The following is a 72089-nucleotide window of genomic DNA, read 5'->3' as shown; positions in this document are numbered from 1 at the left end:
ACAACTCTGTTAAGCCTTCCTGCTGTTAGCACCACGTTTTGCTGCACCTGGTTGGAGGATGTTTTCCGTGGATAGAGGTGAGAAAATCGTGGAGATTTCTGCAGGTTTGTGCCTGAAGAGTGCTCAGGAAGGATGAGCTTGAGGTTCCTTAGTCCAATGGGGACCTTGATGTTCAGGGCAGAGGGAGCTCCTGCAGTCTTCAGTTGTAGGATGGGGATGACAGAGATACAGATGTACCTGTATACTCTTACCTTAGAAAGAATGACTCCAATTTCAGGAACAGTGAACCAACTAGATCATCCACCTACCTTGAAATTCTTTCTAGAATCTTCTTGCCTTCTTGTATTGAATTTGAAAGAGGATTGTCCATGGAGTTGGGCACTCAGGATTCTCGCCTCATTCAATTTAAAAACACCTAACTGCCTGATCTATAACTGTTTCTGAAATTCCATTGCTGGTGCCTTAATCTCTTTTTGTTGAGGCATTGCTAGCTTTAGGTTCCTTTTTAAAGACCAAATATTCTGTACCTCAAAAGGAATATAGACATTTATAAGTCTATAACACTTCCACATAAATTAGATCATCAAGTACTTTTTTCCGGTTTGCTGAGAATGTGCCCCAAGAGAATAGTAATTGTAAAGAGTCAAATGTCAGAGGGCACCAATTTCTTTGCAGCATGAAATGCTGCTCTGTACCAGGCCTGGTGGTATTCATGGAGAATCTGGGCAACTAGTGGCAACATTAATTGTGTGGGCATGGGGGAGAGATGTGCAGTGAATGGGCCATGAAGGTAAGGTGAGTAATTGCTGACATTTATTGAATATGTAATGTGTCTAGGAACTAAACCACACACACATATATACATGCGCTTATTTAATTCCCAGAGCACTTCTGTGAAAGAAGTGGTACTACTATTGTCTCCGTTTTATTAATGAATGTCGTGAGGCATGGAGAAATTAAATAACTTGCTTAAGGTCATACAACTAAAAAGTGCCAGGGTCAGGATTCAAACACAGGCACTGTCACCCCAGAGCCTGCACTTTTTCTGCAAAGTTCACAAATGCAAGACTGTGTGAATAAATGAATGTATGGAAAATACCTATGACTATAATACTCTATTTGAGGCTTTCCTTCATACAGTAATGATTATACTTTGCATTGCACATCTCTTTAAAGTATTTCCACATACACTGACTTTGTGGGATGGGCTGGGAGTGGGTAGAGTCTACAGAACTTGCTGGACCCTTTGAATCCTTCAGGTCTTTGAATTCTGTACTATCAGAAGGAACATCTTCACTAAAAGAGAGCTGACCCTCCAGAGGGAGTGTTACCCCTGTCCCATAGCATTTTAGGCGGCCTCCACACCCTTTCCCCAAACCTCATCATCCATTTCTCTCCCTCTGGGGTTCAGCTATGCATGTGGGCCAGAGCCCAGAGAGTTTCTTTCCAGAATAAAGGGACCCCAGCTGATTAGCAGCCAAGCCAGAGCTGAGGGAGGTTTGGGATTTTAGGTTAAGTGTTCATTTTTAAAAAGTCATAGTCTGATCATTTTGGTACCAGCCTAAATTCCACTGGGTCAAGTTGGAGTGGCAACTTGATGGAGAGAGGTGGAATGGGAGCTGGCCTCTGTGTTCTTACCACCCTAGCTTCAGTCATTCCTTGCTGAAATCATTCATCACATCAATCACTCATGTATTCAAAAATGTTTTGAGTGGTCCTTACAAGCCTCATCCTGTGTGGATAGGTACAGGAATCAGGACGGGAAGAAGATGCCATTTCTGGCCTCAAAGAGCTTACAGGCCTGTTGGGGAGAGAGGACTCACAGCAGAAGCAATGGATTGATGTCCAGAGCTGTGTCAGGGCAGAGAGTGAGAGACAGCAGGCTCTTGGGGTGAGAGAAAGCTGCTGGAGAGTGGCAGGTGCCTTTCTGCCCATTCTACCAGTCTGCTAGGATCTGACCCATAGGCCTCCTGATTTCCAAAGCCTTCTGTGCTTTTGCACGTATGTGGATCCTCTACTTTCTGGCGGCAGATGTTTCTGTCTCTTACATGCCTTAGCATTGTTCTTTGCTTGATTTCCCCCTATGTATTCCTCATTTGGATTGTGGCAGAGCTTACTGCTATTCCCATCTTCTGTCTACTTTCTAGCAGCGCTTTTCAAAGTCATTGTAAAAACGAATCACCTGGGGAACTTGTTAAAATGCAGACTTGGATTCAATAAGTCTTGTGTGGAGTCTGAGGTTCTGAATTTCTAACAATATTCCATCAGATGCTGACCCTGTTGGTCTGTGGACCTCACTTTGAGTGGCAAGGTTCTGTAGTATTAAACACAAATCAAATCTTCTAAGCTAACTTGTGGATTTATTGAACTTGTTAATGGGCATATCATGTCCTTTCTCTGGGTCTTTTTTTCTCATAGTCCAGATGAGGAAATTTTTTTTTAGGATTGACAAATAATTGAGCATGGTATTTTTTCCCACTGAGCTTGGACATGACCTGTTGAGAAGGATTTCTCAATACAGTACCCTGAGGACCCACTTCTGGCCCAACAGAATTGGCTTGGAGGATGAATCCTATTTGTTACTCTGGACAAAATATACCTTAAGCTCTTTTCTAATGGAATAATTGGGGGGTTGGTGGGGAGCCATCCTTGGCACTGTATAGAGATGCCCCAAAACCTGGCACCTTCCCCGAGAGATGAAGGGTGCCTTCAGAACCTCTCATGCTAGAAAAGCCCCTTGGTCTAGGTATGGGAAATGAGAGGAGAGGCAGGAAGATTGAGAACAGGCGCTGGAAGGGAGTGATTAGCTCAGTGGTTCTCAACCATGTCTGCGCTTTAGAATTACTAGAAAGTTTTAATGAATAGTAATGCTTGAAGCCACCCCTAGATATTACATTCAATTGGGCTGGGGAATGACCAGGCATTAACATTTAAATCTCCCAGGTGAATCTAATGTGCAATTGGGGATGAGAACCAGTCATTAGGCCCAACCAGACACACTTAGCAAGTGGTGAGGCACTGAGGTGCTTGCTTCATTTTTCAATTCACAGGGCTCAGAGAGAAGCAGAGCCCTGACTCCCTTCCCCTAACTGGCCACTTCCATGGCCGAGATAAGATAAGCACTTGGAATTAGCTCCTGCTGAAAGTTTTCTGGCTAGAACTAATTCTATCTCTAGGGCCCAAGTTAAAGGTAGAAGGTTTGAGGAAGGACAGCAACCCCCAGCCATTTTTTGCTTGAAATGGCTTCACCTTCAAAAAAAAAAAAAAAAAAAAAAAAAAAAAAAATCAGTAAGGCAACCTCTTTTCGAGCATGATAATTTCTTGGAGGGATGTAATTGGCTCTGTCAATCTAGATTGGTTTTTTCACTTGTCTAGATTTTGTGCTGGGGGGCGGGGATCTCCTCTCCTTCCTGGTTGAGGGCTTGGAGCAGGGCAGCAGCCCTGTTCACGTTTATGTTCCCTTGATTCTCAATCTTCAATATGGCCCTTCTCCTCTCATTGGCTTTTTTGAAATGCATACCCCCTGCCCTCCAGCTTCCAGTTCTGCAGAGCTCAGCTAGTTCAGACAAAAAGGTTGGATCAAACTGATTCCCATTAAGGTGTGGACAACTGACACCTGCCCCTACCCTAGTCCTCTTGGATTTAAAAAGAGGCTGCTTGTTGTCCAAGTATATCTTTAGTGTATAGAATTCCAGGTAATAGATGAAGAGAATTGAACCATTCTCTTGATCACAGCTGGGGGAGTTTGGTGGGGCTTTTTAAAGGGAGAAGTGGGGAAGGGATGGCTATTCCTATGCTCACTTGTAATGTCTCCTCAAACGGTGAGAATAGGGCATTGTTCAAGAACAAGCCAGATACCTGATGAAGAGCAGTCTATGTCTATTCCCTCCTAAAAAAAAAAGACAAAGGGTAGGGAGAGGGGTCTGCTTTAGGCAGCTTCAGTATATTTCTAATTATAGTGCCCATTTGTAACCAAGACTTTGGCCTTCCAAGAAGGCTTGATTATGACATTCATAATTCATTGGCAGTCAGTCTATTACAGATTCAATAATTTCTCCAGCCAGAGAGAGAATCTTGATCCTTTAAAAACTGATTTTTCACATTAGAATAGCAAAAGCAATTAGCTTTATTTTTAGCTCAGTTAAGCAAGAGCTCTAATGAAGCCGAAAGGAAGGTTTTTCCCTTCTTTCTTTCTCCCACTCTTTTCCTTGAGAGAATTCGCCCTGAGTGTTTGTCCCCTGCTGCCACTGGGTCTTTGTAGGATGCCTCTGGCTGCTTTAGGAAACCTGCATGATGAGGACTTTGTGAAGGCTGAGGGTGGCTTTCAGAACTTTGTACTTAGCCTTGTATTTCCTGAGGCCTAGATCTTCACTCCAACTGCTGTTATGAAGGTGAGGGTGGAAGTGTGTGCAGGGATGAGCTTGGCAACCTTAGTCCCTAAACCCCACATTAAATCTGGAGTTTCTGGCACGAAAGCAGGGAACAATATTACCTGGCATTGAGGGCCCTTCTTCCTACAGTTTGAGCTCAACTTACCATTCTCAGCCTTGTCCCCACCAGTTCACCTGCACAAACTCCCACTCCAGCCAGAAAGGTTTACTCATGGGCCCACGGTAGGACTACACACATTTCTCACTCACTTCTTGAACAGCTTCCTTCCCAATGCCCTGGAGCTCTCTTTCCTCTGGATTCTTGGGTTCCATCTTGTGCCTATAGCTGTAAATCTCATGGCAGTGTTGGGCACACACTGCCTTGGACCACTAGTTAACCTGGTCAGGTTTATTAACCAGCCATATGCCTACAGGCTTCAGAGAGGTGGCCTAAATGAGGAAAGCTGGTTATGGTGGGAACTGTGGTGACCAGAGAGCACAGGCCCAGTCTAAAGGATGCAGCCAATCTTCAATGGCAAAGACTGTTTCCATGTTCAGCTTCGGATCCAGCATTGTCAGATTTTCTGATAGTTTTCAAAGGGAGCTGGACATCTAGATTTTAAAATGTATGTAGTATCCTAATTTTTTAAAGTTGGAATGAATTCAATTTTCTTTAGAACCCTATGTGGGCCAAAACCCATGTCTGGGGGCCACCATTTTGTTTCCTCGGTTGTAGGCTTTGAGAACTGAACCCACAGACCCCAGCTCAGAACCCTGATTTTAAAGCCTCATGGAGCTCTTGCTGCCTCGCAGGTCCTGATCTGTCAGGTAGAGGAGCCAGCTTTACATGGCACCAGGATCAGAGAGGCCCAGGGGCCTCACAATCACACAGCGACCTAGGAGAGAGCCAGCATGAACTTGTAGCCTCTGGCCCAGAATCCTTCTTGCTAGTTCCACACAATGAATGGTGATACTGACTAAGGGCATGATGCCAATTTCTATTGATCTTTACTGTTGTCCAAGCTTAATGAAAAATGAGGAAAACACCTTTCCCTTCAGAATGGATTAGATAAGGGAAAATAAAAAAACTTCACTCCTGTTGGTTTCGACATTATTTTTGTATGAAAGATACTTCTGAAATTTAGCACTGAAAAGACAGTTCTTGAGAAGCTGTATACCAGCCACTGTGGAACCCATGATCTAGTTCCTATCCTTGGTAGGCTTATAGTCACAGGCTCAAGACTATGAGCTCCTAGAGAAGGAACTCAGCCATACTCTGCATTGAGTGTCTCCCAGCCCTCAGCAATCTGCCTAGCATGTAACCAGGACTTAACAAATTGAATATAAACATGGCAACACAGGTGACACAAAATGAAGGAGAGCAATACAGACCTTCCTACTAAACCATTCAAATAGTTTCATCTCGATGTGAGAATTTTATTCCTCATATGAATCTCATCTTGCATGTCATGGCATCATTTTCTCTTGGTGAGCATTTTCTCTTGTGACAGAGTTGTACCCTGAACTGATACTAAATAATATACCATTAATCAAGGTGATATTGCCTGGAAACCTGGCATGGGGCTGGGGGGAGTGATGGCATGAGCAAGAATGGTAGAAAATAGGTCAAAGACTGTAGTTAATGCATTCCTTCTAAATCCTCCTCTCCGTTTCCCTCTTCTTAGTTTATCCTGCCTCCAACCTCTAAGAAATTCCCAGGAAAAATGGAGCATTACAGTGTGTCTTCCCATTTCCAGGACCTGAAAGATTGCTTGCCATTCTCAGAGAGAGGGTATAAAAATGAGACCCTGGTGGAGGCCAGCTTCGGGTGTTGGATGAGCCTCTGACAGAGGATATGAATCTTGGCTGCAGGTGCTGGTGAAGGATGGTGGGGTTGACAAACCTACATCAAACACGCCTCCGTTCTAGGGGAGCCATCACTCACCTCTCTGCACTCTGGTGGCCCATGCTAATGAGATCCCAGCTCATATACAACCCCTGCCCAAAAGCTGGGGCCCAGCCTCTCAGCAGACAGAGACAGAGTAGTCCTTGGAGGAACTATGAAGGAGACCGTGCTCAGCTCTATCTCCTCCCTACTCTCCAGTCCTCATTTGGAGTGGCATTTCTGCTATCTTCCTCTGCCTCTGCGTCATCTTCTTAATTCCTTGCCTAGGGTATGGCCTCTCTCAAATAGCTAAATGAATGTGGTTTAGTATTGCATCATGTATTCTTCATTCCTCCTGGTGGCTGTTATATTTACAAGGAAACCCCAGTCATAAGACAAACGCTTAACCTAAGGAATAAATGTTTGTCACATTTCAAGCACCTACTAGGAAGTGGTTTGGAAGGGGTCTTGACAGCCCTTTTGAAAATGGAAGTTCCATCATCCATTTATTGATAGGTGGTCCTGACCATCAGCTGAAAGGAAACTGTGTATAGATGATGATGATGATGATGATGATGAAGAAACAGTGACAGCAATGACGATGACGAGATGGTGATACAAGCTAACATCTTACAAGTGCTTGCCAAACACCAGGCACGACATTAAGAGTTTACATGGGCGCAGTGGCTAACGCCTGTAATCCCAGCACTTTGGGAGGCCAAGGCGGGTGGATCATGAGGTCAGGAGATTGAGACCATCCTGGCTAACACGGTGAAATCCCGTCTCAACTAAAAATACAAAAAATTAGCCCGGCGTGGTGGCGGGCGTCTGTAGTCCCAGCTACTTGGGAGGCTGAGGCAGGAGAATGGCGTGAATTCATGAGGTGGAGCTTGCTGTGAGCTGAGCTCGCGCCACTGCACTCCAGCCTGGGCGACAGAGTGAGACTCCATCTCAGAAACAAACAAACAAAAAGAGTTTACATCTACAAGCTCATCTACTCCCATCAGCTCTGTTGGTGGGCACTCTTGTTATTCAGAAATGAAGACAACCGGCCTCACAGAGGTTCAATAACTTACCTATATTGCTAAGAAATAAGCATTGATGGGAGCTGCCCTAGAAATCCTGCCTTTTCAGACTAATAAGAAAAAAACAAGGAGGCTTAGGCTGCCATTTCCTTTGTGACATATTTTCAAATCCCACCTAATCCTTCAATGACACAGAGTTAAGAGCAACAACTTAAGTCCCAGGTTTGAATCCTGTCTCTGCCACTTAGAAGCTGTGAGATTGAAGGCAGATTCTCTGAGACTGCTTCCCACTTTATAAAGTGGGATCAGCCCCACGGGCGGCTGTAATGATTCCATGGGGAGCGCAGGCAGAGCCCTTGCACATCCTCTGGCACATGCTGAACACATGGTATCATTACTCACTTCTGTTACACAGTGCATCACAGGCAGCTCCCACTTTCCTCTCCCCAATATTTTATGCATGTTTTCATCTTCCCCATAAGTCTGTATCTGGGGGAAATTTTCATGTTTTATTCCTCTTTGAAAATACTTCCCTAGGAAATTTAAATATAGTCAATTAGTTGGCTAGAATTGGAATAATAATAACAACAAACATGTATTGAATGCATACAACATGCTATGCACAGTTCTAAGTCCTTCCAACAACTGTGTTGTGTAGGTACTATTATGCTTGCTTTGCAATTGAGAGTATCATGGCATAGACAGATTAAGTAACTCTCCTGCGTTCCTGCTACTGGCAAGCAGTGGATTCAGGAGTGGCTCCAGGAGGTCTGGATCCTGAGCCTGTGCCCATGATCTCTATTCCATAAATATCCTCTTTGCCAGTTCTCATTGCCATTTTAATGTTTCAAAGCAGTAGGAGCTTGAGGCTCCCAAAGGGTGGGCCACTTGCTCTATGTCACACAGTTAATTTAGTAGTGGAACTGGGGCTGAAACTGAGCTCCCTGGACTGCCAGCCCGGTGCTCCTGATACGAGGTGTGCCCTGTCATATGGTATGGTGATTCACTGGGAGAGAAGCTGTAGGAGGCTGACATTTTCCCAGCCTCATCTGTGTTTGCTGCCCACACATCAAGCCCTGAATGTCAAAGTCCCCCACGCTGCTATGCTGGAGGGGAGGAGGGAAGCCCACTCACTATTATTAAGCAATTAAAAATATGAGCAGAGCAAATGTGGGACAGTCCCACTTCTCTGACGTGTTGGGCAACAAGGTAGCTGGCTGTGTCTCACTCACACAGAGAGACATTTAAGGGACTAAATGAAAAATAGCTCGTCTTGGCTCCCAGGGAAAGTGGTTTTGAGTGCTGTGGATCATCACTGTCCCACCTCTGCAACCCAAATGGCCAAACGGTCTGGGGGACAGTGGAGGAGTGGGGATGAAGGAGTGGTCCATGGCCTCTGAAGCACCATGGTTATATCACAAAAGTGGGGTGAGATCTGACAGCTTTCTGTGGGTCCATGGGTCTGTTTCTAAGCTGATGTGTTCCTCATTCTTCTCCCTTACAGAAATAAAAAAAAAGTTACATGTCAGGTTGGACCCAAATCATTGCTATTTTTAATCTCTACCTATGGACAGGTACAAGATTTAATCTATTACAGGAAGAAACAGGAACTGAGTTTGGTGGTGAAAAGGCCTCCTTGGTGTCAAATCTGGAGTTCCTGCTGGAATCTGAACTCAGGACCAGAGGATGGACTCCATGATTCTTCCCTATTCTCCTTCCAGACACCTTATCTGGAATATCCCATTAATAACCACATGTTTTTGTTCATTCCTTTAAAATCTCTCTGACATCGATCCTAACCTTTGCTCTCCATGTATCTGTGGGTGCACAGTAATCCTGTGGGTTGAGAGTAAAACTAGATGCCTTAATGGGTCATGGAATGGCATCAAAGAGGGTTCACTTACTCTGTGCCATAGAAGGCAGGATTGGAAATAAATCATTTGCATTGCTCCACATTGCCTGACACACAGAAGTTTTCAATACATATTTATTGAATGAATGAGATGTGGGAGATAGGAGTTTGTTGGAAGTCCCTTGCTTTTTGCTACCCACAATTAACTTGATTTTAACTTAACAAATATCACCAAAACATTAGCTTGAATATGGCTTGTTGATATAAAAATTAAACAGTCTAAGTAGAAAATTACTTGTATTGGTGCATGCATGCACACACGTGTGCACACACACACATGTGGTACACAGAGTACACCACTGCCATCTGGGATGATGGCAGAAAATGTCAAGCTTAAGTTCAGCAGTGTTAGGGTTGGGACAGGAAGGAGGAATAAGTCTTCTGAAACACTAAGAATTGTGTGCCTAGTAGGGCCCCTGCATACAGACAGGATGAGTGATTGGCTATGCAGACAGACAGGAGAGCAAGGGCTCCCCATGTGCATGGAGAGTTTGACCAATGAGACCAACCGTCCATGTTCCTATATCAGGATACAACTAAATCCATGGGAACATGAGTTTCAGCCAACTATTCAAGATGGAGCATCTTGGAATTCCAAGAAGAGCTCAGTCTCTGCTAGTCATCTGGCTCTGAGCCCCTAAAGCTACTTGGAGCTGTCCGGATCCACCTTGCTTTAGGGTTGGTTGCTTCTATCTTTGTAACTCTAAAGGAGCTAGAAAGATTCTGTGTCTTTTCCTCTCTCCCTTTCCAGGTAAATAGAGGTGGTTCGCTTAGCATGATGACCTCTAGCTGCATCCATGTTCGTGCAAAAGACATAATTTCATGCTTTCTTATAGTTGTGTAGTATTCCATGGTATATATATCCCACATTTTGTTTACCCAACCCACTGTTGGATAAAGGCACCTGGGTCAATTCCATGTCTTAGCTATTGTGAATAGTGCTGTGATGAAGATATGGGTGCAAGTGACTTTTTAGTAGGACTATTTATTTCCCTTTGGGTACATACCCAGTATTGACATTGCTGGGTCAAATGGCAGTCTTGCTCTTAGTTCTTTGAGAAATATGCAAACTTCTCTTCATAGTGGCTGAACTAATTTACATTCCCACTAACAGTATTAATATTCTTTCTCGGTTCCAGCACCCTATCCAGGATCTCATATCATATTTAGTCGTTATTTCTCCATCTTCTGCAGTCTCTAACAATTCCTTAGTCTTTTCTTGTCTTTTATGACCATGATACTTTTAAAGATTATTGCACTGAGAATACAACTTCACAGCTGTGGTATTTTTCCCCAAAAATGCATAACTTCAGTTCAGTCAAGAGAAAACATCAGACAAACCCAAATAGAGGGACATTCAACAAAACGGCTGATCAACCAACATTTTTTGAAGAAAACTCGAGCCTCTGCTTTTGTATTCTATTGTTCCTAAAATAGCTTGGGGAAAACTGCCTGCTGAGGTAGAAAATTAGGGTTTTAAAATGCAACCTCATGAGGGAAAAATGGTGCTTCTCTCTGGCCATGGAGACAGTCTTGAGCAAGCAGTTGAAGATGTGAATTCTGATCTCAGCTCCCTCATGTCACACAGAGGGCTCCCCAATGCCTTCCTGTAAAATGGAATGACCCTTTCTTATCTCTCCCAAAGGGTGGCCTAAGGACCCAGTGATGCTGTGTGGAGGGGCTTAGTGATTCTCAAGGGGTGATGCTCATGGAGGGTCTTATCTCTCAACTCTACCAGCCATTCAACAAGATGAGAAGCTGGGAGACCCAGGCAAGCCAGAGCCTTGTTGGTCAATCAACTCCCCATCCCTCTTAATTAGCTGTCATCTTCATGAGAAACCAGGAAGGAGAGGAGAGAGAAAAAATGTTCCAGATTTCTACCCCAGCCTTTTTCTAAAAGCCTAAAAGAAAAGATCTTGTAGAATTTCATGCAACAAGTATTTTTGACCACCCACTGTGTACCAGGCACATTCGAGGGTTGGGCACCTGTGAGTGAAGGAATAGACTAAAATCGATGGCCCTTAGAGGTAATATGTTAGTGAAGAAGGCAGACAGTAAACAAAATAAGTACATAAATTAAGTAAATATTTGAAGGTGATGAAATTCCATCTTTGAACTGGTAAAAGTTGAAATGCTTTCTGATAAAATCCCTGCTGGGAGGCAGATGGTCTCTGCTGATGAATGGGGATGGTTACAAAATAACACATAGCATACATTAGGGGTGGGAGTATGGGTGTTGCCAAATGTCTCACCCACTTAAGCTTTCTCATTTTAAGTTTCAAATCAAACTCCTACTCTTTGTAATTAGACAATGCATATAGCAGTTTAAATGTCATTCCTTTGACCTGGGAAAATGCCTCTTAATCATTCCCCCGGCCCCCCAGCATATCAGGGGAGAATATGAAAGAGTAAAAACACATGGGAGTAATTCACCTTAGGAATACTAATTGTGGGATAGTAACCACGAGGTGGATTGCACACATCATTTGGAGGATATTTGAATAAGTATGAAGAAAAGAGGGAAAAGATACACACTAGACTGTTAATCTGTTAATATTGGAATCTCAGTCGTGAGAGTGCAGCGGTGTGGCGTTGGGAGTGGAATGGGCAGTTGGTGGGAATTCTTTGTCTACTTGTCTGCTACTGGCTTGTAGGAAGTAGTGAGTATTGCTTTTCTAGTTGGAAAAAGAAAATCTAAGGAAGCATTTAAAGAAACAATAGGGGTGAATGAAAGATGAGGAAGATCTTCTAGGATTTCTAAATCCCTGAAATTTATATGTAGCTTTTCTTTGGATGTATGAGTTTATTTCTGGATTCTCAATTCTATTCCACTGGCAAGTATGTCTTTCCTTATACAAGTTCCATACTATTTTGATGACTGTACTTTTGTAGCAAGTTTTGAAATTGGAAAATGTGAGTACACCAACTTTGCTCTTGTTTTTCAATATCGTTTTGGCTATTCAAGGACCCTGGAAAATTTCATATGAGTTTGAGGATTGGCTTTTTCTTCTCTTTGAGACAGTCTCACTCTGTTGCCCAGGCTGCTGGAGTGTGGTGTCATGATCTCAGCTCACTGCAACCTCTGCCTCCCAGTTTCAAGCAATTCTCATGCCTCAGCCTCCTGAGTAGCTGGGACTATGGGCATGCCACCATGCCCAGCTATTTTTTTTTTTTTTTTGTATTTTTAGTAGAGACAGGGTTTCACCATGTTGCCCAGGCTGTTCTCAAATTCCTGAACTCAGGCAATCTGCTTGCCTTGGCCTCCCAAAGTGTTAGGATTACAGGCATGAGCCACCACACCCAGCTGACATTTTCATTTCTGTAAAAAAGGCTGTTAGAATTTTGATAAGGATTGCATTTGTAGATCACTTTGGGTAGGTTATTCATCCATCCAGGCAAACACTATTCATTTTCTGTCTTTATGTGTCATCCTGTGCTAAAGGTCATGGGAGCGAGGGTGTATAAGGATGATTGAGATTTGATTTCTATTTCTAGGTAACTTCGTTTTTTAACAAACTTCTTTTCTTTTTTTAAGTGGCTTTTCTGGCTTATTCTTTCTTTTTAATTGAGATGAAATTCACACGACATAAAATTTACCATTTTAAAGTGAACAATTCACTGGCATGTAGTACATTCACAATGTTGTGTAAACACTGCCTACCTCTATCTAGTTCTAAAACATTTGCCTCATCCCCTATGAAAGTAAAGAAAGTAGTTACTCCCTATTCCTCCCTCCCCCAGCTCTTGGCAACCACCAGTGTGCTTTCTGTTTCTATGGATTTACCTATTCTAGATATTTCATATAAATGGAATCATACAATAAGCTACTGTGCCTGGCAAGCATTTTCATTTCCGTGAAAACGCTGTTAGAATTTCGATAAGGATTGCATTTGTAGATCACTTCGAGTAGTATTGCCATCTTAACAATATTAAGTCTTCCAGCTCATGAACATGAGGTATCTTAACAGTGATTTAGGTCTTTCAACAATGTTTTGTGGTTTTCAGCATACAAGTTATTTGTCTTCCTGGTTAAACTTATTTGTAGGTATTTTATTCTTTTCATGCTATTGTAAATGAAATTGTTTGTTAATTCACTTTTCAGATTGTTTATTGCTGGTGTATCAAAGCATAACTGATTTTTGTGTCTTATACTTTGAAATTGTTGAATTGGTTTATTAGCTCTACTAGTTTATTTTGTGGATTCTCTGAGATTTCTTACATGTAAGATGATGTCACCTGTGAATAGAACTAGGTTTACTTCTTCTTTTCCAATTTGGATACTTTTTTTTAAAGATTCAAATTTATCTATTTATATTTGACAAATAAAAATTATATGTATTGTGTACAACATGACATGTAAAAATATGTATACATGGTGGAATGGCTCAGTTGAGCTAATTAGTGTATGTAGTACTACACAAACTTATTTTTTGTGGTAAGAACACTTAAAATTTACTCTCTTGGGAAGTTTCAAGGGTACATTGTTATTCATTATGGTCACCATGTTGTACAATAAATCTCTTGAACTTATTTCTCCCATCTAACTGACATTTTGTATGTTTTGAGCAACATCTCCTCAATCCCGACCCCACAGCACCTGGTAGCTACCATTCTATGAGTTTAACTTTTTTAGATTCTACATGTAAGTGAGATTATGCCGTATTTGTCTTTCTGTGCCTGGCTTATTTCACTTAACATGATATCCTCCAGATTCATTCATGTCATCACAAATGACAGGATTTTTTTCCTTTTAAAGGCTGAATATTATTCCACCATGTATATATATATATACCACATTTTATTTACCCCTTGATGAACATGTAAGTTAATTCTGTATCTTGGCTTTTATGAATAATGCTGCAATGAATATATAGGAGTACAGATATCTCTTCAACATACTGATTTTATTTCCTTTGGATATAAACCTGGCAGTGGAGTGGTTGGATTATAGAGTAATTCTATTTTTAATTTTTTGAGGAACCTCCATGCTATTTTCCATAATGTCTGTACTAATGTACATTCTTACCAGTAGTATACGAGGTTTTCTTTTCTCTGAATCCTTGCCAGCACTTGTTATCTTTTATCTTTTTGACATAATCATTCTAACAGGTGTGAGGTGATACCTCATTGTGGTTTTAATTTGTATTTTGCTGATGCTATGGTCTGAATGTTCATGTGTGCCCCAACCTTTATATGTTAGAATCTAAAACCCACTGTGATAGTATTAAGCAGTGGGGTTTTGGGAAATGAGTAAGTCATGAGGGCTTCACCCTCATGAATGGGATTGGTGACCTCATAAAAGAGAATCAAAGGACCTCCCTTACCCCTTTCTTCATGTGAGCACATAGCAAGAAAAGGTGCCATTTTTGAAGCAGAGAACAAGTCTTCATCAGACACTGAATTTGCTGGCATCAGGATTTTGGACTTTCCAGTCTTATGAACTGTGAGCCATACATTTCTGTTGTTTATAAATTATTCAGTCTAAGGCATTCTGTTACAGCAGTAGGAACAGACTAAGACATCTAATGATTACTGATGTTGAACATTTTTTCATATACCTGTTGACCATCCATATGTCTTATTTCGAAAAATGTCTATTTAGGTCCTTTGACTCACTTTAAAATCAGTCATTGGTTCTCTTACTATAGAGTTGTTTGAGTTTTTTATATATTTGGGATATCAATTCCTTATCAGGTTATGGTTTGCAAATACATTCTTCCATTTCATGGGTTGTCTCATCACTCTGTTGATTGTTTCCTTAGCTGTGCAGAAACTTTTTAGTTTGATGTAATCCTGTCTATTTTTGCTTTTGTTGCCTGTGCTTTTAGGGTCATATGTAAAATATAATTGCCCATGCTGATGTCATGAAATCCTACCCCTATGTTTTCATCTAGTAGTCTTACAGTTTCAAGTCTTATGATTAAATCTTAATCCATTTTGAGTTAGTTTTATACATGGTATAAGATAGGATCTAATTTCATTCTTCTGCATGTGGCTATCCTCTTGTGACAACACCACTTATTGAAAGGCCATCGTTTCCCCACTGTGTGTTCTTGGCACCTTTGTCAAAAATTAATTGACCATACATATGTGGATTTATTTATGGATTATCTAATTCTGCTTCAGTTATCTATTTGTCGGTTTTTACACTAGTACTATGCTGTTTTGACTACTATAGCTTTGTAGTATATTTTGAAGTCAGGTAGTGTGATGCCTCCAGCTTTGTTTATTGTGCTTAATATTACTTTGCTTATTCAGGCTCTTTTGTGGTTCCATATACATTTTAGGATTTTTTTTTCTATTCCCATGAAGAATGTCATTGGTATTTTGATAGGAACTGCACTGAATCTGTAGATTGCTTTGTGTATTACAGTATGAACATTTTAACAATATTAATTCTTCCAATCCATGGACATAGGATATCTTTCCATTTATTTGTGCCTTCTTCAATTTCTTTCATCAGTGTTTTATAGTTTTCAGTGAGTAATTCACTTCTTTGGTTGAATTTTTTCTTAGGTATTATATTTTATTTTGTAACTATTATAAAGGGGATTGCCCTCTTGATTTATTTCTTGGAAAGTTCATTGTTAGTGTCTAGAAATGCTATTGATGGTTATGCTTTATTTCTTTTATAATTACTTTGTATAGAACTTCCAGTACAATATTGAATGACAGTAGTAAAATAGTAAAATTAGGAGTCTTTTTATTAAAGATTTCAGTTTTTCATCTCTGAGTATGATGTTAGCTGTGGTTTTCTCATAAATGCCCTTTATTTTGTTGAGGAAGTTCTTTCTATTCCTACTTTTCTGTATTTTCTTAAAAAATCATAAAATGTTAGATTTTGTCAAATACTTGTTCTGCATCAGTTAAGATGACTAAGTGGTTCAGTTTTTTTGTTGTTGTTCTATTAATGTGCATTACATTGATTGATTTTCTTATGTTGAATCACCTTTGCATTCCTGGGATAAATCCCATTTGGTCATGGAATTTTTATAATTATTTAAATATGCTATTTGATTCAGTTTGATAGTATCTTAAAGATTTTTGCATCTATGTTCATAAGAGTTATTAGTCTATAATTTTCTTGTGGTGTCTTTCTGACTTTGGTATAAGGGTAATGCTAGCCTCGTAGAATGAGTTAGAAAGTGGTCTCTCCTCTTGTATTTTCTATAGATGTTTGAGAAAGATTGCTGTTAATTCTTTTTTAAATGTTTGATTGAATTGATAAGCAAAGCCCGTCTGGTCCTGAATTTTTCTTCTTGGCAGTTTTGTTTTATTTATTCCTTTAAAATTACTGATTCAATTTTTACTTTTTGTAGGTCTGATTAGATTCTATTTCTTCTGGAGTCAGGTTTGGGAATTTGTGTGTTTCTAAGAATTTGTCCTTTATGTCAAGTTTATCTAATTTGTTGGTATCAAATTGTTCATAGTATTTTTTTTATTTCCATAATGTCTGTGGTAATGTCTTTACTTTCCATTTTCAGTTATTTGGGTCTTCTCTTCTTTCTTTTTAGTTGGTCTAGCTGAAAGATTGTCAATTTTGTTGATCTTTTCAAAAACCAATTTTTGGTTTTGCTGATTCTCTCTTATTTTACTATTTTCTATGTTATTTATCTTAACTTTAATCTTTATTTACTTCTTTCTGGTTTGCAGTTTAGTGTGCTGTTCTTTTTCTAGTTACTTAAGATGTAAATTTAGGTTATTGATTTGAGATGTCTCTTTTTTTTTTTTTTTTTGAGACGGAGTCTCGCTCTGTCACCCAGGCTGGAGTGCAGTGGCGCAATCTCGGCTCACTGCAAGCTCCGCCTCCCGGGTTCACGCCATTCTCCTGCCTCAGCCTCTCCGAGTAGCTGGGACTACAGGCGCCCGCCACCGTGCCCGGCTAATTTTTTGTATTTTTTTAGTAGAGACGGGGTTTCACCGTGGTCTCGATCTCCTGACCTCGTGATCCGCCCGTCTCGGCCTCCCAAAGTGCTGGGATTACAAGCGTGAGCCACCGCGCCCGGCCGGAGATGTCTCTTTTTTTAATGTAAACACTTACAGCTACAAATTTCCTGTTGAGCACTGCTTAACTATATCCTATAAGTTTGGGTAAGTTGTCTTTCCATTTTAATTTAACTGTAAGTGTTTCCTAATTTCTCTTGTTATTTCTTCTTTGACCTATTAGCTGTTAAAGAGTATGTTGTTTTCCATGTATTTGTGAATTTTCCAGCTTTCTGTTATTAATTTCTAGCATCATTTCATTGTGGTTAGAAACAATATTTTATATGATTTCAATCCTTATAAATTTATTGAGACTTGTTTTGTGGCCTAACATGTGGTCTATACTTGAGAATTTTCTATGTGCACTTGAGAAGATGATACATTTTGCTGTTCTTGAGGGAAGTGTTCTATCTGCATCTATTCAGTCGAGCTCTTTGTAGTTTTAGTTAAGCCCCCTATTTTCTTATTGATTTTATGTCTAGCTGCTCCATTCACTACTGAAATGGTATATTGATGTCTCCTACTATTATTGTAGGATTGTCTATTTCTTCTTCTCATTCTGTCGGTGCCTGGTCATGTATTTTGGAGCTCTGTTATTTGGTGTGTATATGTTTATAATTGCTACGTATTCTTGATGCATTGACTCTTTTATGAATATATAACGTCCTTCTTTGTCTCTTGTAATAGTTTTTGACTTAAAGCCTATTTTGTCAGATGTTAGTATAACCTCCTTAACTTTCTTTTGGTTACTATTTGCTTAAAATATTATTTTTCCATCCTTTCACTTTCAAGCTATTTGTGTCTTTGAATCTAAAGTGAGTCACTTGTAGACAGCATATAGTTGGATTTTTAAAAAAAATCTATTTGGTCAATCTCTGCCTTTTGATTATAGAATTTAAACCATTTATATTTAAACTAATTAATTACAAGGGAGGACCTACTTCTGCCAATTTGCTATTTTTCTGTATGTCTTATGTCTTTGTAGTTCCTCATTTTCTTTATTACTGTATTCTTTTGTGTTTAATTGATTCTTTACACTGTAACATTTTGATCCCCTTCACATTTCTTTTTGTGCATTTTTAAAAAGATATTTTCTTAGTGATTACCAGACAATTATGATTAACATTATATATTTATAAAAATGTAGTAACAGTATAGTTAAAATTGATATCAACTTAGCTTCAATAGAATACAAAATCTCTGCTTCTAAACATCTCTGTCCCCACCTTATGTTGTTGTTGTCACTAAATACATTTTTTATTCATTACATTCATTTGGTGTGTTCAATAATGTAGATTTATAATTATTATTTTATGCATTTGCCTTTTAAATTATGTAGGAAATAAAAAGAGGAGTTATAAACCAAAATCCAGTATATTGGCTTTTTAATTTATTTTCTAGTTAACTTTTCTGGAGTTCCTTAGCTTTTCATATGGCTTTGAGTTACTGTCTAGTGCCCTTTCATTTAAGCCTCAAGATCTAGCTTCATCATTTCTTAAAGGGCAACTCTGCTAGCAACAAACCCTCTCAGATTTTGGTTATTAGAGAATGCCTTAAATTTTCTTTGCTGGATATAGAATTCTTGGTTGATAGGGGATTTTCCTTTCAGCATTAAAAAAAATGTTATTTCATTCCCTTCTGATTTCTCTAGCTTCTAATAAGAAATTACCTGTTAATTTTTGTACATGATGAGTCACTTTTCTCTTTCTGCTTTTTTTTTAAAATTAGAAAAAGTATTTATTTCTGCTCCATTCATACATCTTATTGTTCAGGAAACAGTTTTATGTACATATCTGAAATAATCTACCATCACACACTCTAGTTAAAGGCAAAGCACCACAGGTAAAGCTGATCAGCTGTCCAGAGTTCTCAGCTTATCGAATCTTGCTTCTGGATTTTATGTTAATTTCTGAAAATCAGAAATGTCATCTCCAAAAAATGTTAAGGGTGTTGTAAAAAATAATCACTATATTTGATATTATAGTTGTAGATATGGAGTATATTTTAAGAAATGAAAAACTAAAAAGAAAATGCCACTCAACGTCATTGGTATAGCAATAGGTCAGCAGGAAAAAAAAACACTGTGATAAACTTGTCTCTTTTATACCAAGAAGAAATTCTAGTCCAAGCTTCAATATGCTTCCTGTTTTTTCACTAGATCTTTCTTTTACTGCTGCTCTTCATTCTTCTCCACATTTCATATTAGAGGATTGGTACAGCCTTTAAAACTTCATTGACAGGAGCAAATCCAGTATCCACTGATTTCTTCTCAAAGGCACTCTAACCCATCCCATAGCCCGGCAGTTTCATTCTCATGAATACTCTAGCCATGAAAAAACTCAATAGGACACAGATGAATCCAATGAACAGAAGAAGAAATCTATTGAGTTTTGGGATATTTGGTGCATTCGATTGGTCCAGGATTATGAAACCTAAACCTCCCATTGTAAATAGGAAGCTGGATGCAAGTCCTTCCATAATATACTGTCCATTTATTCTGTAGGCCAAGAAAGCTACTGGCCTCTGATGCCCATGTTCATCAGTCATAGAGCCGACACTTGGAGGTTCAACAATAACATCATAAATTATTCCTCCGGTGATGAGGAAGTAAGACACCACCACCAGAGCATAAACAGTCATGGCCGACGGCATGTGTAACCAGGGCGGCTTCTTCAGCTTCAGGTTGGGACATTCGAGCACCAAGAACATGACATGGTACAAAGTCTCCATGTTGGTGGCAGCAAGGCTCTCTTTCTGCTTTTAAGATTCTCTCTTTGTCTTTGTCTTTGGCAATTTGATTATGGTGTATCTTAGTGGGAATCTCTTTGCATTTATCCTTCTTAGATTCACTGAGCTTCTTAAACATGTAGATTTTTGTCTTTTTACCAATTTTGGAATGTTTTGGGATGTTATTTCCTCTAGTATACTTTCAGCTGCCTTTTTTTCTCTTTTCTCCTGGAATTTCTATTTTGTGTATATTGTTGCACTTGAATGTTCCTCTTAGGCTCTGTTAATTTTTTTTCCAATTTTTTTCTTGCTTTTTAAACTAGATAATTTCAAATGATCTATCTTCAAGCTTGCTAATTCTTCCTTTTGCTTGCTGAAACCTGCTATTGAAACCCTCTAGTATGTTTTTTGTTTTAATTATTGTACTTTTCAGCTCCAGAATTTCTTTTTGGTTCCTTTTTATAATTTCTGTCTCTATTGATTTCTCTTTCATGCATTGTTCTCCTAGTTTCCTTTAGCCCTTTATCTATTAATTCCTTTAGCTCTTTGAGCATATTTAAAACAGTTGCTTTAAAGTCTTTGTCTAATAAGTTCAATGTCTTTGCCTCAGGGAAAGTTGCTGTTCATTTCTTTTGTAAGTGGGCCATACTTGTTTCCTTAAGTGTCTCATAATTTTTAGTTAAAACTGGACAATTTGAATACTGTAATCTGGTAATTCTGGAAATCACAATCTTACTTCTCCTCAGAATTTGTTTTTATTGCTTGCTGTAGGCTTCAGCTATTTGTTCAGTGATTTTTCTAAACTATTTTTGTAAAGTTTGTATTCTTTGTCATGCATGGTCTCTGAAGTCTTTGTTCCTTGCCTGGGTTGAGCTAGTGTTTTGATAAAGATTTCCTTGAATGCCAGGAGCCAAAAGGCGTGAAGAGAGGGGCAAGAGAGAAGGGGAGAAAGGGCATGGGGGAGAGACAGGGAGCGGGAGAGAAGAGTAAAGCAAAGAAACAAAAAATAAAAAATATCTCTCCTATTCTTTGCAGATTGTTTCTGTACTAGGACATTCCTTCAATGCTTAGTCAGGCCATTTAAAATTTTACATTAGCCTTAAATACTTGCCTGTACTGATCTTAAGAGATTGGCCAGAAGTAAAAACTTAGAGTGTTCTCAGCTCTTTTCTGAGCATGAGTTTTACTCTGGGCATGTGTGTGGTTTTCTTAAATACCCAATATGCATGGAGCTTTTGAATGTCCTAATTTCCCACAGAAATGCTCTCCGCAGCTTTTCTTTCCAGGATTTAGGAACTCTGTTGTATGCATCAACTGAAATCTTTTGCCCCAGGTGGCTGCAGTTTCTTCATTTGTCTTACAATATTTCCAATAAATGACCACGGTCTTTTCCACCCTGAGTGAGTTCCAAGTTAGGCTAAACAAAGACAACCACCTTGCTTCAGTCCTTCATGTAGCTCCGAGACAGGATAGAAGAGACAAACATGGTTCTTTGTGAGTAAGGTCTGCTCTCCTCCCTCAGAACCAGGGACTAGGGCCCCATACCGGGAACACAGAACTAATGTCTTCAAGATCGCTGCCAAGCTGGGGAGAGGGTGGAGCAAGCACAAGTAAAAAATCACAAAGCCAGCTGGATGCGGTGATTCATGCCTGTAATCCTAGCACTTTGGGAGGCTGAGGTAGGCACATCACCTGAGGTCAGGAGCTTGAGACCAGTATGACCAACATGGCAAAACCCCGTCTCTACTAAAAATACAAAAATTAGCCAGGTGTGGTGGCACCTGCCTGTATTTCCACTACTCGGGAGGCTGAGGCAGGAGAATCACTTGAACCCTCCAGCCTGGGCAACAGAGTGAGGCTCCGTCTCAAAAAAAAAAAAAAAAATCACAAAGCCTTTCTGCCACTTTAAAATTGCCTTTCTCTTTATTCCACATTTACCTGGTTGCTATAAAGTTTGGATTGTTTTTCAACTTTCTAACAAATTAACTCTGGTGGTTTTTCCTTGATTTTTTTTGATATTTCTGTAGAGGGATGAGCTCTTAGAGATACCTACTCCATCAGTTTTGCTTTTTAATAAATGTTTAAATTGAAGTATAACATGCATTCATAAAGGTATATAATTCTTAAGTGTGTAGCTGTATGAATTTCTGCATTTCATAAGGCATACACACCTTTGTGACCACTCTCTAAATATTTTTATTTTTTAAAACATTTGTATCTCATCTCATTTCAAAAATTACTTGTTGTGACTTACAAAAATGCATATCATGCCAATAAGAGAAAAAATATTTTAAGTGAGGAAAGTAGGGGTAGGAGGAGGGAAGTAATAAAAGTAGAAAGAAAAACCAGTTTTCTATTTTTGTTACATGGCAATTACATGGCAGAATGTCTTGCACACTTTGCTAGAAGTGGGATAGAAATTTATCCCTAAGTTTCCTAGCTGCTAATGCAAAAAGGAAAATCTCATCAGTTTTAGGTTTTTATAATTCTGAAGATAAAAAAGAAACTAATTGCTCAATAGACATGCAGCTATATTAGGTACTGAGGCTGGAAAGAATTTCTCCTGTTCTTACTATAAAGAAGGCCTTATTGAAGTTAGTGGGAGATGTGACTTTTAACTTCTCCTGTAGCAGATAAATCCCACAGCAGAGTCCAGGTCTTCCTGTCTGCGTATATCATGGGATGCCACTGCCACAGTGATCCAAATGAAGAGTAGTGACAGCAAGTCTATGAGTGGCTGAAGCACTGCTGTTTGAGTGGGTCAGGGATAGAGCTATGAAAATAAGGGTGGATGAATTAACTGCCCTAAACCTCAGTTTTTCTATCTGTAAAATAAGAATAAAAGCAATTACCTTACGATGCTACCAATAAAGGAGAGATTGTATATGTGTCTCGTGTGTAATAAGTGCTTGCTAAATCTAGTGATTATTATAATTCCAAGGTTTGTATAGAGACTATTGATGGCCTCTAGTTCCTTAGTTGAGTAACCCTGTTTCTTTTTGCCTGTTCTATTTCTAACCCTGGGTCATACCATCAAGGCTTTCAAATGGTTAAAATGTACTCACTGCATTTTGATCCTGTGGCCCAAGGTGGAGTGGGGGGTGTGTGAAACTTGGGATATTCCTAGTTCTGGAGAACCCAGGCCTGTGATGGGTCACTCCCAGGACTCACAGGGGGCAATATGCATGCTTGATAGGGAAGAGGAGAAGGTGACTATGTCTGTCCTACTCCACCCTGCTACCCTAACACCAGGCCTAGCTTCTTGAGGTCTGCATCCCACCTAGTATACAAATTAGGCTTAAAACGAAACAGAATGACAATATATGTAGTGAGTGCTGTTACACTAAGAAAGCAGGTCTTTATTCAGCAGCACAGCCCATGGTTGCTTTCAGGTTTTGATAAATGCACATGGCATTGTACTTTTCCTTGGATACTGACTACTGTCCAGATGGTCATGACTTCTGTGGTCCTGATGTGGTATGGCCTGAAGGACAGCAAGGTGCCTTCCGACCTCTGGTAGGATGAGAATCCATCTACAATTACAATGAAACCCTTGCTAGTGTCTCAGGAAGAAGCATCTCTTTATACCCAGTCATGAGTCCTTAATATATTACCCTTAAATCATTTAAAACTGGACTAGCCTGAGCAGCAGTGAATATGCCAATGCAGCTGGGAGCAATCTCAGGCAGGCCCAGTGAAATGGCCAAGATGATCTAATAGATCTTGCTTCATCTCTAGAAGTCTATCACCCTGCCTCTCTCCTCCTTATTAAACCAAAACTCCCCACTCCCAGGAAATAAAACTGCTACCTGATATTTATATATCTTCAGAGAGTAGTGTGATTCAGAAACCAGGAAGAATGGTTTAAAACTATTTATTGAAAAGGAGACTGTTTCTTGCATGAAATAATCTTATTGGAAAAGTTACCTTATTTCTTCTACTGCACTTGAAAAATTTAGATCGTTTGTAAAAAGCAAAGGGCAAAACAGAAATTGATTTTTGTCAGAATGAGGTTGTTTTTTGGTACTTTGATTAGTGGCTTGAAGCTGGTGGTGAGTCATGTGACAGTGCTGGCGTTTTGGGGCAGGGTATTCAGACTGAGATCATAATAGCTATTTCTGACCTTGACTTTGAGCAGAACATTGCGGGAAGTCTTATGTCACCCTGAAGTCTCCAGCTATTTGCAAGCTTCTGATACCTCTGATTGACTGCTTGTATTAAGCAGTCCCCTTCTCCTCCCTCACTGTGCCATCCCTAGACTGTAAAGTTCTGCATGCATTTATAATATCTACATGGTGAAGCCCATGCTCCCTGCTCTAGCATTGGAGGCCTTCTAAGTACTGACCCAGTCCAACTTTGCCTCCAGCCAATCTGTCTCCTGCTTCCACTGTGTGAACGCTCTGCTGCTATCAGTAGCTCTAGCTTCTGAGCACACACACACCTGGGCACATCCCAGGCACTCAATAATTTCTGCTCCTCTATGCACTGTCCACTCTGGTAGGAGGTCTACAGCTTTCTCGTATGTGCCCTCAGAAGTCACACCTGCTGTTGTGCCTACCAGTCGGCCTTCTTGGCTCTCTGTATACTCACTGTCCTCTGAATGTGAGCCATTTACCATACCTGCCATCTAGTTGGCATGGGCCTTGTGCCTTGAAATAGCCCATATTTTTGGTGTGTGCATTGATCTTTCAGCAATGCAATGCTACCTTCTGGAGAGAGAGAAGAGGAAGAGGGAAGGGGCAAGGAGGAGAGAGAGATTTTTGCCTATCTCCCCAAAATTTGTAAGTTGAAACCCTAACCTCAGTATCTTAGAATGTGACTCTATTTGGAGGCAGGGTCTTTAAAGAGGCAATTCGGTTAAAATGAGGTCCTTAGGGTGAGCTCTAATCCACGCTGACAGGTGCCCTTATAAGAAGAGGATATTTGGACACACAAAGAGATACCAGGGATGCATGTAGACAGATGAGATGCACATGATTCTCATGTGGACAGATGAGATGCACATGCACATGGTGACAGACAAAAGACCAGGTGAGCACACACTGAGAAGGCAGCCATCTGCAAGCCAAGGAGAGAGGCCTCAGGAGAAACAAACCCTGCTAACACCTTTGTCTTAGGCTTCCAGAATGGTGAGAGAAGAGATTTCTGTTGTGTAAGCCACCCAGTCCTGGCATTTTGTGATGACAGCCCAAGCCGATTAATGCACTCACAGAGAATGTACCCTGCAGTGAATGTGAAATCAAAGGTGTGAATCTGCTGTTCCTTGCTCAGGCTTGGTTCCCACAGCCTTCCAGGCGGGGGATCATCTCTCCAAGCTGGATGAGAACCAAGTGTTCAACCATTAGCTAGCTAGCTTATCTAATCTATGTCTTACAACCTCGACCCCAAACACAGCTACCTTAATCGGGGGCTGCATCAAAGAATTGGTGATCGATTCCAATGCTGGCTGGGCTGGGCCTACTGGAGATGTCACTTTACTGATTTTTAACGGCTAAGGAATTTTTGAGGATAATGTTAATTACGTGTGATTTTCATCTTCAGTGATTACCTAGAAGGCCAGCTCCCAACTCCACTTAATGGTTACATAAATGGAACCCCTGTCCCGGCTGGCCCACATCTTTGTGGCCTCTTCCCATCCACTCTCCAAGCAGCAGAGTCATCTTTTCTAAAAACAGTTCTGATTAGGTTACCTCCAATCCCCACTTCGACACCTTTCCCCCAATAAAAACCTAATGTTATTCCCTTAGGAGAGAATCCCCAACTACTTTTACAAGACTTGTGAGGGCCTTCAGGGTCCCAGTCTCACCAGCTTTCCTTGCCTCACTGGCGGCCCCTCTGCATAGTGCCCCAAGCTCCGGTGTAGATGGTTCCCACTGCCTAGAACACCATCTCAACCCCTCTCACCACATTATCTCCATTTCATCCTTTAGACCTTTGTTCAAGTGTCCTTTGCCTGGGTTCTGCTGAGTGCCTGACCAGGCTCCATGTCCGTGTCATGGGCACCTCTCACTGTGCCCCATCTCCGTGTCATGGACACTTCTTAGCTGGCTCCATCTCCCTGTCATGGGCACTTCTTTTTTTTTTTTTTTTTTTGAGACGGAGTCTCGCTCTGTCGCCCAGGCTAGAGTGCAGTGGCGCAATCTCGGCTCACTGCAAGCTCCGCCTCCCGGGTTCACGCCATTCTCCTGCCTCAGCCTCTCCGAGTAGCTGGGACTACAGGCGCCCGCCACCGCGCCCGGCTAATTTTTTGTATTTTTTTAGTAGAGACGGGGTTTCACCGTGGTCTCGATCTCCTGACCTCGTGATCCGCCCGCCTCGGCCTCCCAAAGTGCTGGGATTACAAGCGTGAGCCACCGCGTGTCATGGGCACTTCTAACTGGGTACATCTCCCTTTTCACATTTGCCTCAGAAGCAGTTTCACAGTTGTCTGTGAGAGATGAGTGGATTCCTTTGTGTTTCCATAAATTCTAAATTTGATGTGGTAGAGACCGTGTCTGTTTTGTGCCTGGCACACAGCAGATATTCGGTAGGTGCTTTATTGAGCAAATAAACAAACACCCATCTTTTCCATCTCCACGTTAGTTCTTCCAAAGTAGAGACCACCTCTTGTTCATCTTTGTCTTCCTGTCTTTGAGATTTCTTCACTAAATCCCATTCTTTGGTAGAAGAAGGAAGTGGAAGAATTACCAGGATTTACACATAGGAGGCTTTCACTCACTGAACTGATTAATCACAAGGGCGGTGCCAAGACTCCTGCTCCCCACTCTGGGGCCTCAGGGCCATTCAGCCATGTGCAGACAGTGCTTCAGCAACGCCTGTTTTCTTCAGTCTTTAGGGAGTTTATGATTGTTTAAGAGTGAGTGCTTACAGTGAGTAAAAGCGTTCTGGACAAAAAATCTTCCCATAAAAGAAGAGAATGTATGCTGGATTTCTTTCTCTCTTGTTTTATGGGTTAGATGTCTTTCCTTTTTTTATTTTAAAACAGGGTCTCTGTCTCCCAGGCTGGAGTGCAGTAGCACCATCACAGCTCACTGTGGCTTTGACCTCCTGGGCTCAAATGATCCTCCCACCTCAGTCTACTGAGTAGTCGGTGTGCACCACCACGCCTGGCTAATTTTTGTATTTTTTGAAGAGACCGAGTCTTGACATGTTGTCCAGGCTTGTCCTGAACTCCTGGTTTCAAGCAATCTGCCCTCCTTGGCCTCCCAAAGTGCTGGGATTACAGGTGTGAGCCACCACGCCCTGCCTGGGTTAGCTTTCTAATGGAGGGTTGCTTATTTGCGATTTGGGAACTTTCCTACAAATGTTTATTGAGTGTCCTCTATGTGGCAGGCACTTATGAAGGACAGAGGGGGAAGTAGGTGAGGATGCGGAGTTGAGGGTGAGACAAAGGGAAGTGATGCTTTTTGAAAGCCCAGGCTATTTTGCAGTAGATGACAGTGACAAGCTCTCAGAAAATCAGTGTTGGTGACTGTAACTTACTCTTCGCTATGGTCAAAAGTTCGTCTGAAGGCCTTGCCCTGTGTAGGACACTCAGGCTCAGAGCACTTGCTTGGATCTGGCTGATGCAATCACGAGAAACTCCAGTCAGCGTTCTCTTCCTTTGAGCCAGTGCCTCCACTTCCCTGAGCCTGTCTCCCTCATGTTTCCATCAGACACAAAGGACCGGTCTGTCGATACTCCTGTCTGTCAGTGACAAGCAATTGGTACCCGAGCCTGGGGTGGGACTTCTGATCTCAGCTTGGGGCTTGTTGATGAAGCGAGGACTGCTGTTCTTTCGGAGCACCACCAGGACGCCGCTCAGATCACTGTTTGAGCACAGTAAAGGGATGAATCGTGCTCATGTTTTTTCTGCAATTTCAAAGGCTGCCATCTAATGTTTAAGAGCACAGAGACTTTAAATGAACAAACGGTTTGGTGGAAAATAAGAGATGGACATTGCCATGATTTGCTACCTGGTAGATGGACTTTATTTTATGTGATTCAGGTGCAGAGCTTAGAAGGCTCTTCAAGTACAGGTAAGATTTGGAAAGTCACCACTGGGCTCTAAATTTGGGGAGCAGTGCCTTATGCTAATGATGTTTTTGTAAAAAGATGGTCTCCTCTTCATCACCAGATTGTCCCTTAAATTAGCTAAATCCCCGAGGCCCTAAATTAAAAGCAAGAAATTACAATGTAGCAGATTGAATTTAGGTTTATGTGCCGTGTGTGAAATATATGAGTGGCTTTTGAAATCATAATTGTAAATGAACAGTGGGTTCCTTATGCACGGGCAGCATCCCCTGAATGTCTGGCTATTTGCATTGAAAGCCCAGTTTCCACCCAGTTAGTGCCCCCAAACTCACCCTCCCTTCCCCATTGCCATGACGCAAGCCAGACTGCACTGTCACGACCACACTGAAGCCTATGCCGATGCCATCACATCTGCTGGAACCTCCTCCCAAATTGCTGTCTCTGTTCAACCTGGTCAAGGCAGATCCAGCTTTTTGGGGTCCTCTCCCCTTCTTGGCCATTAACAAGCAAGATATCCAAGAAGGAGTGAACACCGAACTCTTTATCACTCCTGGGCTTGAGAATCTTCCTTTTTTTCTTTGCTTGGGCCTGAGGGTGCCTAGGAGGCAACATAAAACCTTGCTTTTGTTTCATTTATAATTGGTGAGTCTGTGCTCTCTGGGCAAAGGCCAGCGCATTCTTGGAAGGGGTTTTTAACCCTGGATGCACATTAGAATAAGCTAAGGAGATTTCAAAAATGCCGATGCCCAGGTCCTGAGCCACAGAAATTTTAATTTAATAGGTCTGGGATGGGGCCTGGCAGTTGGTGTGTGTGTGTGTGTGTGTGTGTGTATGTGTGTGTGTGTTTATGTGTGTTTATGTGTGTACAAGCTTTCCAGCCCATTGTAATCGTCAGCCAGAGTTAAGAACTACTTATGTGGAAGAAAAAGTTGTCCATTTTCACTGTTACTGTTAGGCAGATTTTCTTTAATCAGATTAAAACCATGTGATAGGCAGACAATGCAAAATTAGCTGTGCAGAGAGAGGGATTTAAAGGCTTCAGGCATTTATGACAAAATCAGCCATGATCTTTTTTTTACTGTACTCAAAATAAGACACGTAGAAAAAGCTGAGCCTTACAGGAGACAGAAACCGTGTCCTTGGGCTTGGGTAGGGCTAGAAAGTAAGCAGCTTCAGGGCCAGGTGCAGTAGCTCACACCTGTAATCCCAGAACTTTGGGAGGCCAAGGCAGGCAGATCACTTCAGGTCAGGAGTTCGAGGCCAGCCTGGCCAACATGGTGAAACCCAGCCTCTATTAAAAATACAAAAATTAGCCAGGTGTGGTGGCAAGTGCCTGTAATCCCAGCTTCTTGGGAGGTTGAGGCAGGAGAATTGCTTGAACCCTGGAGCCGGAAGTTGCAGTGAGCTGAGATCATGCCACTGCACTCCAGACTGGGTGACAGAGACTCCAAAAAAAAAAGAAAGAAAAAAAAGAAAAAGAAAAAGAAATAGAAAGCAAGCAAGCAAGCAAGCAAGCAGCTTCAGAGTGGGAGGCTGTAGACATCGCCAACCTTTCCTTGAAATCAGGTTTATGCACTCATTTATTAACTCACTCATTCATACATTGCCTCTTTATTAAGCACCTCTTTGGTACAAACACTTCGGTAGGTTTGGGTGCAAAGGTGAATGTCTTCCAGATAGGAATTCTAAAAGAGTTGGAAACTCAGGAGTTTAGGGTTAATTTTCGTAATCACAGATACTTGACTTTTCACCCGGTCTCCCATTCCTTTGTCAATGCCAGAAGCCAGTGTCTGCTGTCGAGCTTCCCGGCGAGGTGTGAGGGGGGAGGAGATGGCAGCACCCCCACTTTCTGCCTCACCACTTGCCGAGTCTTGCCGCTGACATTTTCTCCGGTACATTTTCGTATGACGCCGAGCAGCATATGGCACCTCTTTGTCAGAAACATTATCTCAAGCACGTCTTCACTCCCATCCTGCCTGACTCATTTGGGGATTACAGAAAGTTCGTAGGAACAGACAAGGGTGCAGAGGCAGGAGAAACATTGTAGAATTTGTGAAGATTGAGTACTGGAATACACTTTTTTTTTTTTTTTAAAGCAACAGAAAAAGTGCAGATCTCATGGTATAGCTTCACAATACCCTTCCCCGGGTGGTTGGGCAGGAATCATTATACTTATGTTAACAATCAGGAATCTGAGACTTAGAGAAGTTGACTGTCAAGCATTTCTACCTGGATGCCTCTTCCTGGGGGTGGAGGATGTACCTCTCTAGGATTGGCACCTGGAAGGACTTCTTTTTCCAGCTTCAGGCTCCGCTCTGCAGAGACCCCGGAGCAGCCCACAGTCCCGTCTCCGCCGGCTAACTAGACATGACCACAAGGGGGCACCAAAGAGTTTTCATTACTTCCGCAGGTCTTGCTTTGCCTGCTTTTTCTGCGGTGTGGTGGCACACAGGTGCACAATGAAAAGAAAACAGTGTGAACTTAGAAGAACGGACGATGTTGGAAGACAAAGCTTAAGCCCCAGGTAGAAAACTGTGACTAGCAGTGGTGACGATGACCCTAATTTTTCCATTGATCAGGGAGGTGGGGAAGTGTCGCAGGGTGGGGTAAACTTCAGATCCCTATCAGGACAACCCTGAGGTGCCATATGAATGTTTTCATTTTTCTTCGAGGAAGCAAAGGAAGATGGAGATTAATGCATATTACGCAGGCATTTGTTTAATCAGTCCTTCACGGAGTGTGTGGCAGGACATCAAGTCTGGAAGGTAGGCTGAGGCTTGGTAGGACCTCGGTAGGACTGTGGAGGTCACGGAAGGGGGTCTGGGTTTTATTCCAAGTGCCATATGAGGAGTCCAAGCAGGTGGGTAGTGTGACCTGTCTTACCTTGGGATGCTGTGTGAGGAACAGGCCATGGATCACAGGTGTGGGTGCAGTAGAGGGAGGGGCCATTGCAAAGTCCAGAGAGCCTGGAGTGGCCTTGGTGGAGATGGAAGGAAGCAAATGGACTTAGGACATCATTGGAGTTGGGACTGGCAGGGCTACTAGTGGACTGATACCGGCAATGTGGGTGAGAAAGGGGGGAATCAAGGGACCCTCAGGTTTGGGGTGTAGATGGTGGTGAGACTGAATGAGAGGAGAAGGGTTGTGGGAGGACCAGGCTCAGGAGGGAACTGGCATCTCTTTTGGCCATGGCAAGTGTGTGATGCTGCAGGCTCCCACCTGGGGAGGCCCAGCGGGCAGCTGGATTTACAAGTCAGAGCTCAGGGGAGAGGCCAGGGCTACGGGTAGGAATTTGGCACTTTCTTTTTTTTTTTTCATTTAATACATCAGCCCTATGTTTCAGATATTGTTGCTCCCATTTCATAGACAGGGAAACTGAGACTTAGGAAAGAGGAGGTAACGTGGCTCGAAAGTAGTAGAGCTGAAATTTAAACTGGGTCTGTGTGATTCAGTCGCTGTTTCCAAGGTGTCTCCCACATTCTTAACTGATTACCATTAGGGAAAAATCTAGGTCTTATCCTGCCTCATACAGGCATTCATTAAGTATTGGTCATCCCTGGTTACCCCACTATACTTTAGCCTTCCTTCCATTAAGAAAAAAAAAAAAAGCATTAGTCAACCCAAATGTCTAGTTCTTTAAAAAAATCATTTTAACCCAATAGATCTTGTTTTTTTTTTTTTCCAACTAAATAATAGATTCTCTGAGGGCAGAAAAAAAATCATGCCTTCGTATGTGCACATCCCAGGCAGCATATGGTAGAGGACCTCACACCCAGGCAGGGAGGCCAGTGAGGTCACCCACTGAGTGCAGCCACAGTCATAGCTGCTGCCAGGAGTGCAGTGCAGGAAAGAATACTGAGCTAGGAGAATGTGCTGAGATCCATTAGTGATGTCTGTTTCAGGCACTGAAGGGGTGAGAGGCAGCCTCTGAATCCTATATTTGCCATTCCTGAGACAGATCCTTCAGTCAAAGGAGAAATCAGGGCTCCAATAAGAACCCGATCAATAAGACCCTCCCCATTCACAACTCACCAGCCAATGGAGACTCCACAGCAAGGGCTTGAGGTCTTCCTTTCATAATTACTCAGAACCCAATGAAACCAGGGGAGTGCAGAGGCTCAATTAGCGGGAGTTATGGGCGAGTCAGCTTCCCCTGCACCTGCTGTGGGGATGGGCCTTCAGGGCAGACCCGTCTTGAGCGATTGCAGGTGCTGGCTACAAACCACTCTCCAGGAGTTGCCGAGGCAGCTGCAGGAACAGACAGCAGCTCCTCAGAAGGGGAGACCCAAGAGGGAGGCAGAGGGCTATGAGTGAGCTGGTCCACGGCTGGCTGGAAGTGGAAGGCATGAGGAAGACTGGTAGGGCATGCTCAGATCACCCTGGGCTTTGTACCTAAGCTGTTCTGGAGGAGAGCTGAGATGATGAGAGGCTGAAGGAAAACTGCTCACTGCTTGTCTCCTGGAATCTGGAACTGACCCCTCAGGGGTGTGTGACTGGAGAGCCTCCTCCAGCCTGCTGAGAACCCAGACAGGTACTCCTTGGTGGCACTTGGGTGATGGGGTAATGGGCACACTCTCAACAAGGGTAGGAGCTGTTTTGGACACCTGAACATCAGATGGGGCTGTCATCAGTTTGGAGAAAGCAGGTGATATGGTTTGACTGTGTCCCCACCCAAATCTCATCTTGAATTGTAGCTCCCATAATTCCCTTGTGTTGTGGGAGGGACCTAGTGAGAGATAATTGCATCATGGGGGCAGTTCCTCCATACTGTTCTTGTGGTAGTGAATAAATCTCACGAGATCTGATAGTTTTATGAGGGGAAACCCCTTTCACTTGGTTCTCATTCTCTGCTTGCCTCACACTGTGTAAAACATTCCTTTCCCTCTCTGCTATGATTGTCAGGCCTCCCTAGCCATGTGGAACTGTGAGTCCATTAAACCTGTTTTTCTTTATAAATACCCAGTCTCAGGCATGTCTTTATCAGCAGCATGAAAATGGACTGATACAGCAGGGGTGCAGGACTGGCCCCTGGGATTCCAGAGATGGCTGCCATGCCTTCCATTCAGAGGGTTCTGGGTAATGGGGATGCAGACATGGAGCTGGAGGTATCAACAAAGGCAGAAAAGACCTAGTTAGAGGGCACAGAGGCCAGAAACTCCTTAGACACTTAATCTCATTATGAGCTAACAATTAGGAGGAGAGGGGGTTTGTTGGGAAGAGAGCCCTGGCTGGAGGGAGAAGAGGATGATCAGACAGAGGTCTATAGGAGATAGGTGTCCATTCATCAAGAAGTCACATAGGGAAGGAAACTTTAGACAGACAGAATCTGGGAGAAGTTTCTTAGGCTCTTTCTATTTGCAATGTTGGGTTGGTGATTTTCCTTTGCCTTGTGTTAAATTCGCTGATGGGGCCGTTAAAAAACCCCCAGCAAGAAACTACCTTGTTTATCCTGAGAACACTCAGTAGGACACAAGCAAGGAGCAAAGCTGTGGGAAGTGGGAGTTGGAGTCCAGGGTGCAATGTGAATGCAAGGGAGAGGACCTGTAGTGGGGTTCCAGAGTAGAGAGCAGAGCCATGGGCAGCTTCTAGAAAGGTGAGAAGGTTGGTGTGTCCTCTGCAAATACCTAGGAGGGCTGTCTTCTCTTTCCATTTATGGTCACCTTGATATAAGCTGGTTTGCGCCCACCTCAGTGGGTCAGTGATGGAGACTGAAGAGGGAGCAGAGACACTCTGCACCTGAAAGATGACTTGGGGATGTCAAAGAGTCATCTTGCAGCCACATCCAGATGTCTGCTGCTCTCAAAAGAATGGGAGCAGCAAACATCACAGCAAATGGCATTTTTTTCAAGAGAATGTCATCTCCATTACTGCTAACTGGGGCTCATTGTGCACCCAAAGAAGAAGCAAGATGGATAAATATTTGGGAGGAATGAGTGTGTGGGAGATAAGTGGGCAGCTCACACAAACATTGGGTAAAATGGACCTTGTGTTCCTCGTGGTTCTCCTCCAACTCAGTAACAAGACCCAAGTCTGCGTTTCATGGAACTCCCCAGCTCATCCATGTCCACTGACTTCCTTCTCATCAATGTCACCTGGGGAGGGAAAGGTGAGCTAGAACAGGATAGCAGATTTCCTCTGTTGAGGGAGACGAGGTGGGTCTCCTGCTTTACGAGTCTCAATGGGCTGTCCCATCTAAGGGACACAGAGCAGAAGGGTTAAGGGAGATAAGCAGACATGTCAGGTGGCCTATATATAAAAGATATGGGCTGGGTGCGGTGGCTCACCCCTGTAATCCCAGCACTTTGGGAGCCGAGGTGGGTGGATCACGAGGTCAGGAGATCGAGACCATACTGGCTAACACCATGAAACCCCGTCTCTACTAAAAAAAAAAAAAAAAAAGTTAGCCAGGGAAGTGGAGCTTGCAGTGAGCTGAGATCGTGCCACTGCATTCCAGCCTGGGCGACAGAGCGAGACTCCGTCTCCAAAAAAAAAAAAGATATGAGAGAAGCAGTCAAGAATGGGGGATTTCAACCCATTTGTTAATTTTTATCAACTAATCTCTTCGAATCTTTGCAACTTTCCCTTTTCGGTTATTCTTTTATTTTTAGTGAGGTATACTTCACATACCCATAAAATTCCTCCACTATGCATGTATGATTCAGCGAGTTTTAGTAAAGGTATAGAATTATACAACCCATGACTCCAATCCTATTTCAGAACTGTTGTTATGATTGTTTCTCTTCTCCAAAGGATTAGCTCAAATTCTTCTTGGAAGGGCTTGCAAGGTTTGCAGGAGGGTGCATAGTCGATATGGGGAGAGAAGTAAACACAAGCAATGAAGATAGTGGAGTGGCCTGGATGGGAAGCTTCTTTTACAAAGGAAGGATGACAAGAGCCTGCAGTTCTTATTGTGTAGGTAAAATGAGCCAGGGGCCATGCCAACCCCATCACATGGATTATCACCTTGGATTTTAACAGTAAGCCAAAGTGACAGGTAAACATCTTATTCCCATTTTACAGATGGAAAAGTGGAAGTTTACAGAGGCGCAGTAGCTTCTACAAGGTCTCACTGAACCCATACCTTTCCAGCTGCAGAATTTGCATGCTCAAACCATTACACTAGGTTACGTTTGACAACTTTGCTCCAGAGTCTAGACTGTACTGTAAGATGACTTACAATGCAACAGCTCCTGACTGCATGCTCAAGACCTTGATTTCTGCAACTCTGAATCCATTTGAGTTTATAAAATGAAAAATGAGCGCCTACTCCCTATTGATCCTAATCCTCACTCATCCCTAGTTTCGCTCATTTTGGCCTAGGCTCCACCTGGAAAACAAAACATTAACCACTGGGCTTTGTTTGCTCTGATGATCCTGCTCTGACCCGCACATAGCACGAGGCACCAAATGTCTGGCGCCCTCCCTGGCGCAGAGGAATAAAGAAACCTGAAAACACGCTATCATTTCAAAAAGAACCTGCCTGCCATGAAAGTAACGGTGTTCGATGATGCCATTGCATTTCTTCCTTCCTTTCAAAATCAATCTTTAGATTTTAGGCCTGAAAAGTAGGTGCCACTATCTTCTAATGATCTGCCAGGGGTTAGAAACGGAATGCTACACACCACTTAACATGTGAAATATGATTTATCTGTCAGGGCATATATGAAAAAAATGAAAAGAAATACAACAACCCTTCTGTTGAGTTTGAAATGTAAATGTTTGCTAATGCTTTGCCGAAGACAGCTTCACTTGGGCTGAGAGCTATGTGTAAAGAAACATTAAAATGCATCATTTGCTCAGGGCTAAAAGTCATCAGCTTGCGATATTAATGCCCTTTAAAAAATAATTTGACGGCATGAAATCAGAGCATGCCTTGTGCAAAGGGTTGGCTCTTGTTAATTTTCTCATGGATCTACTGAGATATAATTACATTTAGATCTTGCCAAAAATGAGTGTTCTTTTTGTAAATTCTCTCCATCTTTTCATTTGCTGGAAGAAAGTTAAAGGGGTTAACTTTGATTTCATCTAGCATGAAAGACCCCTGCCCTATAGGCTGGAACATGCTGGTCAGCTAGAGGTCATGGGTTGTTATTGCTGTCTTTTCCTCCATCCTCAGCTCACAGGCTCCCAGCAGGGCTCATTTGGGTGAGTGCTGAGCTTAGGGGACCTGGGAGAGCCCAGTAACTAGATTAAGTCCACTTTGGCTGCAAGTGACAAAACTCTTCTCAAATTGGCTTAAGCAACAAATAGGAAATGTTTAAGGACACAAGGGGTATCTTACAGAGTCCGGGGATGGGAATGAGGTCGAGCCTTAGCCCACCTGGAAGCAGGGGCTGCCATGGATGTGTGCCTCCTGGGTGTGTTTGGGGTGGGCTGTGGCTGCTAGTGGCTCCTGGGATGGGGCTGGGCCTAGTAGGGAGAGGGGGAAGATGAGGCAGAGGCAGATTCCATCCAGCTCTGGTCTTCCCTTCCTGCCTCATCTGGGGCAAGACCTCGCTTTCTCCTGCATTGGGTGGTGTAAGGGTTCCATTTGAAATAATGGTTTGTGGTGAAGAAAGAAATTGGAAATAACTAGATAATTTCTTGGCCTCTTCACAAATTCTATAGCTTTGAGGATTACAACCACTTGATAGTCACAAGTGACAGGAGCGGTGCTTGAACAAGAAGCCATTTCTTCACTCTATGATCATTTACCCAACAAAGGGGAGCAGCTGAGGGGCACAAAGGTAACAGATGAGCGAGGTACAGCGATGGCTGTGAAGGTGCCGCCTGTCTGGCTGCTATTCCGGAGGCTGGGTGTTCCAGGATGTGGTTTTTCACTCAAGGTCTCTGTACTGCCCTTTTATCTTTCTATTAAAATTTTTTTTGATATAATCTTTATATATTCATACATATATACACACACACACATATACATTCATGCATTTATTTCAACCATTTGTTCAACACATGCTTATTGAGTGCCCACCAGGGGTTCCAGGCTCTGCAGATAGAGCAGTGAACAAAACAGAATTGGTGCACTGTCCTCCTGGAACTAACTGGTGGAGATGGGGTGTGATTGCTTCTGCTTGATGCCGGTATTCCCACTTTCTCATCAGCAGTAAAGTGCCGTGGCCGTTTGACTCCTCAACAAGCTCAGCCCTGATCTTTAGCAGGCTTGTCAGGCCTTTAAATTAGTTTGGAAGGTTTCAAGTAGTGATTCTTAAAGTGTGTTCTGGAAACTCATATGGGTTATTTTTTATCATAACGCTAAAACACTTGTCTTTTTAAAATCTCTGTCATGAGTGAACAGTGGAGTTATCCAAAGGCTACATGATGTGTGAAATCAAAACAGATTGAATGGAGAAGCAGACATATGACTCCAATTGACTTCTATTTAGCCAGCCAATAAAGAGATTTGCAAATAACAAAACAATGCTACTCAATTCACTAGTTTTTTAAATTTTTGAAAATATAGTTATTTTTTTAAAAAACACCTAATTTATATTAACATGTTACACGTTTATGTTAAGGTACAATAAGTTTATTGTTTTTAATGAATTAATGTCTTTTTAAAATGCTTCAGTTTTAATTTCAAATATGGTAAATATCAATAGATATAATCCACACAAAATTCTTTGAGGTTCTTAATTTTTAAGAGTGTAAAGGGGGCTGGGCACAGTAGCTCATGGCTGTGATCCCAGCACTTTGGGAAGCCAAGGCAGGTGGATCACCTGAGGTCAGGAGTTTGAGACTAGCCTGGCCAACATGGTGAAACACCGTCTCTATTAAAAAAACAAAAATTAGCCAGGCGTGTTGGTGGGTGCCTGTAATCCCAGCTACTCAAGAGGCTGAGGCAGGAGGATCGCTTGAAACCAGGAGGTGGAGGTTGCAGTGAGATTGCGCCACTGCACTCCAGCCTGGGCGACAGAGCCAGATTATGTCTCAAAAAAAGAAGAATGTAAAGGGGTCTTGAGACCAAAAAGTTTGACAGCTGCTAATTTAGAGGCAATTTATTGCACGTGATGGGAGTCAGCATTCTCAGTAGCAATGAAATTGATTTAAAGCATATTAGAGAAAGAATTGTAAGGAGGCTTTAGAATCAGCCTCAGAAAGCTACCAGGAGCTAGGAAAACTAGGAGGTCAGTTGCTGCCAATGTCACAGAACCAGGCTGGTGAGGACACCGCTGTGCACTGCTGAGCACAGGACACCACAGTTTCTCCTCGCTAACCCTGGTGGCACCGCCACCCTGGAAACTAGAGGCTGCTCCTGCTGCCAAACCCTCTGCCATTCCTGATTCTTTTTATTCCTGGCTCATGTGTGAGGTCTGGGATGGATACATCTCACTGTGGGCCTAGGTCATGGTCCAACTCCTGGCAGCCACAGAGCCGAGGGAAGTCAGTGTGACTCTGTGGGCTCCTATAGAGGGAGGTGGGCCCAATCTCTCACCCAGAGCCAGGTGTAGAAAGTGATGAGCAGCCTGACAAAATTCCCTTGAACCTGGTGTGTTTCAGAGAATGTCCTGGGGCTGTTTGCCCTCTCTAACCACATCCCTTGAGAAATCAGGGGAGCTAGAGATGGAGGGCAGTCGGTGTTACTGCTTCTGGCTCAGTCTTCTGTGTACTTTTGTTTCTAAGCCTCGGAAGCTTAGGGATCTTATGTGGCTGTATGATGGCAAGGTGCATGGAGTATAGAAAGAGGCAAGGAGAGTCTGTTATACTCCCGGGTCTGCCTCCATCCTCAGTGAGGGGGAGGATGGAACTTAAGAGTATAGTGCAGCGATTAAGAGCTCAGTTTCTGAAATCAGACAGTTTAGGGGTCCCAATCTTGGAGGTGCATTCTGCCTCCCTGGAGACAGCTGTTGCTGGACAAGGGCCAGCGGGCCTTGTCAGGGAGACATGAGAGAGGAAGGAGGGAGACAGGCGGCGGCAGGAGCAGAGCTGGCTGGACACGGCTTTGTCCACTTGATAAAGCAGGCGTGTTCCTTGCAGCTGTCCCTGTGATTCTCGCTTATGTCTGGTTTTCTCATGACTCAGAGCCACAGGGCAGGCCCCTCCAGCGGTAGGGAGAATTTGGATTTGGACATGGTTTGAGATGAAATGAGGTAGAAGACTCTCTCCCTTTGCTGCCACCCACCACAACTCCCCAGGCCAGTGCTGGATCCCTTCTGGTGATCAGTGAGCCTGGGGACAGCCTGCCAATTAGAGCTGGTCACCACTTTGGCTGGAGGTATGCAGGAGTGTACAGGACCCAAGAGCCAGAGAATCATTCCCTTCTCCTAGGAAGAGGCGATGAGAAGCCAGAGAGAAAAATCATGGACAACAGCATGGGCAATGGGATCCTGGGACCGAACGGCTCCTGACAAGAGTAAGCGAGGCTTTGAGCTCCTGGAGGGCAGGGACAATACTCATCTCTGACTCATTTCCCTGGCATCTGGTGGACTGCCTCTCAGGATGGGTAACCGCAGCTTGCAGGGAGCCCAATCAGGTTCTGGCTCCCCCTTCCTTTCCCAGTACCGTCTTCCTCACCCAGTGTGCTCCTGCTAACACCTGGCCCTCCGATCTGCAAGAAATTGCGTCCTAAACAAGTTCCTACGAAGGTGTCAGGCTGAATGTGCTCCTGTGTTAAGGATACTTGAATTTTAAAGGAAACAATGAAGAGGGCAATGCTTTATCCAAATTGGCAATTCTCTAATGCATGTTTTTACCTGTTTCCCCAAGATTGTAACAGGTGTTTTGTAAAATTCTTTATTAAATTCTTTGTCAAGTGAATTTGGGAAATCTTGGATGTTATAACTCCTCCTCAAAGATTTAAAATGCACAATGTTGGCCAAGCATGGTGGCTCACACCCATAATCCCAGCACTTTGGGAGGCTGAAGCAGGCAGATCACTTGAAGTCAGGAGTTCGAGACAATCCTGGCCAACATGGAGAAACCCTGTCTCTACTAAAAATACAAAAATTAGCTGGACGTGGTAGGTGCCTGTAGTCCCACCTACTTGGGAGGCTGAAGCACGAGAATCGCTTGAAACTGGGAGGTGGAGGTTGCAGTGAGCCAATCTCATACCACTGCACTCCAGCCTGGGCAATAGAGTGAGACTGTGTCTCAAAATAAATAAAAATGAATAATTAAAATTCATAATGTCATATTAAAGGCTCTAGGAGGTCCTGTGAGTTTTAATCTGTTGGATTTAAAAAAAATAAGTCTTACTGAGGTATGGTTTACATACAATAGAACTTGCTCATTTTAATGGCGCAGTCTAATTAGTTTTGATGTACACACTCAGGTAACTAACATGACAATTGAGGTCTAGGACATTTCTATCAGCTCAAAAACTCCCTCATGACCCTTCATAGTCAATTCTCTTCCCCAGCGTGCAACCCCTGGCAGCCACTGATCTGTGTCCTATAACTAGAGTTGAGCCTTTTCTAGAATTTCACAATTGGAGTCATCCAGTAAGTTGTCTTTTGTGTCTCTGGTTTCTTTCCTTAGCATGATGTTTTCTGAGGTTGAGCTGTGTTGTGTTTATCAGTAGTTTCTTCCTTTTTATTGTCCGGTAGTATTTCACTGCACGGATGTGTCACTGTGAATCCACTCCCCAAGTTTGAGTGGTTTCCAGTTTTAGGTGATCAAGAATAAAACCACTATGAATATTTGTGTACAAGTGCTTGTGTGGCTGTGTATTTTCATTTCCCTTGGGTAAACAACTATGAGTGGAATTGTTTAATTTTATTTGATCAAGGGACACTTAAACTGAACATCTGTTAATGAATATTCTGAAAAACACAATTTGGAAAACATGGCTAAAATATTGGGCCTGTCAACACCATCCAGGCTGCCACCCTCACAGTCCTTGGGCAAATGCCAAGATTATGGTGCCAGGCCCCTTGCTCTGCAGACATTTGAAAGGGGGAATGGGGTGGCCATGGCCTTGTCAGACTGAGCTCAGCCGGAGAGGGGACTCAGGAGCTGGAGCCAGTGAGTGGAGTTGGCCTCAGAACTGTGGTATCTTTTCTTATCTAATAGTAAAACCCCAGATGCTAGTTAGCCCTGGTCCCCCATGGTGCAGAAGCAGAGAGTCTGGTCTGAAGCCCAGGTCCCACACCTACTTCTCATTGGTTTTAAGTACAGAGGGATAAGAGGCTCTGTAGCTGCTTTTCACAAATGCCGTCATTCTCATCAGCAGATGGTAGAGGAGAGAGGCTAATTGAGAACTCCTGTAGCATATAAAACAAAAACCAGCCAAAGGAACCCGCAAGGTAAATGATATCATTATAAGGGAAGTAAAGGAAACAGCATCTGTCCCTGCTGTGGCAGGAACCAGAGCTAGGATGCTGGAGAGGTGCCTGCTCCCTGGGCCTTGCAGGGAAGTGGTTCTCACTCAGTGGCAAGGGGAGCTGACGGCTCAGCAAATGCTCTATTAATCCCACCTGAAGAGAAGAACAGTTCGGGAGGGCTGGGCTAGGTCCCGATTTTAAATGTTTAATGCACAACTTGATCTTCCTTTTATTTGTTGTTGGACTGTCTGGACAGACTCTTGTGATTTTCCAGGTTTGTCGATCAATTAAAGTCGGGGAAGACACATGGTTTCTCCCGCTGCATGCCTTCTGATAGGGCATAGTATGCTGAAACATCCAGGGATAAGCTTATCTGATTGTGGGCTTAGCTGATGTAGGGGCTGAGGGTGCGGAAGGTACCTGCCTTTTGCAGCAGCCTGAACAAAGAATTTAAAAACTCCATTCCTTGCCTTTAGCTCCACTGGGCTCTCAGGCCCCACTGGAGAAGAACAGGGAAGAGACAGCTCTTTTCTGCAGCCACCTTCCTAGGCATTCCGTGGTTTTGCTGAAAGAGCAAAGGCTTCTGGAAACAGACCCATGTTCCCGATCCTGGCTCTGTCACTGATGAGCTAAGGCCAGGGCCCTCTCTTATGTCTTAGTCTCCTTGTCTGTAAAATGAGGGCACGTACCTACTTCAGAGGTGTTAGGAGGAGTATATACACATGATGCCTTATGTGGGTACAATAGTGCCTAGCACAGTATTAGCTGTAGAATAAATGGGAATTCATAACCCTTCATTCCTGGATCAACCCCTGTAACTCCACCCAAGAACACTGTGTGCCTGAACAAAAGGCAGGTAGGAGGAAGGCAGGGAGGAGAGTGCTTGAGTAAAAAGACACTGTGGTGAAGCATTCTTCTACTGGAGCCCCTCTCTCAGAATCCTAGACTCCTAAAACGCCAGGCTTGGAAGTTTCTTTGGAGGTCTTTTATTCAACTGTTCACTTCATGCAGGAGATGACTTTCCAAAGTACTTGCCAAATGTCATCCAATTTTCCCTGGAACATCTTCAAAATAGTGTAGTGGGTGCAGAAATAATCTCCACCACTTCCTAACCCTAACCCTGGGCTAGTTCCTTAGCCTCTCCCTGTCTCAGTTCCCTCAACTGTAAAGTGAGAACAATGATAGTAGGATTGCTCTAAGGAGAAGTTAATACCTGTGCCTAAAGTGGTCTTTGGAAAGTGCAACCTCTCAAAAAAATATCAACCTTAAACACGATTATGATTGCTATAACCTTTTCAGGGCTGAGGACAAAGCTATGGCTGGTTATACCCCATAACCTCCCTGGCACCTCAGGGCAGCTTTGGTCCAGAAAAGGAAGCTCTCTGTCTTCATGAAATTTCCACTTGGGCATCCATTGATTATCCTTCTGCTCAGATTTTAATTTTCTTTTTTTTGGAGAGCCATCATCTCTTCCCTGGGTCTCTTCCTCTTTCATACTTAGTGCTTTATACCCAAGAGAATATTATTACATCGAATATGAAATTGTGGTTTTGGAGGTCAAAAACTGTCAGGTGTTTCATACGATTCAACCTGCACAGAAGCAATCTCATCTTTGGGTCCCTGGAGTCACAATCACCACAGTTACTTTGGGCATCTGATTCCAGGTCCCTAAAGAAGATCTGAGAGGAGTGCCTAGACATCTGCATTTCTAACAAGGTCTCCACTGACACAGTAGAAAGAACACTGGCCTGGGAACAGGAAACCCAAGTTTGAGGACCAGTCCTATTTCTAGCTGGCCACATAATCTTAGGAAAGTCACTTCTGTCTCTAGGTCTCTGCTCTCTTTTATCACCACAATGGGAATTGCGAGAAAGTGATCTCTAAGATTACCCCCAAGCCTGAACTTGTGTGGCTTATAAAACACTTACTGGGTGCCTACTAGGAACTAGGTCACAAAAGATATAGTTCAAGCCTGCAAGGAGATTACTCTTGTTGGGAAGATTCAAACCAGATGAAGAGGCAGAGCAATACAACGTGGAAGATAATACAGTACAGTGGCATCAGTGATATCACCGTGGAGAAAAGGGTTAACTGCAAGTGTATATTACTGCTATAGAAGCAGTGAAGTGAAGCCTCTGTGGATAGCGTAAGCTTCCTGAGGGAAAGGGCAAATTTGAGCAGCATCTTAGGTTGAGAGAAGGAAGAGTCAGCTTATCTTCTTTTCTCTTTGATAGTCCCAGCACTGGCTTCTAAAATTTCCGCAGTCTTTAAGGTACTACCTATGTTCATTTGCTCATTCACTCATTCATTATCTATCTATTCATGAATATATATTGGGTGCTTACATATGGTGAACAAGATCAAATTAGACCCTACTCTTACAGAGCTTAACATTGTAATGAAGGATATGACGAATATTAAACAGATTTAAAAAAGTAATGTAATGCTATGAAGAGAATTAAAGCAGGATGAAACAGTAACTGTGGTTTCTTTGGTTTGGGGGTGATGGTCAGAAAAGATCTCTCAGAAGACTGAGAAGCTGTGACCTGAAAGTCAAGAAGAAGCCAAACAGGGCACGATCAGGGAAAGAATGCTTCAGGTAGAGGAAACTGCCAGTGCTGAGGATCTATGGTGGGAATTTACAGGAATGAAAGAAATGCAGGAGAAGGGGGGAGAAAGGCGGGAGAGGGTACAAGATATATCTTGTACAGTAGGCAGGGGTAAGATTGTAAAACGTTTCATAAACCAGAATAAGGATTTTATATTTTATGCTTAATTCTACGTGCAATAGGGAACCGTTGAATGGCTTTAAGAAGAGGAATAACATGATTTGACTTAAGTTTTTGAGGGATCTCTCCAGCTACAGAATGAAGAATGATTGTAAAGAGGGTGAGTGGAAACAGGAGGCCTGGTGAGGATGTTATTGCAGAGTGGTCCAATGAGAGACTGTGATGGAGCAGACTAGTGAGGGAGCAGGTAGGGAACAGGGCACAGGTGTTTAATCACTCAGGGTAGAGAGGGTGGGGGAGAGGCACACAAGGGGATAAGGGAAGGGCTCAATATTTAAAGAAAGTTTCTTAAACATTTTTTCCTGCTCTAGTGGGAAGATCATGCACTCGCAAGAACAGTGTATCAATTCAATGGTGATTCTCAATTAGGGTTCCCCTGGAAGGTGTGACAGCATATTGTTGCTGGAGGAATGTGGGGGGCATGCCCTATGCCTGCACCCCAGCAATTGCCACATGGTTTATGTCATGACTGTGACACAAATCCTAATTGTGAGAGAGAACCCAGGGTACTGCTCAAAATGATAGGAAACATTGACAAATCCCAGCCCAGTTTGACTTATTGAAAGCTTGTTCCTTGCTATTTTGACTCCCAAGTACATTTTGATTTCAGGTTTGTAAATAAAATTATTTGTATTAGAATAATAAAAATATTAATTTTTTTTGTTAAGATGATTTTATAGAGCAAATTCTAATAAGTAAATTTAATTCTTTGATCATTTATTATCTGATGCACCTAAAAATTTCCAGCTGAAGCTGGACCTGGTGGCTCATGCCTGCAATCTCAGCACTTTGGGGGGCTGAGTGGGAGAATCTCTTGAGGCCAGGAGTTTGAGACCAGTCTGGGCAACATAGTGAGACCCCATGACTACAAAATTTGTAAAAATTAGCTGGGTATAGTGGCATGAGCCTGTAGTCCCAGCTACTCAGAAGGCTGAGGCAGGAGGATTGCTTGAGCCCAGAAGTTGGAGGCTACGGTGAGCTATGATTGTGCTACTGCACTCCAGCTTGGGTGACAGAACAAGACCCCGTCTCTTGAAAAAAATTCAATCATTTTGGTTTTCATTTCCATTTTCATTATGAGAAATTCTATTCTGTATAGCCAGTTTTTTTTGGAAGAGTTTGAGAAGGATTAGTTCTTCAAATTTTTGGTATAATTCAGTCATCACTCAGGGTTTTTTTTTTTTTTCCCCATAATGACATTTTTAAGTTCAATTTCCTTAGGCTTGATTTCACAAATTTAAATTTTTTCAGACATATGATTCTTTAGTAAGTTTTAATGATAATGATAATGAATATGTTTGAGGTTCACCCTCTCAACTCTCTATTTGTGTCCAGTCAAAATTCGCAATGCCAACAATACAATAGTTTCTAGTCCCATGATCCACTGAGAAAAACATGGATTCTTTAAAAGGTAAAATACATATTCAACATGATGCTGCACTCTCTTCCCCTCCCCCCCAAAGGCTGACACTACTAATTCACCGCTGGCACTTCCCATGGATTGGGAGACAGCTGTAGCTGATATTGAGCTTAGAATCAGATGGTTCAAACATCGAACCATTTCTGCATCAGTTGGTAAACAGCTGTGGCCTGGAGGGCTCCTTTTGGACCTCCCTACGCTGACCCAGCAACTAAAGAGTTAACACCGAAAACAGCAGGGCGCCTGGACGATCCCAGAAGGGTTGGGGTGAGGGTGAGGGTTGGGACAGGGCAGGGTTGGCCAGCACTGCAGCTGGCCATTTGTGCTGATTGGTGGATTGTTAACTGTTTTGAATATCACTCTGGGGAACAGTTTAAGAATCTTTCTCAGTACAAGGCTCCAGGCAGACATTACTGAATTGATCAAAGTTGGCACTTTAGATGAAACCTATTTATCACCCCCGGATTAAGGTCTTATCTCCCTTAGGGATATTTGGTTATAAACAGTGTGCTCTGAAGGTTAAAGAACTTCCAGGGCTCCAGGAACTGGACTTCTACTGCTGTAACTTCAAGTACCCTCTTTGGACAGAACCAGGGGCTGAGGCTTCAAATCACAGTTCCTGATCTGGATTGGCCCTGACCTTTGCACATGAGATAGGGCAATCAATGGGGACAGACACTAAAATGAACCCTAAGACCCTCCCCCCATTGCCAAGGCTTCTAGCACAACAGGGATGGCTTGTTCAGGCCTGCATTCAGTCTTGACATTCTGCAGTGTAGAAGCCAGGGGCATCAATGGTTTCTCTGCTACATGTTTTCATTTTTGTAGAAATCACATTGCCTTAGATGGCAAAACTAGCTTAGTATAAAAACAGCATGACTTGTGCCCTTAAAAATATTAAGTAAAAATAATTTGCCAGCCAAGTGTCATGGCTCCTCCTGTAATCCCAGTATTTTGGGAAGCCGAGGTGGGTGGATCACCTGAAGTCAGGAGTTTGAGACCAGCCTGGCCAATCACGGCGAAACCCCGTCTCTATTTAAAATACAAAAAAATTAGCCAAGTGTGGTGGTGCATGCCTGTGATCCCAGCTACTTGGGAGGCTGAGGCAGGGGAATTGCTTGAACCTGGGAGGTGGAGGTTGCAGTGAGCTGAGATTGCACCATTGCACAACAGCCTGGGCAACAAGAGTGAAACTCTATCTAAAAAAAAAAAAAAAATTGTCATAGTAATATATATTTTTCCTTTTTAGTAAGTGGCAAAGTACCCCTGATTTTGAAACATGTATGGTCATGATATCAAGAGTGACAACCTGGGCAAACGAGAGCTATTGCAAAGAAGAAGGGCCTTTAGGGAAATGGAGCAGAAAGAGGAAGCAGTAAGATATTGTCTTCGGAGCGAACAACCATATATGGATTGGGTGGTCCAGAAGGAAGAATGTGGCAACCTCCCACAAGGGCTGTCGGCACTGCTGTGGTGGGATGGGCAGGAATGATTTCTCTCTCCAGGATCACTCTGTTTCCAATGAAAGACTTTTAGAGTTGTCACAGCTCTTATTTTTTCAGTGAGGTGATCAAAGTCCAGAGGAATTAACTGACTTGTGCAAGACCACACAGCTAGCCCAAGATCCATTCAGAGCCAAGAAAGAGAGTCCTGACAGCACATTCTAGTTACCTTAGACAACATGTCAGTGCAATTCATCAATTTCTTGATAATCCAGAAGTATCATTAGAAACACTAAGCATATAACACTGTAATATGGGGTGAGGATATAGATCTATTTGCTTCTACACTAAGTGGCCTAATTTAGTGCTATTTTGGGGTCTGCTCTTGGTACTTCCTAGGCTGTCTTTATCATCATCAGTCACCTACTGTGCCTGCTTCAAACAAATCTTCCAACATCTGCTTCCCCACACACTGTTGAAAGTACATTAGTATTTAATTTTATGTAACACTTCTTCCAACTCGCTAGAAATCTTGCCAATGCAGTCTTGCCTGCTCCCCCTGAGGATCCACTTTCTCTTCTGCATTCTCTGGGCCTTCTGTATCTCTTGTGGACAATGCATTGATCTAGGAGGAAGCCACCTACTGTTTTGCAAAGAGCAGGGCCCAAATCCTGTTACTAACAGTGTGTCTGTGGACAAAGTCCTTTGCCTCTCTGAGCCTGAGTTAACTCTGCGCTAACATGTGTCTTTCCGGGAGAGTGGGAGGCTTAAATGCCTGCATAGAGCTGTCTTTTAACAAATGCTAATTTCCTCTCTTTGTTTAGAGGCATGCTCCACCTTCTGCCTTACATAGTGGTTGGTTCCAGGCGTGTTTGTGCTCTTCAGTAGGATCCAGAATCCTTAGGTTGGTGACTATGTTTCCTAATTCGGGATCCCCCTGTGCCAGGCGTAGGCTTGCTGCAGGCTCTCCATTGGTGTTTGTAGAGTAGATAATATTGTAAGTCATTAAGTTCTGGTCTGAGGCAGGTGTGTAATTGCCATGTACTCTCTTGCAGGCTCAAGGGTACAGGTCCTCAGAGGCCTTTTTTCTTCTGTGTCCTGGGAGGCATAGTGACTGTAGCTCTGACCTCCATACAGGTGGACATTTTTTTTTTTTTTTTTGAGACAGAGTCTCACTTTGTCGCTCAGGCTGGAGTGCAGTGGTGTGATCTCTGCTCACTGCAACCTCTGCCTCCCAGGTTCAACCGATTCTCCTGCCTCAGCCTCCTGAGTAGCTGGGATTACAGGCACACACCAGCATGCCCGGCTAATTTGTGTATTTTTAGTAGAGACAGGGTTCTTCATGTTGGCCAGGCTGGTCTCAAATTCCTGACCTTGTGATCCACCTGCCTCAGCCTCCCAAAGTGCTGGGATTACAGGCATGAGCCACCGCACCTGGCCCAACATTTCTATAAATGATGATCCCTCTTTGGAAAGTAGCCTCTTTGCAGAAGGCCCTTCTCCCAAGAGGGAATAAGATTCAGGGAACCAACTTCAAAGCCCACGCAAAATGAGCCAGTCTGCTCCATCCCTGTGGGCACAGTCAATGGGGCAAGAGCCCCCAGTGCTGCATCTCCTTCCTTCCCAGGGAAGCCATGATTTTGAGTGACTTTCAGTGTTTCTTAGCATTTGGGCAATCTCTTGATTCCTTTGCGGAAGGTTTTGTTGTCAGATCAAGAGCAGCTGCTCCCTTTATGCCCAACTGGTTGTATTGATGCAGAGGAGGCAGGTGGAGGGAGAAAGAAGTGGTGAGAGAAGCCTTGAGAATGGAGATGAGGGTGCTCCCAGAGAGAGGGAAAAGTGGATAAAAGCCTGGCTGTGCTCCCTGCACCTAAGTTCCTTAAGATTCTTCCCTTCCTGACAACAAATCTTCTTTCTCCTTGAATCAATTTGGGTGGGCCTTGGTGCCTGTCAATAAATAGGCTCCAACTAACTTCTGTTTTAAATCCATTGGGGTCACATGGTAAGTTTTTTGAGAGTGGAACCACATTTCTGTTCCTATCTTCCCCTGAACACACAAGTAATGCTGGAGGCATAGTATTTGTTGGTTTAATGAATAATGTGCCTGAGTAGCACCACGCTGGGTGCAAGGAGAGTGTCTGCCCCCAGAAATTTCAAGAATTGCCAGAATATTGGAAGCAGGAAGGCTGGTCCTTTAAATATGTCATCAGCCACATTTGTGGTGTGTTCTGCAGCAGTTTTGCAAACACAGGAAAATCCATTTGAATCCAATATTCTCAGATTGCCCTGTTCATTTGGTAGTTAGAATATATTATCCTCATAGATTATTTGAGCTCCTGGTTTTCAGCCCTCTCTGAACCTCCTCCAGATCACTGCTAGTGAGACATTTGGGTAAAGCTGTAAATGCATTTGCTGTATCTTTTTGCCTAAGTATTTCCAGCAGGCTTTATGGAGCTTGTAAATATGAACTGATTTTCTTTTACATATGTGAGTCAGCCTTATTTTTGTCTAAAGTGGACTTTATGAACCTGCACGAATTAGAATAAACACTGAACCCAGCAATCAGTTCTATATTTAGTTCTTAATAGCTAGGCCGTGTGTGTGTGTGCGCGCACACGTGCATGGGTGCGCATACAGAATATTAAGAAAAAAATTAAAGGTGAGTGCTTCTGTGATGTGTGAAGCTGGTTAACCCATATTTGTGGCCTGGAGAGAATTCTTGGTCAGGTAGAACTAGGGCCAATGGCTGAGGGATCTCTTTCTCTGCTGAAAGTCACTGTTTCTTTATTTGAATATAGGGGAAAATAATACTACATCTAAGGATAAATGTGCAGATCAAAGGAAGCAGGGAATGTGGAAGGACCCTGCATAGTTACCAGGGTCTAGCTGGTATTCAGTAGACACATAGCACTTACAGAATCTCAGCCCCGAATGGACTTTAAGATTCTAGAAGGCTAAGGTATCTGTCTCCTGCTATGTCCCTGACAATTCCTAGGAAGCCATGGACCAAGTAAGTAATAGTATAATAAGAGTTTATTACATTGAATGAAAGACAGCGTCTGCTTGAATTTAATTTGATCAGAGTCCTGCCACAGAATTCCCAGCCAAACAATGTTGTCTTGGTTTATTATAAGTAACAGAGCAGCAAGGTTGAGAGACAGCAGAAGGGTGGCATAGGATGAGTCTCCAAACCCAACTGCTTGGGTTGGTATCTCACTCAGGTATTTAAGAGCTGTGTGACCTTGGACACGTCATTTAGCCTCTCTGAGCTGTGGTCTCTTCACCTGTAAAGGGGGTAGAATGGTAACACTAATGCCCCAGGGACAATATAAGTCTGTAGAATATATATAAAATGCTTGGAACTGTGCCTGGAGCACAGTGTTTGTTGTTGTTGTTATTATTGTCATTACCATTTACTTATTATTGTTCTTAGTGGTTAAAAGTGTAGACTTTGGTTTGAGTCTTGGCGTTGCCACTTACCACTAACTTTGTGACCTTGGACAGTTTCTCAACTTTTTAAAGCCTCTATTTCCTCATCTGTTATTTGAGGATGTCTTACTTCCTGGGGTTACTGTGAGGATCAAATGAGACAATATGTGCAAAGCACTTAGCATGGTATCCATCACAGAGAAAGCACTTCATCGATGTTATCTATTTTATGATCTTGAGAACACTATTCATTCATCAAATATTTCTGAAGCCTGTGCCGAGTGTAGGCTTGATCCCGGAATAAAATTTCTCCCTTCCTTAATGAGGAAATGTGCACATCTTTTCTGTTTGGGAGGAACATTTACTTCCTCTATCATAGTCAAAAGCATTGTAATATTGTACAAAAATCTGGAGGAGGGTAAGGGGTGGGGGATCCCCTACAGGGATTTGGTTCCAGGAGTCACCACGCTCATGAAGAAGCCCTAGCAACAAAGCATTTGCATACCCAAGACCTGGGACTGCAGCTGATGGACAAGTGCCCACAAGCACCTCTGGGGTAGCCACCCATCCCAGTCTTTGAATGCCATCTGGAAATACTCTTAACTGTGCCCCCCTTTCACCTCAAAACTGTCCTGGGCTAGATGTTAAATTATATGGTTCCTGATACTTGATTTCCTTAAGACAAACACTCCCCTCTAGCTCAAAGGAATGTGGCTGCATGTGCCATTTGGCTACATCTGGCATTTGGGAAGGGTGCCTGGCACCTTGTGGATTGAGAGGGCAAGGGGGCCTCTCTGGTGTTGTCAGGGAGTGTCACACAGGGGACGCCAGGGAGAAAACATCTCCTTCCTTCTCCTGGAAAAGTTATAGGTGTTTATTTCTTTCTGTCTTTTTCCATGTCATCACACTTTATAGAAACTTTGTCATCTTTGAAGAGTCTGAAAGTGAGTGGCTATTTACTGAGAGAGAGAAGCACAGAGAGGCCAAATTAAAACAACAACAACCACGCCCCTGCCACCCCACCCGCCGCCCCAGAAAACAAACAACCAACCAGTGCCACAGAAGAAACTCTCACCTTAATTTCAATTCTGTTCTCTGTTGGTTGTGTGTTGTTGTTGATGGAGAAGTGTGTAACTGTCCCTGTGTTCTAACTTGTCCAACTTTATGACAGCCTGGTGGGAGAGAGTATGGTACTATTGAGAGGAGGCATTGGTTGAATATTTTAGAGCTGTGTTCACTATAACTCATTAAAAAAACAATTAACTAAAAAGAGAAAGATAGAGATTTCCCAGGATTTCTACAATGCTGATGTGTTACTTTTATTAGCAGGTCAAAAAATATATTTTTAGAAATAATGACTGTCACAGTAAAACTTACACAGTGATTATCGCATGCCAGGTTTTTTTTTTTTTAAATTCTTTCTACATATTAGCTTCTTTAATCCTAACAACCAGCTTGTGGTTAAAAGATACTATCATTATCTCCAGTTTCCAGATATGGATACTGTGGCACAGAAATGTTGACTATTAATAACTTGCCCAAGGTCAATGTCTAGCCAATGGTAGAGATTCTGCCCAAGAAGTCAGGTGCTAGAGTCTAATTCTTCTTAGCCAAATTCCGTATCACTTTCTAGAGTAAAAGCCTGGGATAGGGAGATTGCGACACAGAAAGGTTAGGTAACTTGCTGAAGTCACACAGCTAAGAAGCAAGGGAGCAGGGAATCAAACTCAGCTCTTTCTAGGTCCAATGACTGTACCCTTAGGAGTTATTCATGTTTTTTTCTCTTTCCTCATTGAGTTTCCTAAAAGATTATCATGAAGGCTCAGTGAGACAAGGTATGTGGGTATGTTTAGCAAACTATAAAGCACCATATAAGCTGTCGTTTGTAAATTAGATTCAAGAACTAGAGGGGAAACAGGAAGAAACTCACCTTGCATTTGAGGTGCAGAAGACAGACCCACACCCTTGCAGTGAGGAGATAAAATAGTAGAGATGCAAGGGAAAATCAGGTGGGATCTTAAAACCAGACAGAGTGGAAGAAGGGAAGATTTCTCTTTTAGTGCTAAATGTGCTAAGTGATAAAAGCAACAGACCCAGCGCTTTGTTCTCTGTGACCACGGCTCAGAACCCAATGCTGTTAAAACGTCTTCAGCAACAACAGTAGCAAGTTCATTTTAGCCAAAGACATTTTGCCTCCTTCCTGTCACCGAACTTTCCTTTCTTCAAACAATTGCCGAGCATTTCTCCAAGTGATTGGCTCTTTTCAGACACCTCGGCAGAAGGGTTTTAATTTGCATCACCATATGGAAATCTTCATCTTAAGCTACATGGATCCTCTGGGCTGTAATAAGCCCACAGAATCGCACTTACTGGTGATCTGCAAGTGGTACAAAGACTGACAGCTCTTCCCTCCCAATTTTAGCCCCCCTTTCCCAAAATACTGGCATCTGCCAAAGGCCCAGTTGTTTTCCATGGGGGCAAAATTGCCTGTCTCTCTCTTCAAGCTAACTTTAATTGTACATTCCTTTCATCTGTTCAAAATCTGATTTAAATATGAATTCCTAGAACAGAAATATCCAGCACTCAAAAGATTGTAAACTTGTTACAGTTTGTCCAACTACACAGTGGTCATATTGTTCTCCTCTATTTGGTGATGTCCCGTCAAAAGAGACTAAATGACAATGTTTGGTAAAATAGCAACATTAATCACAGTGAAAGTGATTTATTATTAATCTACCACACTGTGGCTGTCCCTTGGTTATTTGTGAATATGTATCAAGCCCAAACTTTGAAAATTTGATAATTGGTTTCTTGCAGTTTCATTATTTCTCCCTTCTCTCTGAGTTTGATGTGTGTGGAAAGTTTCTGAAATACGTGCCCAGTAAATGAATCTTGGACTCAAAAACAGGCAGAGCAAGAAAAAAAAGTCTGGTTATTAATTTAACAAATAGTTATTGAATGTCTTAACTGTCTTAGGTATAGCCCAATATGCTGAGAATATAGCAGTGAACAAGGACATAGTCTTTGTCCTCACAAACTTACAGGCTAGTGGGGCGAAAGCCAATGAAAGAACAAGAAAAGATATATACATTTTATACATTGCAATAAATGCTTAGAATGAAAAAAGCAGGGGTATTGCAAAAGAAAATTATGGAGGAAAAACTTAGAGAATTCTTGATGATGACTCAACTCCAAAACTTAGTGTTGTGGATGAAAAAAAAGGTCAGGCATAACGCCCACGTGTTTGGCCAACCCACAGTTGAAACAGGTGCTGCTTCTTCAACAATATGCTAGTAGATATGGCAGTAAAATATACCATACTCTTGTGGTGAATTTTCTGAGAGAATTTGTCTTGAAGATATGTAATATGTATACAGTTAATGCATTCCTGGGAAAATGCTAAAAAACATTCTGGTACTCCTCTTTTTTGGATTGCTATGGCCAGGATGCTGTGGAAGCATGGAGTTCTTCTCCCTCCTCCTAGACACTAACTCCGAATTCTTGTAGTGAAACTCATTTTCATGCATTGGGTAGATAAGTCCCCTAAACTTGGGATCTGATGCCTCTTAGACTCAATATCCAGGAGAAGAAATATCAATAGAAGTAGAAAAGTAGGATAGCACGCTACTGACAAAGAAGGAAGAAGTGCTCCATCACTTTCCTCAGCAGGTACACTAGCCCAGTGACTAGTCTCAACTCGCTAGTGAAGACTCACCCACCATTTCCCTACATTTCCTGTTTCTGCTCATGATTCTCTTTCCATGTGGGAATCCCTAAGCATGGAGCCAACTTCTATTATCTTTGTGGTTTGGTCTTATTTTGCAGGTGGTAGTTTCTAGCAGCTTGTTACAAAACTTTGAGATGTCATCCCTGAGCTGACTCAGGTGCCACAAACCCCTCATAAATCCCACGTTGTATTGTCAGAGTCCTTATCACACAAGATCAATGGTTATTCTCTTACATAAAACCCCATCAAGGGTCTCCTATAACTTGTTATACTAAGATCAAGCTAGATATAACAAGAGTTTCAATTTTCTACTGCTCTGTAACAAACTATCCTAAAACTCAGTAACTTAAAATAATGACTTACTATTATATCTCATGATTCTGGAATTGATGGGCTCAGCTGGGTGGTTTTTGTTTGTAATCTTTCATATGGGTCCACCCAGAAGGTGTCATCTGAAAGCTTCTTCACTCACATGCCTGGTGCCTGGACTAGGATGGCTGGATCATCTGGGGCTGGTCAGACATCAGTTACTTTATGCAGCACCTCTATGTGGCTAGCATAGGCATCCTCATAGCATGGTGGTCATAGTGTAGGCAGGCTTCTAATATGGCCACTGGCTGCATCAGAATTGGTGTTGCCAGTGAATATGGAATATGGAATGTGGAAGCTGCCAGTCTCTTAAGGCCTGGGCCTGGAAACTGGCATAAGGTCACTTGTGTCACAGTCTGTTGATCAGAGACCATCCACATTCAAAGGGAGGGGATATACATTCTCACCTTTTAAGGGAGTGAGTGTCAAAGAGTTTGTGGCCATCATCAATCTGTCACAAATCTATTGCCCCCTTTTATATGAGAGCCTTTAATGTATATGAAGAAAGCAAAATGTAGACCATTGTATTTTTTCTTTACAGGCCATACTCCCCAGTTCCTTTAACCTTCAGATCCTTCACATCCTTGCCAGCTCCCATATGTGTTCCAAATTGTCAAATTCCCTTGTAAAACATGGTTTTCAGGTCTTGATTCATTATCCCTGATGTAGTTGTTCCAGTACAGAGGAATGAACTGATCAACATCTCTTTTCTGGAAAATATAATTCTACATATGCAGCTTAAGTTTCCATTTCTTTTGTTTTTATTAGCCATGTTATACTTTTGATCCATATCAAGCTAAAATGACATTTTAATTATAAAAAGTAATTGCAGCAAACGTGTAAAATATGAAACAACACAAAGAAAAATAAGATCATCTGTATTCTCATGACTGAGAATTAACCACTGCTACCTTTCTGGCCTTTTTTCCTATTAATATCTGTGAATAAATGTGTGTATTCTGTGCCCTGGTTGTTATCCACTTAACAAAAGAGTATGGGCATTTCCCCACATGAGTAAATCTACGTTGTCCTCTGTAGTGGCGGCATCATATCATATTTTGCGGTCAAGCGAAACACTTACATCTTTTTTGGTTGAAATGCAGTTAATCCAGATTGTCTTCATTCTGTACTTGTGTAGGTTTAAAAATTAACCTAAATGTATGACTTTACCTTTTTTTTGTTAAAAATTATATTGTTGCTTTCAAGGTAAATTATTACAGCTTAAAAGGTTATAACCTTTTAAGTCCTGATTTTATCAACAACACTTTCCTAGATTTATGTAATTTAAAAATCAGTAAGTATTATAATCACTGTTATATAATTAAAAATAGGATAGAGCCTCCTAGCGTTTCCCTGGAGACCGCCCTCCAAGTTTCATTACTCCATTGATCAAACACTCTTTGGCTCTGATCAATTAATCATCTGAGTAGTACTATCATGTGACTTGTTTCTCCATTTGAAAATGAGAATTTTCAACACTAGGAGAAAAGACTGCCAACCATTTTGCCATTTGAATACATTCTATCTGTCACATTCCCTTTTATGTCCATCTCATAATTTTATTAAAGAAAAGAGATTGGAGTGGTTTGGCCTCACTTCTTTTTGGATCCATGCTCTTGTCTTTTCTATTGTGTTTAAAAACCAACAGTTTAATTTTTCAACGATTAAATATATATCCTTGGACTATAGATAACAAAACCTATTTTTAAAAATCCAGATGCATTTCCAATTACCCACAATCCTTCAGAGTGTACCCCCTGTGGCTTGACATTCTCATCCTTAAGTCCTTTAAGTTCACTTCAATGTGGCTCAGTTGGGACAAGTGATTTGGACTCACTCAAAGCAGTGATGAGCTTTCTTCTATCTTATTTATCTCAGATTTCTGGACCCTGCAAAAACATTTGTCCTACACTCTTTGTATGAAGATTATTTTCCCTGAAAGGGTCAAGGCAAAATAGAAGTTGAAGTAGAGTAGTTGTGTTTCCTCTCTATCTCCTGTTCCCATTACACCCTCTGCTTCAAGTAATGGATCCATTTTTTTTCCTCTCTAAACTACCTGAGAGCTCACACATCTTGAGATTCTCCAGAGTGACTAACATCATGCCTTACTTGTTATAGGTGTATTAGAACTCTTTTCGTTGCAAGGGACAGAAATCCAACTCAAACTTGCTGAAACCAGAAAACCTTTTAGAAACAGAAGTATACAGCAACTTGATTCAATATCAGACAAGCTTTCAATCCAGCTAGCTGTAGGGATGCAAATAATACCATCAGGACTTGGATTCTCTCTCTCCATCTCTCTAAAGTGCATCTCCTTCTGATTTCACTTGGAGAAAGTCTCCCTCCACATAGGAGCTCCAGAATTATATCTTCACAGTGCCAAGCCCTGGGAAAAACAAAATTATTCTTACTTGGTTCCCCAAGCACAAGTCCCAGGGTCAGCTGTATTTAACTCTGTTGGCTTGAATTATGTCATGTGGCCATTCCTGAGCCAATCACCATGACCCCCAGCTTATTACTCTCTGATTGGCCTGACCTTGGTCACTTGCCTACCATAGTGCTTGGGCTACAATGAACTCTACAATAAAGAACAGTGAGTGAGCTGGATGAACAACAAAGAGGAGCTGGATGGACAACAGAAACTGCCTACTGTGAACCAGGACCATGGAGGAGATGCCAATCAAAGCAGAAATAAGGGGAGAAATGCCCTGACTGCTCTCTCTTAGTCCTCCAATCTCCCAATATTGCCTCTCATTGGCTAGTCCAGAAGGCAGCTGGCAAGAAGTCTGGAAAATGTCATTTTCAGGACAAAAGAGAGGAATGTATCTGATGCCAAGGAGGCAAATGAATGACACCCTCCTTGTAGCAAGAAATAAAGATTGAGATTGCTTTCCCTTGGAAAATTAACAGCTTCATCTTGATTCTTTTCTTTGCAATAGTAGAAGAATTTGAAGCATTTCTGCTATTGAGGAAATGGAGGCTCAGTTTTTCAGATTTTGGCCATAGGTCCTAGAGGCTACTGAGACAGCCAGGTGGGAGGGGTCCCCAGAGAAACTCCAGCCAGCTTGCACACTGGGGTGGAGCCTCAGGAAGTTCACAGTTTGCAGCAGGAAGGAGCCTGGCTGCTCCTCTTCCTGCGTGGAACCTGGGATTAGAACAGCTGGCAGGAAGTACTCTAGCAGGGACTCTGGCCTAGTGAGAGTCCTTGTTTCCCCCTTCCTTTTCACTCAATAAAGCCCTGTCTTACTCACCATTCAAATTGTCTGTGAGCCTGAATTTTCATGGCTGTGAGACAAAGAATCCTATTTTTAGCTGAACTAAGGAAAAGTCCTGCAACATTTTTGGCACCCAACGTGGGACTCGAGAAGCAGTGAGTGAAATGGGGACTCAAAACCTCTCACTGTTGCTTCTAAACCTTTTCATCCTTGGACTTCTGAATGTGGGGGAACCACGCCCCCACCTCCTGTCACTCCTGGGCCTTTTCATGGCCTTTTCCTTCCTTTTTCAGGAGCTAACTGGCAAGCAGCAGCTCCTCGCCACTTCCCACTCCCTGCCAGTGCAGGGACACGTGGCCCAAGGGTCCTACACAGTTGGCTGGCTGGTTCCCAGCCACAAGCTGCCAGAGCCTACCCCTTCCCCAGCCAACAGGTTTTACTCCATCAGACAGTAATTAAGCTTAAACTTTTCTCCCTGGTGGAGGACCATGTTGCATAAGTATAAGAGGTTCTTCCCCAGGCATTTTTAAAGTGTTTCTTTTCTTTCCTCTTTTCCACCCCGTCGTGGAAAAGAGGACTTTTAGATTTTTTTTTTTTTTTTTTTTTTTAGGAGATGTTTTGCTGGCCAGCCCTCATCAACTATCCCTGTGTGTAGTCTCTGCAAAGTCTTGGTTGTGAAATCAAGCCTCCATCTTGTTTTACATCCTGAGGGCATGGCTTGTAACTCCTGTGGTGAGGCTTTGTTTAGCAATTCTGCCTTAGGGAATAGGTTCCTTTCTGGTTCAATATCTGCCTGTGTTCCTAGCTCTGTCTCTTAAAGGACTCCACACAGTGACTGGGTTTTCTTCTGCCTGCCTGTGTATGTACTGTGTGTGATGTCTGTGAAAAGAGCTTTAATAATTTGGCCTAAAGGAAAACAAGTGCTTGGATCTAATATTTTTTAAAGGGAATATAAAATCTGTTGTACCTTTCAGTTCATGTGACTTTAAATTTTGAGAAATAAAAGTAGTGCTAAAGACTATTGGTGAAACGCAGGTCAGATGCAAGATTTTGAGGTTACAAACTGCTTTTTGGGTTTTGAGAACTATTTGACTTGTGGGCTTCACAGTTGGTAAGGCCTGGGGACATATGGAATTAACCATGCCCTTAACTAAGAAGGCAAACCTTGGCTGCAGTTAGCACACAATTAAAGCAACTTACCAAGTTTTACCTTAAAGTTAAAAATTGCTAGGATTTAATTAAAACTACTAGAAATAGATTTACATGCAAGGTGTGTAAGAACAGTAAAATGTGTTTTTTAGTAAACAGTTATAAGAAGGATGGAAATGTAAACTATTGCCTAGGGTTAAAGGATTGTTTTGAGTTAAATTAGGAAAAAGCTGAAGGTTCAAAGAAGTGGTGGAAGAATTGTGGAAATTAATCTTACAGAAGAGGTTCTCTGTGTGAAGACGTTGACTAAATTCAAAAAGGGGTATTATATGGTATTTCTGTTAATTGAGCATTAAAATAAAAGCATAATAAGGTTTTCTTAAGGTGCTAACCTGCTCTTTGGCAAAATTTGTAAAGGGTTATAAAAGGTTTTTTCTTCTTTAAAATTTCTGAGTCATCATTTTGGCAAAATAAATAACTTATGGTAATCTGTAATTCTATTTCATAATATGAAATGTTTTAAACTTCAAGGATATTTAACAGGCTTCCCCAAATCAAACTTCAGTTTCAAAATTGTCTTTCCTGATGTCTGGCTTTTTGGATGTTTCAGAGGGCCCCTGAAACATTCAGAAAAAAAGAGGTAAACAGGATTATTTGACATGTTTAGGTACATGGGATTGCCAAAATGATGCTCAATCTTCTTTAGGCTGTATTTTTGTGAGTAAGGCTAATATATGTTCCAAAATTTTATGGGATTTTAAAAAATTCTAATGTCCAAAGTATATGCTGTCAATCATAATTAAGGTTGTTAAGTTATTGTAAACCATGGAGATAACCAAACTTCTTTGTCAGTCGTGTTTCTAACTGTAACTACCCTGGACATTTTGCTATTCATATACAATTGTTGTCTTGTTTTAATCCTTTTTGAAGATGGTTTATAATGAGCTATAGAACTTTAACAGGTGCTGTCAAGTACAGGCTTCTGATAACTTTAGAGATGGTAACATTGGAATAAAGGAAAATGTACAGGACTCATAAAGAGCTGAAATGTTCACAAATATCAAGCAAAACAAGATTTGACTAAATGGACTGAACTCAGGAAGCTGAAGCAAATCTTTTTGACTTTTGCTTAGAATATTGCTGATCCTTGTTTTCTTTTTCAGAGTCAAAGAAACCTATTTTGAACTATTTATGGCCTTTAATAAGTAATGTATATACACTCCTGTAATTAAAATTTGGAGCATCTTTGTTTCTCTTTTCCTGGTTTCTCTAGAATTTGGAAACTATTTGTGAGTATTCTTATGGTAATGTAGTTGTTTGCCTCAGTGCAATAAGAATCCGTTTTTCTTTTGCAACAGAACACAGTTGGAGAAAGTAGTTATTTTGCCAAGGCTTTGACTGGAAGGGTATGCTTCCCTTTAAGGAGTCAAGCTTGACTTTTGGAGCTGATAAAAGCCCTGTGGGGAGACTGGCCTCATACCCTTGCCTACAGAGTCCCTGTACAGGGTTCCTGACCTGTGGTCTGTAAAGAATGTCACTTTCTAACAGGTCTAGGAGCTCCAATTTTATCTTGGGACCTTAAGAGAAGAGAAACACCCAACTCATAGGTGTTTGAGGATGCAAACCCATGGTTAGGATCAGCTTTAAAAGATCTTATCTGAGATTCCTTGTGGAACAAATTTCCATTAAAGCCAATCCAAAAGGCCTATGTAGAAATAATTGTTCTTGCTGCACTTTATTCAAATAATCAGGCCAAGTATAAGACTAATGTCTATTTTTCAAACCACTCAGTTCTATGATGATTTGTGTTTTTAACAAACATGAGGACTGTAGAGAGAGAAATTACGTTCCAAAACTTACCATACATTTGTAATTAAATCCTAAACTAATTAGTTGTTTGTAAGTTTTCACCTACATTTTAGACTAACCCTGCTTATCCTGTGAACCAACCAGCAATCCCTGGCTGCAGCTCAGAAATAACAAAAGGGATGGGTAATGCAAAAATCTGGATCAATATTCTAGTTCTGAGCAATTATGCAAATCCTGCCAGGTGATGGAAATAAATAGGATACCCATCACTCGGAGGTTTCCTTTTTGGGAAAGTAAGACCAAGGGAGCTAATCAAAGCCAAGCACCATGCACCCAAATCTTAGCAAGCATAACTATAGCCACCAGTTATCTGGGTATACCACAAGGCATCCTTTCCTCTCCCTTGTTGGAGGAGGACTCACTTCCACAGTTTCACCTTAGCATTTGGCTTATGACAAGGAGTCCATGCAACCCCCTTAGAGGCACATTTTTATCCTAAACTTAATTCCAAGCTTCGGGTCAAAACCCTAGGAAGGATAACTGATCTAAGGGATCCAGAGGCAGATGACAACAGAGGTTAAAAGGCATAGTGCAGGTGAGTGTGGCTGATTGCTGCCGATTAAGCCAAGCCCAAGCTTCCTGCTTCATGGCTAAAGGCCATGTTAATATCCATGGCATAAATGAGGTCTAGGGAGCTCCAAGGCTACTGACAGTAGGCGGGATAGAGGCACAGGTGAGAGCCAATAATTCCTATTCTCAAGGCCCTCCCTGCTTCGTGAGTGCAAGCCACTTTAGCACTCATCATGGGACCAGCCATGGTCACCGGGACTCAGGGATGCAAGGATGGAAGAGTGAAAGAGGAAGCTCTTTCCTCTCTCCCTCATGTACCCTGGGTATCTGCTAGGAGTATCTGCTAGGAAGAGAAGGAAACCAGGGACGCCTGCTCCCCTCTTTCTAGATAGGTAGCCATTCGTCTTCAGTCTGTACCCCTTTAGAATGCATCCTGAACCCCTGGGGCTCCTTTGAAAAAACACCCTTTTTTCCCTCTCTCTTCCTCTGTCCTCTCTTCACAGATAGGTAATTGTGTCTCTATACTATGGGACACTCCCCTCAGATGCATCCTCCAAATTGGAAAGAGTTAATTTTCCAAACCTTAAACTGAGTGGCTTAGGATTTGGCTCAGAGGAAGGGAATCCAGAAGCCCAGCATTCCAGCAAAAGGGTAAAGTTTTTTTTGACAGTCGGGCTTTTGGCTGCCCACTCCCTGTGCAAACTGGTAAAAGGCCTCAGAATTTTTGAGCTGTCTTTACCCTGCTCCTTGTTTCATTTTGATACATGTGTTCTAATAACCTGGTTTGTCTGTCCTTGCCTTCAGGCCATCAAACTCTGAACAGTCATGCAACCGGAGCCTCTGACGATGGCCCCTTCTGCTGGGAACCCTTAGATAGGCCTCTAGGGAAGCTCTGACTGCCGTTTCCCCAAAACAGAGCCCCCTATCAGCAGGAAGCAGTTAAGATTGGACTTCATCCTTATCCTTAATCTAACAGAAGTTAGATGTACTTCTTTAGGGTGAGTAATGAGACAGCCAGGTGGGAGGGGGTCCCCAGAGAAACTCCAGCCAGCCTGAGCACTGGGGTGGAGCTTCACGAAGTTTGTGCTGTTTGCAGTGGGAAGGAGCATAGCCCCTCCTCTTCCTATGTGGAACCTGGGATTCAAAAGGCTGGTGGGAAGTGCTCTAGCAGAGTCTCTGGCCTAGTGAGAGTCCCTGTTTCCCCCTTTCTTCCTTTTCACCCGGTAAAACCCTGTCTTACTCACCATTCAAATTGTCTGAGAGCCTGAATTTTCATGGCTGTGGGACAAAGAACTCCATCTTTAGCTGAACTAAGGAAAAGTCCTGCAACACTACCAGTGGTCCAGGAGTGACTGTTTTGTTTCTTAGAGCATGGAAGGGTCTGGGGGGTCCTGAAGGAAAGGCCAAGCCAGCTGTGGTGATGGAGGTCTACTTGGGGTGCTCAGGGAAGGGGCATTTTATCTTCCAAAACAGAAGTGCAAGTCTTGACTTGGTTCCTGAGTGTGAATAGTGTGAGTTATATAGTGGGTTCAGGTAATGAGGGGGAACAGAATTATCTTTTTGATTTTTGAGTGCGGGATAGCAAGAGTCTGAACAGTGAAAGAATCCTGTAATTCAACATTTCAACAGCTGGCATCACCAAACTGGTATGTTTTAATTGCGTGTCAGCTCTGCTCATAATCCTCCTTCTCCAGGAATTCTTCAGACATTTTGGCGACCCACAGACATTCTACCAGATCCAAGGCTTCTCTGTGAAATCACTTGTGTTGGGATTCTTTACTGAGAGTTCAATTTGTGCTTCATGTTGTAGTTATATCTTACCACAGAGCATCCAAAAACCTCTTTCAAGAACACATAGCCAACTCTTTGAGTTCCTTTGCCTCAGGAACTTTTGTGTTGCCAAAATAAAGCAGACTCTTGTATTGGAAAGCTCAGGCTCTCTGAAAGAGGAATGTTAGAGGTGCCTCGCACAAGCAGCCCAGGGCTGAAAGCAGAAAAGAGATGTGTCTGGTTTGGTCTGAACAGTATTAATCAGTATAGAGTTTAAGTCTAAATGTTGCTAACATTTAAAAATGAAGACATTCTACAAATAAACCCAGATTTCAGGTTTTACCAGAAAATTGAATGCTCAGTCAATACTGGTTCCACATTCCAGTGCCAGCAATGGTGTTGTCCCCTTTAGAAAGCATGCATTTGGCCAGGCGTGGTGGCTCACGCCTGTAATTCCAACACTTTGGGAGGCTGAGACCGGCAGATCACGAGGTCAGGAGTTCAAGACCAGCCTGACCAATATGGTGAAACCCCATCTCTACTAAAAATACAAAAACTAGCCGGGCATGGTGGTGTGCACCTGTAGTCCCAGCTACTTGGGAGGCTGAGGCAGGAGAACCACTTGAACCCAGGAGGCAGAGGTTGCAGTGAGCTGAGATTGTGCCATGCACTCAGCCTGGACAACAGAGCAAGACTCAAAAAAAAAAAAAAGCATGACTTCTTTACCACTCCCTCTTGTCTTCCTGACCCACACTTGAGAGTCAGTTGCCATTTAATCATGTTGTCCAGTGGGCAGGTGCCGCTCATTGGCACCACCCGCTGGGCCTCTTAGGTATTTAAGTTCCTGACTCAGGCTAGACGCAGCTAGGGAGAAAATAGTTCACATTCTCCAAGCCACTGATTTTTGTGGGCCCTGTGAGGGGAAGAGTCCAACTCCCCACTTTGGGACTTCTGTGAGGTGACTTGTGGATGACTGGGAGACCAGATACTGTGCTCTTGGTTGTTGTGATAGAAGATCTCTGGGCTCAAGCCTGGATTGTCTCCCTCAAAGGACCAGACTAGCTTAGACCAGGATCACTCAGCTGTAATAAATGAAGACAGAAGACACAGGGATTTCTCTCTAAAAATTTAGGGTGTGCAAGAACCCTAGTGCTTTTGAACACCATTAGAAGGCAGGCTTATAGGACTATAGAACTGATTATCCCTCCAGCAATGTAGGAGAGAGTTCAGAGAAAAGTATTAAGAGACATAATATTAATATATAGACAGAGTTATGTAATAGCTGTAAAGATGTTTGGCTGTGCCTTCAGGTATTAGTCACAGTTCTTCTGGGAAACAGAACCAACAGAATCAGTCAATCTATCTAGGTATCTATGTCTGTCTGTCTGTCTGTCTATCTATTCATCCATCCAATCTTTCTGTCTAGAGAGATACTGGAGACCTGGGAGAGCCAATGAATAACTACTGTCTGAGTCTGAGTTGGAGCTAGAGTCTACAGCCAAAAGCAGAAGACCCATGTCCTATCTCAAAGACCATCAGGCATAGAGAGCGAATTCTTTCTTACTAAGCCTTTTGTTATATTCAGGCCTTCAATAAATTGAATGAGGCCCACCTACTTTGGGGAGGAAACTGCTTTACTCAGTCTACTGATTTAAATGTTAATCTCATCCAGAAACACTCTCGCAGACACACCTAGAATAATGCTTCACCACATATCTTGGGCTCCCTGTGGTCCAGTCAAGTTGACATATGAAATTTACCATCACTCCTCATGCCTACCTATAGCGAGAGCTGGGATGAATCCCATCCTCCCATCTGCAGGGGTGGCTGCATGTGTTTGCTTATGTGCTGTCACCAAGGAACAGTTTCTCTTTGTTTTGTCATTGTGTGAAGCTGCATTGTGTGAAGCTGAAATGATCTGATGATGATTTTTCAAAAAGCCTTCAGTTCAGAGCTGCTTTTTGTTGTTGTTGTGGTTGTTTTGTTGTTAAGAGCACATGCTCTAATAGCCTGTCTCTTATTGCATGGGAAAGTACAAAGCAAGTGATGGAGCCACCATATATTTCCAAGTTTCTGCTGACCTTCCTGGGGAATGCTGCAGTAACTCCTAAGGCTGCCTTTATTTTATCTGGGTAGCCCAGCCCATGCACTACCTTCAGAGTTATTTTCCCAGATCCTGGGCCTAATCATGCTTCACTCATTTACAGTCTATCTCCGGGTCCCCATGCCTTCCCCTGGAGCCTGCCCTCTTTGACAGGACATTCTGGCATTCTAGACTCTTCCTGCATTGCCAGCTTCATCTCTCCATCACCATGTGCTCTGCCCAATTTCCCAAATATTCTGTTCCCTGCTTCTTTCCAGGTCTCTGTTTACCCTGCTCCTCCAGCCCGAGTTCCATTTTTTTTCCATTCTGCTTGTTGAACTCCTGCCAAACTCCAATTTTGACATCAAAGCCCACCTCGAATGCTGCTTGTCTCTAAAGCCATCGCTGGCATTTCCAGTAGGTATTGCAGTACTTTGGATCTCTATCCTAGCACCTTCCCCGAATTACTATGTGCATGCTCCACTTCCCCAACTAGAACCAATACTTCTCAAGGGCCACAGAGCCATCCCCTTCAAGAGAATTTGGACAAGAGGAAAATGAGGTGAATCTTCTCAGTGTTAAATTATCAAATCAACTCAATAGGACAGAAAAGTCATATACAAAGACCACTTAAGTAGAATAATTTTTGGTTCAGAGTGCAACTTGATTGAAGCTGTTTTTAATGCAGCATTCATCACCCTGTAATCTAGATGTGAGGGAGTGTGTTTGTATGGAAGAGTTCATTATCCTATCATATCTTCCCTTTGGTGGTTTGCATGATGAGTTAGCATATTCAAGGCTCTGAGAAGTGCTGTAATAATGAGCCCTTTTCACTTTGTTGAATCTAATATTTCTTGAATTTATTACATTCTTTTATTTTTCATAGAACACTATGAAAGTTTTATTTTTTTCATAGGACATTGTCAATATGTACTGGACTAAAGAAATTCTCTACTAATCAGAAAAGGAATTGGTCTGTATTGAAGCTGGAAAAAAGAAAATCAGAAGAGCCAATGCTGTCAGAGTCCGTCAAAGGGCCATTTAAAGATGTCCTGGCCGGAGGTCTGGGCTGTTAGGTCCTGCCAGCAGGTAGATTCCTTCCAGAGACATTCCTTGACCTGATACCATCAAATCACTTTAGTAGGATAAGTAACTTTCCTCATTCTCATTTCATGCTTGCTAGACAACCTGATTATACTTTAGTTTTGGAAGTAAATTTCTTACATGAAGGAAATGATCTGGTCTCAGGATGGGATGTTTAAACCCCTTGCAGTTCTAGTATGGTAATAAATTGGCATTCTGGCCTGTACATCAGTCCCCTGTGACCTTGATTAGTGAGACTCCATCCCTGAGATCCTTATTCATTCTTTTTTTTTTTTTTTTGAGACGGAGTCTCGCTCTGTCACCCAGGTTGGAGTGCAGTGGCGCGATCTCGGCTCACTGCAAGCTCCGCCTCCCGGGTTCACGCCATTCTCCTGCCTCAGCCTCTCCGAGTAGCTGGGACTACAGGTGCCCGCCATCACGCCCGGCTAATTTTTTGTATTTTTAGTAGGGACGAGGTTTCACCATGGTCTCGATCTCCTGACCTCGTGATCCGCCCGCCTCGGCCTCCCAAAGTGCTGGGATTACAAGCGTGAGCCACCGTGCCTGGCCAGATCCTTATTCATTCTTAGTGGAATAAAACAAAATCATATTTCACAACCTGTGAGGCTGTGAATGATATCCTATTACTGTGGTGAATAATAATAATGGCAATAACTAGCATTCATAAAGCATTGCTTTGGTTATCTGTTGCTGGATCTCAAATTACCACTTAGTGGCCTAAATCAGAAACAATCATTTTATTATTTCCCACTGTTTCTGTGGATCGGGAGCTTTAGAAAGGCTTTGGCTGAGTGCTTCTGGCTTGGGTTGCAGTCAGACAATGACTGGAGCAACTGAGGGCTACTGGTATCTCTCTCTCCATTGTAGACTTGAGGCCTCCATATGTTCCCTCCATGTGAGCTGGTTAGGGCTTCCTCCAAATATGGTGGCCCTAAGACTCCAAAAGCAAGATTCCAAGTGAACCAGTTGTAAGATCTATCAACTTTTCTGGTTTATCCTCAGATTCAAAGGGAAGGGAAATAGACTTCACCTCTTGGCAAGAAAATGCCAAGGTTTTAAAGAACATATGGAATGGGAGATAATGTTTTGGAGTTTGGAAATACAACCTGCTGCAAGCACTGCTTATATGCAATGCCTTTACTAAATCTCTCTCTCTCTCTCTCACACACACACACACACACACACACACACACACACACACACACACCTTATTAATTCCTCACAACAAATCAATGAGATAATTCTTATCATTCCCCATTTTTACAGACAGTGAAACTGAGGCTCAGGGAGGTTAAGTCATTTGTCCAGGGACTTGCAGTCCTCTAGTTGTTAAGGTTGGGTTTCAAAATCAATGTACATTCTTAAACAGTACACTCCACTGCCTCCTGACACACCAAGGTAAATGCCACCCTGGGAAGTTACTGGAAACCTGTCAGCCAGTCTTCCTAGTGACTCCCACATTACCATACATAGTAAGTGTGGTGGGAGAATATTTCAAAGTATTAACCAGCATGCCTTCCTCCTTAAACCATCATATTCCTTTACTTGTGCCCTGAGGGTCTTTCCCTCATGGAAACCCTGCCTGCTTCCCGCCTTCTCTTGTCCAGATAATGAGACACGAGCCACCAATTTACAAAACCAGAAAGCAAAGGACAAAGATACTTGTTTATTAAGTGTCTAAACTGCTTTTTTACTCCATAAAAGTGTCCTAGTGAGACTGACACTCGGACAGTCTGTTGATGCTTTGCCCAGGTGTCCCTGGATCCCTTGTCACCATTGTATGCCCCCACCTCTTCAGTGTTCATGAGCTTCTAAGAGGCAGCACCTGTGGCTCCTTTTTGCCTATATTTGAGTCCACTCTGCCCAACCGCACAAGAAGATAAGGAGCCTGGGCACTTAGGCATCCCTGGCTGGTCCTTAGCCAGTGCATGAGGGTGTGGGAGTGTGAGGGTTCAGCTGCCTGTCCTCTGGTTGGGACAACTCTGTGGGTGACACCCTCCAAAGCATTCCTGTGGAACTGGGTGAAGTTCCCCTCCGTAGGACTTTTCATGAAACTGCACCTTTGATTGGCTTCCTCCCCCTCCTTCCCCGATTCCTTGCCTCCCTTATGGGTTTCTCTGGTTGAACCATTTTGATAAGCCACTTAGAGCCTGCTTCTGAGGAGCCTGAGCTAAGACACCAAGGATGGGAAAAGAGAGGAGGGAGGTGCTGGAGAAACTTATTCAGTACAGGCCAGGTCCTGTGCCAGATCAGGGGGCTACGGGGAAGTCGAGCCAGCCTGGCCATTCTCATTGTGCTTCAGAGAGTAGACCCACTTCTGATAACAGCAGCTGGCCAGTCACCTGTCAGCCTCAATTGAGGAGTTTCTCCTTAATTTTCAGTCTAACCTTCCTTCTATGGTTCCTTCTATGGACACACTTGCCTCCCACCCTGTTAATGGTACTGGCTCCCTGGAATGGAGATTGGACCCAAGCTACTTAAAGGAGGGCGGTGGTCTGAGGATAAGTCCCCCATAACTTACTCCTCCTAACACTCTCTCACTCATGCCTGACTAAAATGATACTTGATAGAACTCATTTAAAGGTCTCCCAGACCAGACGCAGAAGCTCACATCTATAATCCTAGTGTTTTGGGAGACCAGTGCAGGAGGATCACTCCAGGCTAGGAGTTCAAAACCAGCCTGGGAAACATAGTGAGACCCTGTCTCTACCAAAAAAGAAAAATAAAAATAAAAAGCCAGGCATGGTGGCCTGCACCTGTAGTCCTAACTACTTGAGAGGCTGTGGCAAGAGGATTGCTCGAGCCCAGGAATTTGAGGCTGCAGTGAGCCAGGATTGCACCTCCAGACTGGGCAACAAAACAACACCCTGTCTCTACAAAAATAAAAAAAACAAAATGAACAACAACAACAACAACAATTCCACAGACCTGGGGCAGGGTTGGAACCCACAATGAACTAAGAGTTAGAATTCTTGAGCACTAGTGCCAGCTTAGCCCCCTGACTAGCTGTGTAACCTGTCTTCTCACCTGCAGTATAGTCTCTGAGATCCCTCCAGCTCTAAATGCCTGTGCTTTCATATGACATGTTCAGTGCCTCCTGAGAGCTTATAATCTTGTTAGGGAGACACAGCACAATTAGAAGGTTGTATATGACAGGCTGGAGCACAAAGCTGAAATCAGTCCAATTAAGAGAGAAAACACTTGGTACAGAAAACGAGTACTGTACAGTGGCTGATTAGGATGGGAGGATTTCTGTGGGACAGAGTCTTCAGGAAAGGATTCAAAGAATTATTTGAGAAGAGCTTCGGAGGATGACTATTGCTTTATGGGGAATGGGGAAAGCCACCACATAGTCTTGTGCATACGATTGTTACCTGGGTGTGAAATGAGGGCAGAGACAAGGGAGAGCAGAGAATGGAATCCTGGTTATCATTTAATTGCTGTTCTAACTCTAAGTGAATACAAGAGCACACACTGCTCCAGTTATAATATGCTAGTTATTTACAGGGCTGTATTTCTATTCTCCCGGGCTTCACACACATCACTGGAAATCTGACATTCAGAACTAACATTTCCAACCCCCTAAATTTTAATTAAAGTAATTATGTTACTAACAGAAGCTATAATTTATCTTCTCCTTGTGTTCACAAACAGGAAAAGGCAACTTTGGCCAAGCATATTTTCCCTGACTCTTATTCCTAGTTTGTTTCTTTTGGTGGTGGAGATGGGGCGTCTTTCTTTGGTCTGGGTGGTCCAGAGATCACACTGCTTGTTGCATTGTGCTTTCTATAGTGCAGAGAGGCCTGTTCTGGCTATTTGGAATAACTGTGGTACTGAGACCCAAATGGGTTGAGTCTTTTCATTCAGGAGCAGCCATGAGCTAAGGGAAAGTCCTTCTGGCAAAGCTCTTATTGGCATAAGACATTTTGTGTGTGTGTGTGTGTGTGTGTGTGTGTGTGTGTGTGTGTTTTCCTGGCATTGTTGGGGATAAGAAACTCAGTGATTTAGATGAAAACTTTCCACACAATTAACTTCCTCCAGACTAAAGCAGGTGCTGAAGGGAACTACTGGGCCAGTCTGCTTAGTAAATATCTATCCCCAGATGTAGAGCAATTCAATGGAAATAATTACACCAGGTCAATTAAGCAGAACTCGGACCTCCTCCTGTTAGCCTTTTTGAATTTTTTATTTCCATGAGCCAGATTTCCTCAGGATTTAAACTGCTTTACCTCTAGAAAGAGGGTGTCTCTGGGGAAATCTTATTGATTTGTGTGGTAGTGGTTGTTGCTGAAGAAGGTGGCCCCACTCCCCAGGCAAGAGCCCTGGTCTGGGCCTCCAACATGCCTTGGTTGGAATGCTGGCTCCAACACAGTGTAGCCTTATAACCTTAGTCAAGTTATGGAATTCTCTAAACCTTAATTTTCTCATTAGAAAAATGGGAATAGTGAGAGGGCCTGTATGTCAGCTCTTCCATAAGGATTAATTGAGAAAAAGCTGGTAAAGCTTTGAAAAAAGGGCCGATATATAATAAATGCTCACAAACAGACACTTTTGTTATTATTATGATGATAATTATCAACAGAGAAAAGGGATATTATTATACCTGTGCCACCTACAATGATCCAATGGAAAGCTTGTATAAAATGTAGCATGTAGATGTAAGAGCTAATTACGCTCAATTCCAAACATGCAGAATTCAAGAAACAAATATGTGAGTTTATAAAACGGAACAATTAGGGGGTGATGTAAGTGCTGAACAAAAGAAGGAACAGCAGAATTCAATGAATTCTAAAGACCCTTAGCTGCACCAACTGCCAGTCCATTTGTCGATTACTGATGGCTTGTCACAAAGGCCGTGAGGAAGGCTGAGAAACTAAACATTGGGGACCATGCTAAGTTGAAAATGAGTCAGAAATGAAGTGACATCGCCTCTAGAATGATAAGGCAAATCAGTAAGAAATGGAATCCAACTGACAAAAATTCAGCTTTTTGTACAATAATGGTATTTATTGAGAGCTTACAACTTGACAGAGGTATTTCTAAGTGCTTATGTGGATTCCTTATTTAATCCTTACCACAACCTATAATGTTGGTTCTATGATTACCTCAACTTGACAGATACACAAATCTTCAGGGATGCACCTGCTACAGAAAATGAAAGTCACTTAATTCTTTAAGGAGCCCCTTTATAGACTAGGAGAGAGCCTAGATCCACCAAAGAGCTTACATGTGGAAGAGGCTTACTTAAATCCTGGGAGAATTTGGATTTAGTTGTGTTCATCGATTCTAATGAATCTAACAACTATTTACACAGGGTCTTCTACTCTGCACCAGAAACTTGGTTTGCTGTTGAAGATATAATGGTAAAAATAGATATGATCAGTTCTGGGAAGATGGAATAGATGTACTTTACTCCTTCTGCTATGTACAATAAAACCCCTGGACATTGTCTATAAAACAAACATAAAAGGACTCTGAAAAATGGAAAGAAGGAAGATTTCCTAGGGACCTTAAGACCCAAGGAAATGACACAGTGGTGAGTTCCCTGGGTTTTCTTAGAGATGAAGAAACAAGTGACCAAGAAATGCCAGTGGGTGCAGACAATACAATTCCTGCTGTCTGTAGCCAAAGGACCAGGAAAGAGGCAGCCTAACAAGACAGGGGACTTTCAGACACTAATGGCTCTACTCTAGCCAAACACCACAGAAAAAACTGTGGCTACCCCCAACCCCCATACTTGCAATGGCTACGTGGGAGGCTAGACCTCCACCCTCTTGAGGCTGTAAGGAGGTGCTGCACTCCCCTGCAGAAATGGTGTCAGAGAGGACCAGGTGGAAAGCTGAGACTTTCATCTGCTCCAGGTGGTGATGAGGCATCCCTGCCTGCAGTGTCAGTAGAAAGCACCTGTACTCCCACCCAGCAATAATGAAGCCACCCTGTGCATCCCTTCTGGGGTGGTGTCAGAGGAGGCCTGGTGGAGAGTCAGGACTTTCACACCTGCCCAGTGGTAATGAAACCAATGCCCCCCACCACTTTCTACCC

The 72089-nt window shown here is 42.6% G+C and overlaps 1 protein-coding gene and 1 long non-coding RNA gene across 2 annotated transcripts; both read right to left on the bottom strand.

The window, feature by feature from the left end:
• Positions 1 to 19418: 19418 nt before the first annotated feature.
• Positions 19419 to 19917, bottom strand: LOC116483880 (oligosaccharyltransferase complex subunit OSTC-like). The gene has a single exon (XM_032754569.2). It carries the CDS (start codon positions 19903 to 19905, stop codon positions 19456 to 19458), a length of 450 nt encoding a protein of 149 aa, XP_032610460.1. The 5' UTR covers positions 19906 to 19917; the 3' UTR covers positions 19419 to 19455.
• A 30466-nt stretch (positions 19918 to 50383) lies between these two features.
• On the bottom strand, positions 50384 to 54571 carry LOC131383140 (uncharacterized). Its single transcript, XR_009212938.1, has 3 exons — positions 54451 to 54571; positions 51327 to 51423; positions 50384 to 50393 (listed from the first exon to the last, which is right to left on the bottom strand). It is a non-coding gene; the product is annotated as an uncharacterized LOC131383140 (long non-coding RNA).
• Positions 54572 to 72089: the final 17518 nt, after the last annotated feature.

This window comes from Hylobates moloch, unplaced genomic scaffold (genome assembly GCF_009828535.3).
Source record: "Hylobates moloch isolate HMO894 unplaced genomic scaffold, HMol_V3 SCAFFOLD_3, whole genome shotgun sequence".
Classification (NCBI taxonomy): Eukaryota; Metazoa; Chordata; class Mammalia; order Primates; family Hylobatidae; genus Hylobates; species Hylobates moloch.
This window is presented reverse-complemented; position numbering and strand designations above follow the sequence as displayed.

Coding starts and splice junctions, on each gene's coding strand:
- LOC116483880 (XM_032754569.2), bottom strand. CDS start 19,905: ATGGAGACTTTGTACCATGTCATGTTCTTGGTGCTCGAATGTCCCAAC.